The sequence below is a fragment of the Neolamprologus multifasciatus genome, chromosome 3, assembly GCF_963576455.1.
Source record: "Neolamprologus multifasciatus chromosome 3, fNeoMul1.2, whole genome shotgun sequence".
Taxonomy (NCBI): domain Eukaryota; kingdom Metazoa; phylum Chordata; class Actinopteri; order Cichliformes; family Cichlidae; genus Neolamprologus; species Neolamprologus multifasciatus.
Window position 1 is genome coordinate 47,742,598 of NC_140441.1, and position 72,089 is coordinate 47,814,686.

General features: G+C 42.0%; 1 protein-coding gene and 1 pseudogene across 4 annotated transcripts in view; both read right to left on the bottom strand.

Annotated features, from left to right (window-relative positions):
- Positions 1-16,131: 16,131 nt before the first annotated feature.
- On the bottom strand, positions 16,132-33,012 carry LOC146523740 (protein NLRC3-like; annotated as a pseudogene). Its single transcript, XR_014873087.1, has 7 exons — positions 32,615-33,012; positions 30,720-30,796; positions 28,746-30,603; positions 27,207-27,383; positions 19,738-19,914; positions 17,211-17,384; positions 16,132-16,525 (listed from the first exon to the last, which is right to left on the bottom strand). The product of XR_014873087.1 is annotated as a protein NLRC3-like (transcript).
- A 13,300-nt stretch (positions 33,013-46,312) lies between these two features.
- The window catches only part of LOC146523741 (protein NLRC3-like), a 67,318-nt gene continuing 41,541 nt past the window's right edge, over positions 46,313-72,089 (bottom strand). Inside the window, exons 2-10 of one of the 3 annotated variants that reach the window (XM_085153956.1) lie at positions 61,636-61,767; positions 61,374-61,523; positions 61,148-61,261; positions 57,105-57,181; positions 55,182-56,988; positions 53,495-53,671; positions 50,908-51,084; positions 48,462-48,652; positions 46,313-47,803 (exon numbers count right to left, since the gene is read on the bottom strand). In XM_085153956.1, coding sequence (XP_085010082.1) covers positions 48,475-48,652; positions 50,908-51,084; positions 53,495-53,671; positions 55,182-56,988; positions 57,105-57,181; positions 61,148-61,261; positions 61,374-61,523; positions 61,636-61,724 — 2,769 coding nt within the window. In that variant the 5' untranslated portion in view covers positions 61,725-61,767 and the 3' untranslated portion in view covers positions 46,313-47,803; positions 48,462-48,474. The remainder of the gene's footprint in view (positions 47,804-48,461; positions 48,653-50,907; positions 51,085-53,494; positions 53,672-55,181; positions 56,989-57,104; positions 57,182-61,147; positions 61,262-61,373; positions 61,524-61,635; positions 61,768-72,089) is intronic. The other 2 variants (XM_085153955.1, XM_085153957.1) reach the window with 2 other exon arrangements.

The following is a 72,089-nucleotide window of genomic DNA, read 5'->3' on the forward strand; positions in this document are numbered from 1 at the left end:
TACCCATATCACTCATGGGAAGGGTCGCCACTATAAAAATGATGATCTTGCCAAAAATAAATTACTTATTTTTAATGATCCCTAACAAACCATCACAAGATTGGTTCAGATCTCTGGATTCACATATTTCTAAATTCCTTTGGAAAGATAAACCCCCGCGCATCAGCTTAAAAACGCTACAAAGAACCAAGGATAGAGGAGGACTAGATCTGCCTAATTTTCACCAATACTTCTTAGCCAACAGGCTTCAGTTCATCTCAGAATGGTTAAAATGTACCCTCTTAGATGAGCCCTGGCTAGATGTTGAACAGGCACTATGCAATGATCTAGAGATTTCAGACCTACCATTTATTAGCTCAAACATCAAAAGACATGAATGCTTTAAAAGCATCAACATCAGCTTTTCTCTGTCAGCATGGTGGGAGTTTCTAAAAATAACGGAGTCTTCATTAATCCCATGCAAACGTACACCTATCTGGAATAACCCTGACATATTACAAAACAAAAATATGATTAATTTCCCAGAATGGAGTTGTAAAGGAATTAAATACTTAGAACATATATTAGAGGGAACAGAATTTATTCCATTTGACAGACTAGTTACACAATATGGGATCAACAAGAAAAGATTTTTAGAATATCAACAAATTAAATCCATAGTAAAAAAGAAATTTAACCTCAGTCAAGTTGAATTACAAACACCACCAAGTGTGGTTCAATTTCTTACTCTTAAATCCCCCAAACTATTATCTAAAATATACAGAACACTTTCTAAAATAGATGAATCAATATCCCTTCCTATTGCAAAGTGGGAAGCAGATTTATCAGTCAGCTTAGACCAAAACGTCTGGTCTCAGATTTGCTTAAAAACCTTTAAATTTATTAAAAATCCCAATCTGCAATTAATACAATACAAAATACTGCATAGAGTGCACTATACAGGTCATCGAATGTTTAAGATGGGCTTTACATCCGCCAACAACTGCTCACACTGTCAAGGCAATACACCAGACAGTTACATCCACGCTCTTTGGTTCTGTCCACCAGTGCAGAAGTTTTGGCACGAGATATGTGAGGACTTATCAAAGTGTCTGAAATGTAAAATTCCAACCTCCCCTTTAGTATGCTTGTTGGGAAATTTGGATGATGTCACTACAGAAATTAATACAGTCCACATGGTTTTTATTGCCCTATGCATCGCCAAGAAAACGGTCCTCATGAACTGGAAAAATAAAAATAATCTTAATTCTAGCCAATACAGAAACTATCTAATAGATCACATTAGTCTCGATATAGCCTCTGCCACCACATTAGATCAATCCCTCTGGGCTCCTTTGATCGGCTCCATCACCTAGCGGGGGTGGGGGGTCGTGGTTTGGTCCCGCCTTGGCTATTGTGGTTGATGTGGAGGTTGGGATGGGCTTAGGGCACCTGGAGGACCCCTAGAGACGTTATCCCTGGAGGGCTTAACCCGGGGGTTGTGTTCATAACCTGGTTAGTGGCTCTGGTCGCTCTCAGAGGTTGTTCTCCTCGTGGCCGCGTGCAGCGGGGCTGGAGGATGGTCTGTGCTGGCGGACGTAGGTTACTGGCCTGGTGGCCTGGCTGCCCCTGAGTGGATCCGGGGCGGGCGTGGGGGTTTGGGGTTCGGGGGTGCTTCGCCTCCGTGCTGGGGCTCTGGCTGGGCCTTGGGGGCTTCGGTCCTCGTCGGTGTGTCGCCGAGGTTGTGGGCGGGTGGGTGCACGGGGGCTCAGCCCTGGCGCAGGGGGCCTCTTGTGCATCGGCCTAACCGGGGGGCTCTTGAACTGGCAGGGAGGTTGTTCCATCTTTGCAGGAGTCCACTCTGCAGGTGGGGGAGAGACATAGGAGAGGTGGAGAATAAACTTAACCTGGGTGTCTGTGTCTTGTGTAGTCTGGGAGATGATTGAATGTTGGGGTGGGTACAGTTTCCTCTGCGGTGGGGTAGAGTGGGCTGCCCCGGGTCCTGTGGGGCTTGGCGGTGTTGCTGCCGTAGGCCCCGGTCTGGATGGGCCTGGGCTCCCTTGCCTTGGTGGATACCAGAGGACGGGGGTGCATATTGGGGTCAGCGGGGGAGCTGGCCCTAGGGAGGGACACCCTCCCCTCCCTTCTTTTCCTCCCCATCCCCGTCTGCCTCCCTCTTCACGCTCCACCACACCCACCCACACAGGTAGGGCTTTGGGGTGCGGGTGTGTCACCAGGGTGCAGGGGAGACATTCCCCCCCCCTCTGTCCTCTTCTGGCCACCTGTGCCTCAATTTTATCTCACAACTTAGACATCCACATTACTTACACTCTCATAACACACACATATATATATATATAGGGCCTTGAGGGTGGGCACGTTAACGGCGTCCAGTAGACGGTCTGTGTATTCAAACCTGCCTCTGGCGCCGGTGCCCACCTCTCAATTTTAAATCCATGTAGACATTGAGGGTTCTCGGGAGGGGCCGTGCTAACACCTGCTGCTCTCTGGCAGCAGCACCATGCTCTCCCTTGTTTTAAATACACTTTAGAGCAACACGCAGCAACACTACACTTGAGCGGGAGGAGGGAGGTATGGGGTCTTAACACACCCCTGTTCTCTGCTAGCCATCGGGGCGGGGGGGCTGGGAAGAGATGCTGGCTGTCCGATTGGCCTCCCTGCTGCTGCGGAGCCTGGGGCGGTCTGCTTGCCTCCACCCCGGAGGGAAGGGTAACATCTCTTGGGTCTGGGTGCCGTTTCCATCTCTGGGGGTGAGGATACCTGGACCCGGGATATAGAGTATGTTTGGGGAGTGTGATTGTGTGTACATGTCCATTTACGTTTATTCCTGCGTTGGGTGAGTGCTGAGTGTTTGTATATGTGTGCATGAGGGTGGGAATGCATGTCTGTGTCTGTGTGTGCCTGTTTGTCTGTGTCTATATGTCAGGTCGGGCCTTAGACTTCACCTCTCTGGGAACTCCAAGGCCCTCCAAAGTGTGGAGGCCTATCTCCCCTCACCACACTCCCTGCCGGTGACTGATGCCCTCAGGGGTCGGTGCGTTGGTGGTTCTTGGTGTCCGGGGCTGGGCGCTCAGGTATGTACCAGCTCACTCCCGGTGACTACTTGGCGGGGCCTGGCGCCTGCTGCTCGGTCAGGCCTCTTCCGGGGCGCGGGGGGCCCTCGGGCCTCCGGCCTCTGTGCCTGCGGCTCGGTTCACTCTGGCACAGCTGGCTGCCGGCAGAGCCGGCGGGCACGCCGGTGCAGCCCCCTCTAGCTTCTGCCCGGTGGCTACTGGGTGACCCCTCATCTGGGGATCCTCAGCCCTTCCCATGAAGGTGGCACGGATGCCCCTCCGGTGGTCCTCCTTGGGCTCTTGCACTCTGGGGCCTCTGGATGTCTGGGGCCTGGATGTCCTCCATGCCTGCTTCATGCCCTGGGGGACGGGGCTATGGCTCTCTACATCCTCTAGCAGACCATTACATGGGGAAACCATTTGAATACAAGCGCGCCGATCCACACAGGTGTGCACATGGGTGTTCACTATTCGTAGACTTAAATCACACCTTTCTTGGCTGCTACTTCAAAGCACATTGTGCGCTGTCTGTCCTGCGTGCTGCACAACAACATTCAATATTTAGTATTTACTGCTGTTTTCACTTAGCTAGATTAATGCGATGGTGTTGTGTATAGTATGTTGCATTGTTTTGTTTTTTTTTTTGCTTGTTTTCTATTCTTTTTCTCTCAACAGGTGATCCCGGAGATATTTTTTCTTCCCCCCTTTCTCACTGTCCCTCTCCCCTTCTGTTTTTCTTTTCCTTCCTCTTTGTTTCTCCCTTTCCTATCCCTCACTCATGTCTGTCCCGTCTGTAACAACTGAAAATAAAATAAATAATAAAAAAAAAGGTCGATCAAATGGACCAATACGGCAATGCCATGATGATCCATTTGGCAAAATAAATCCATTGGGTATCCTTGTTGGTCTTCAGACAACAATTCTGACGGCTAAAGAACCAAATGGGACAGGCGGGAAAAAAAAAAAAAAAAAAAAAAAAAAAAAAAATGCGTACTTCAAGCGTGCAGACCCTGAAATGGGACACAGCGAGTGTGTCTAGCTTTGCTCCCCGTGTCTCGTTAGCCCAAACCCTCCCAGCTGTGTCTCCCTCCTGTTTCTCTTTCCCTGATTACTTCCCTGTGTATATAGGCCCTGTGTTTTCCTGTGCTCTCTGTCGCATTGTCCCCTCAACTTGCTGTGTGTTTGTCGGATGGTAAATGGACCACCTGGAGGAGGTGATCTGTGACACACTGCTGTCAATCATGGACAATGACTCTCACCCCCTCCATGATACACTGGACAATCTGCACAGCAGTTTCAGCAACAGGTTCCTTCAACCCCGCTGTCTGAGGGAACGTTACAGGAGATCGTTCCTTCTGCTGCCTTCAGACTCTTCAATTCATTCACTTGGGTCAGATCCACACATGTGGAACAGAAATAATCACACCTCAATGCAGCCTGTCACTTTGTACACCACAATATATTTGCACACATACTTATCCTTTTATACTGGTATGTATATTTATACCTATATTTCTGTATTTATCTGAATATTTATCTATCATAACTCTTTCTACACTCACTTTATATGAGTGCTTGTTGTTTCTTGTATATTTGCTGCTATGACAACTCAGTTTCACCCTGGATTAATAAAGTTTTTCTGATTCTGAAATACAGTGAGCCATTATATTTGTAGTTTCTAACTAACAATCTAAAGGCTCAGCAACCGATAGAGCCACAGCACCTCCCACTGGCAGCTGAAGGAACTTTTAAACAAAGGACTTTGTAATTGAAGCTTTATTTATACAGGTCGGCTCATTGAGACTCAATGTCTCATTTACAAGAGAGACCTGTTCCAGACAAACATATTAAAATTACAACAATAAAAGAAAAGTTTCTGTAATGTACTCAATCATATTAAAAACGAGAAAAAGTTCCCAGCGATGGTTTCACAAAAACATGTGTACGTCTTTTGAAGTCTGCAAGTGAAATCAACTGAGAGCCTTAAATCCTTCGGTTATGTTTTCCATGAAGACGGAGCAGAAAAGGAGAACGCCTTCTTCCCAAGCTCTGCATGAACTGATGGAACAGTGAATGTAATGATGTCCTGAGACTGCAGGCTATGACTAAACTGTTTGCCTAACATGTACTCTGATAAATAGGAGGCAGTAAACCAGAAACAGATTTATAGATAAAATGATACTAATGGACCATCCTGTGTAAGACCAATGAGGACCAGTTAACCAGAGAACACAGAGTACAGTGGTGTGTTAAAGGTTTACAGACAGTTATAAATCTTAATGCCCCATGATGGACAAAATCCAACAGATGAAGAGAGCGAGCAGAGTCATTCATATAAATCATGTCACTGTAATCCAGGACAGGTAAAAAAAAGGTGGCAGCAACAAGCTTTTTCCTGTGAAACATGATCTGTTCCTGGACGAGAAGCCCAACTTCAGCCTCAGTGTCTTTATTAGATGTTCAATGTGTGGCTTATAGGAACGACTGTCATCAATCACAATACTGAGGTATGTGTACGAGGCCACAGTTTCAATAGAAATACTTTGAGCAGATACAGGAGAAGGAAATAAAGCCGGACCCTCTTTCTGTTTGTGAACAACATGACTTTGGTATTTTCTACATTTAACGCCAGTCTGAGCCAGCTGAGACTGAATACTATCAACAGCTGCTGTAATGGTTTGAAAACTATGTTGATGGTATAAAATGAACAGATGCATCTAGATTTTGTGCCACACCGTTGACATAAGTAGCCCAGGACAGAACCCTGTGCACTCGTTTAGTGACATTTAAAAAGCTGGAAGAGAGACCATTGAGCTGAACGCACTGCTGATGTCCAAAAGAACATTAGAGAAGCAGCCAGCTGCTTGGTCTGAAAGGCCTATTTCCAGTAATCTATGACATAAAATGCTGTGGTCAGCAGCTCAGCTCATAAACCAAGGGACTGGGAGCAGCTGCTACTGAGTGTCGCTGGAGTTCCTGTGCTGTTAGATCCTCATCCTCTCCACGCAACTTGGAAGTAGGTGAAGTTGTGCCAGAAGATTTTTTGTTGTGGTCAACAGTGTCAAAGGCTTTTGATAGATCAATAAAAAGAGCTGCACAGTAGTTCTTTGCATCCAGCGCTTCATAGATGTCTTTGAGAACTTTTATCGAAGCAGTTCCAGTACTGTGCAGTTTCCTAAAACCAGACTGGAAGGGAGATAAAATCATATTTTCATCCAGATAACTTTGAAGTTGATTATTTACCAGCCTTTGAAGAACCTTAGATAAGACACAGAGTTTGGAAATTGGTCTGTAATTATTAACTGTTGAGGAATCACCAGCTTTCAGTGGGGGAGTACAGAGGCACACTTCCACATCTGTGGTAAAGCCTTCTGTTGTAGAGAAAGATTAAAAATATAAGACACTGGCTCAGCTATGATATTTGCAGCCAAGTGCAAGAAGGAAGGAGAACGATTGTGAGGACGGGCCGAGTTTCTGGTGTTGTGGCTATTCAAAGCCTTACAAACCTCTTCTACTGTGACAGGTGTGAAGGAAAAGGTATCAGTAACCAGGAACTACGAGCAGAGTTGTGTGCAAGAGGTTTACCATCAGATACTGTGCTGAACAAAGAACAAGAAGCAACAAAGTGTTTGTTAAAGCAACATTTCAGTTTTGTCTGACACAGGAGTGGAGTCGATATTTAAGTGAGGAGGTAGCTCTGAGGAGTCACAGCTGGCAGAGACACTTTATAATTTGCCAAAACCTCCTACGGTCGTTTGGACTGTCAGTCGTTAAAGTAAAAATAGTTACATTGGATCTTGATGATGGAGGCAGTAATCCGATTACACAGCTAATGAAAACGTAGCCAATCAGCATCAGAGCCAGACTTCCTGCCCAGGCCTGGTTTCTCTCATGTAGGAGATCGGCCGGTACTGAACCAAACCAGGCCTGTCCCGACCTTTCACCCTTACCTGGCAAAAAGGGGCGTGTCTGTGCACAAAGTAGACACAACTCTCCTGTAAACATTCCCAAACTGACATCGTCAGCCTGTTTAATACGACCCCAGTTAAATCTGATGCGGGGCTCGGAGCGTGAGATTTTAGTGTTTCTCACAGCATCAACTATGCAGTGATCACTCAGGTCGTTGGCAAAAACTGCAGATGTGGAAAACTTACGCAGCATATTAGTTAAAAAAGGTCAATAAGAGCTGATTTATCTGGGTGTTTAGGATCAAGGCGTGTGAGGCTTTAAATAATTTGAGTCAGTTTTAAAAACAAGAAGCGTGCCTTAAAATCATCAGACACAGAAGAAAGCCAGTCCCAATGAAAATCATCCATCTGAAAGATGTCATTAAAATGCAGTTCAGATAAAAGTTGAACCAGAGACGGTGATGTGCTGGGGGAAGCAGATGGAGGCTGATAGCAGCCAACAACAGTCTGATTTCCAAACAGATCAATAGTTAAGGCCAAGATTTCAAATGGCTGAGGTGCAGATCGAGAGAACAAGACTTGAGCAGCAAGACAGACCTTCACATAAACTTCCAGACCTCCGCCTTTTCTGGGACAGTCTGAGTGCTAAATGTTAAATCCATCAGTTGCTACGTTTTTATCCAGTAAAGATTTGGAAAGTCTCAGAAACAAAAATGATACCAGCACCGGTTGAACAGGCCCAGATTCCAATCATATCCATGTTAGGAAGCACACGACGTGATGCACGTGTAACCCAGACAGTTTTTAACATCTGCTGGTGTTTCACATTCAGCCAGAGGCCCAGGGTTAGGTTGGATACCAGACAATAATAAAAGCATCGTTATTAGACTCTAGAGCTCGTATTATAGCTGACACTACATGTAGAGTTTAAGTTCACACAGAGACGATGACATTTTTCTAAAACCAGCAAACAATAAACAAGAAATGTAACAAGAGTTTCAGAAGAAGCTGTTTTACAGAGAAATGATTCCCTGAAGACAAAATTATTATTATCATCCTTTATTTCTCCAGGTGAAAATTTAATTGAGATTAAAAATGTTGTTTTCAAGAGAGACCTGGCATCATGGCAGAAAGAGTCAAAAATACATAATAATTCAAACAAATACAAAATAGGAAAAACATCCTACATAAACTTCATAAAGTTTCATTAACAGACTTTGAACAATGGACTTCAAACTTCCCCCCAAAACTACAGAAACACATTTGAAGATAATGAATGACATTTATCCCTCTAAAGAATGACTTAGACTACGATTTAATATGAATGAGAACATGTTCATAAATGGATGAAACCAAAGATTTCATCAATCCCTGATTTAGAAACAACAGAACATTTGGTTTGATTTCACAAGATAAGAATGACGACTGAGTTGGAAGATTGTTTTATGTTTAGTCAAATCTTTCATACATAAAGTCGGATTACAAAATCATCCCCTAAGTTTGTTGTTTTATTCAAGGAATTGAAATTATAGAGAAAATCTGTGAAATGACTTAAAGAAAACAAACCACAAAAACTCGATGATACTCTAAACCCCCTGGTTTAGGTCGGCAACCTTTCTGATGATGAGTGCATCTAAAATTTCCTCAGAAGTCAATGTGCCATATGATTGCATTAGCAATAAATTACACACTATATAGAACCACTTTATAGGATTATATTTGTGCGCAGATGTTGGCAGCTATCAGCGAATAGTTATCAGCTACTTTGAAACAAAAAAAGACTTTTTATCCATAACAGCAAATGAACTGTACAACAGAAAATACAAATGCTATTTATGGTCTCCTCACAACAATGATAAGAAAAATAAACTGGGCCAATATGGCATGTTTGTTAATACAGGGACACACATGTTAATGTGATCTCTGGTCTCCCACTCAGAGACACAGGTCTCCGAGTGTCCAGCATTCAGACCTGAGGACTCTCTTCATGTGAGAGAAAATCTGCTCACACAGATATGTAGAACCAAATACTGTCAATAAGGCCTCTGCAATGTTCTGAAGACAGTTAAACCTGTCAGGTAGTGATGTCCAGCAGGTGAAAATGCAGCTCCATGAACACACACAGCTGTGGATTCCAGCTGCGTCTGTAGTTCTGCAAACTTTGACCCCACAGAGTCGAGCTTTTCAGTTCAATCAGCTGCATTTCGATGTCCTCTTTGTCCAGCCAGTTGATGCGACACAAATCCAGCTGCTCATTAAAGCTTTCTGGTTTGATCAGAAAAGAAAACATTGGTCCAAACATCTGAAAGTCCCAAAAACACATTGTGAATTCTGTCTCGAGTATCCAGATGTATCCGAGTATTTACGTGGTGCTGATGCTCCTGAAGCTTTTGAAGTATCTGAATGTGGAACTTTCAACATTGCTTGAAAAAACTGCCAGCTAGCAACGTCCCTCTCACCGGTAGGCTAAGTGATTTTTAGCCAATTACAAGTTGAATCTGGTAGTTGGGGTTGTTAGCTAAGATACCATCATTAAGAAGCGGCACAACTAATGTGCCTATGTGAGCTAATTTGCGATGTGCACTGCTGGCCCGGTGTTACATCCTGTTTGTTTGCTTCCATCTGTATACATGTCCAGATTCACTGTTATGTTTCTATTCTTACATTGCTGTGTGATCATTGTTCCCTCTGCTAACTGATGTGTCCTTTTGTATCTTACACTGATACTTGTCATATTTGTATCTGCGCCTCAAAGATAAAAAGTTTTCCATGCTAAAACACAGCTCCACCTCCTGCAGTTCTCCCTCTGAACCACTAGATGTCTCTGTTATCTAAATGAAGACGTGCAGCACAGCAACCACAGCAGCGCTCAGATCACATGTGTCCTGTTATTATGTATAAAAGCATGAAACAGGTGAGACAGGTGGGATCAATATTAATGTTGTGGAAATATATTGTTGTGGAAGTTTTCCACTTAAATAAAGCCTGCAGACGAGCGGTGAGCGGTAGCTAACATTCTTTAATCCATGCACACAACGACAACATACAAACAAGCTTGTGGAGCCCCCATGGCCGCGGGACAGACGGTCAGCAGAGTTCTCACTGAGCCTAGCATGGCTCTCAGTTAAATACCTTCTCCAGAAACAAAGGCAGTACACAGCTGTTTCACACCTTAAGGTTCACACTCCCTTGCTACTTCCCAGAGTCCACGAAGAGACAAAGACTGGTCCTCTGGAGTTCCTGTTTCCCCCCAACATCCTGACTACACCCCCTACCATTTGTCTTACAGTATGAGTGTCAGACATGTTAATACAATAACATAATGTAATTAATACCTAAGTGAAAGCAATTCCTATACAATCCCACCCTTTGATTCTAAAATCAAGAATCACATTAAAACCAGAATTTCTTTCCTGACATTCTGTATATCACATCAACATTATTGTACACTTAAAGGAGCTTCACACTGTGTATCCTCACTTCACTGTTCTCCCACCACCCTTTGTTCATCTTTAATCTTCCCCACAATCTAAGCTCTCACATGCAAATGGAAACAACAATGATACAGAGGAAAGTTCTTCTCCAGGGTGTCAAAGTACTTTGCATGGCAAAGTGAAACAGCATTAGGTGGTCATTCTCAGTCACAGTCATGGCTCCTGTTGTCTGTGCCATTTACAGAGTCATAATTCCAACGCTGATCTTCCTTGCGCTGTCACTTTTGGAGCTTAGCATGCTCTCTCCATCCCTTGATTTCTGTTCCAACGCAGCTGTAGATTTAAGGCAGAGCACGTCGTACACCTTAGTTGTCTTCCTCAGCGTCAACGACGAAACTCTTTCATTTTATTTTTAAGATTTTGCTGTTCAAAATCTCCTCATGACAATCCTTTGGAAGCCCACTGTCGTTTGTCTGTTGTCCTGCAGATGGTCCCTGCTTCTCAGTGGTCCTCTTGAAGCGTTCTCTCCTAGACATAGTTTGCATCTGCGCCTCAGTCAATCCTTCCATATCCCTCATGTCACGGTTCCTGCAATTTAAAAATGAAAACTTCCCCAGAAAACCCTCTTTTTCCCTATGTCAGCTTAGCACAATTAGACATGCACAATAAAGTTGTGCATTGTCTCTTAAAAATTCCCAGGGCTTCTCCCCTAGAGTAGCTTCACTCCAGGCCCTGTTGTAAGAAAAAAAACATTATCCAGTGGTGTGTCCTGCTGTAAATCATGTGATTAGATCATATGATTAACCCTTTGCTGTGGAAAAAGTGATATAGATGTTAGCGCAGCGCGTCTGTATGCACACTTTCTCACAGTGACCTCTGCACTGTAAACAATACAAGGTCATGAATAACACACCGCTGGTAAATTCACAAAGACACAGAAAGTGGCAATTAAAAGGTTAAGTCAGCACGGCTCAAAAGCCCATGCAACCCAGGATGTTGCTGTCACCTTTCTGCTCCTGTAAAAGAAACATACAGTGGGGCAAAAAAGTATTTAGTCAGCCACCGATTGTGCAAGTTCCCCCACTTAAAATGATGACAGAGGTCAGTAATTTGCACCAGAGGTACACTTCAACTGTGAGAGACAGAATGTGAAAAAAAAAAAAAAAAAAAAAAAATCCATGAATTCACATGGTAGGATTTGTAAAGAATTTATTCGTAAATCAGGGTGGAAAATAAGTATTTGGTCAATAACAAAAATACAACTCAAACATAACCTTTGTTGGCAATAACAGAGGTCAAACGTTTACTATAGGTCTTTACCAGGTTTGCACACACAGTAGCTGGTATTTTGGCCCATTCCTCCATGCAGATCTTCTCAAGAGCAGTGATGTTTTGGGGCTGTCGCCGAGCAACACGGACTTTCAACTCCCGCCACAGATTTTCTATGGGGTTGAGGTCTGGAGACTGGCTAGGCCACTCCAGGACTTTCAAATGCTTCTTACGGAGCCACTCCTTTGTTGCCCGGGCGGTGTGTTTTGGATCATTGTCATGTTGGAAGACCCAGCCTCGTTTCATCTTCAAAGTTCTCACTGATGGAAGGAGGTTTTGGCTCAAAATCTCACGATACTTGGCCCCATTCATTCTGTCCTTAACACGGATCAGTCGTCCTGTCCCCTTGGCAGAAAAACAGCCCCATAGCATGATGTTTCCACCCCCATGCTTCACAGTAGGTATGGTGTTCTTGGGATGCAACTCAGTATTCTTCTTCCTCCAAACACGACGAGTTGAGTTTATACCAAAAAGTTCTACTTTGGTTTCATCTGACCACATGACATTCTCCCAATCCTCTGCTGTATCATCCATGTGCTCTCTGGCAAACTTCAGACGGGCCTGGACATGCACTGGCTTCAGCAGCGGAACACGTCTGGCACTGCGGGATTTGATTCCCTGCCGTTGTAGTGTGTTACTGATGGTGACCTTTGTTACTTTGGTCCCAGCTCTCTGCAGGTCATTCACCAGGTCCCCCCGTGTGGTTCTGGGATCTTTGCTCACCGTTCTCATGATCATTTTGACCCCACGGGATGAGATCTTGCGTGGAGCCCCAGATCGAGGGAGATTATCAGTGGTCTTGTATGTCTTCCATTTTCTGATGATTGCTCCCACAGTTGATTTTTTCACACCAAGCTGCTTGCCTATTGTAGATTCACTCTTCCCAGTCTGGTGCAGGTCTACAATTCTTTTCCTGGTGTCCTTCGAAAGCTCTTTGGTCTTGGCCATGGCGGAGTTTGGAGTCTGACTGGTTGAGGCTGTGGACAGGTGTCTTTTATACAGATAATGAGGTCAAACAGGTGCCATTCATACAGGTAACGAGTGGGGGACAGAAAAGCTTCTTATAGAAGACGTTACAGGTCTGTGAGAGCCAGGGATTTTCCTTGTTTGAGGTGACCAAATACTTATTTTCCATCCTGATTTACGAATAAATTCTTTACAAATCCTACCATGTGAATTCATGGATTTTTTTTTCACATTCTGTCTCTCACAGTTGAAGTGAACCTCGGGTGCAAATTACTGACCTCTGTCATCATTTTAAGTGGGGGAACTTGCACAATCGGTGGCTGACTAAATACTTTTTTGCCCCACTGTACATACATCCACCCTTTTGTCAGGTCAAGGTGGAGGTGCAATCTTGCATAGTCAGTTCCCATTTTTATTTGCCGACAGTAGAACCTCTCGTGACGCAATAAGTTTCTACTGCCAGCAATGACGTCAGTTCAAAAAATAAAAAAGAATTTAGACTGGATTACCTCGCTGAATCCTTTTTGCCAGGGACTTGTTTTCTGATTGTCCCAAATAAGTGGCTTTCTCCCGAGCCCATTTTAATTTTGGAGAAGCTCACTTGCGATTGATCAACATGTTGTGTAGCGCTTTCGATTCCGATCTTGCAGGCCTGCTTGAAAAAGAGAAAATTGCCAAACAAAAAGTCTCAGTGCACTGTTAAAAATCCAAAAAATATGAAGGCCTAGTTTTAGAAGTTGTTTAAGCGTACTCTCTTAGAATGATAGATCAAAACAAAACTAATTGCCAGGTTCAAAGTGGTACCAAAGGAAAATGCATCAGCCGAGTAAATCTCCAAAACTTTCATCCACCAGTCACACACCTCACACAACAGCAATATTCTACTAGAAAATGAGTTTTTGTTTTCCCCATGTACCCAGATGTGTGTCACGATAAGACCTCCCTCACACATCAGAAACCAGAAACTCAATAATCTATTAGTCTCCACTCATTTGACCCTCCCGCAGCATTCTGTTCACCCCTGATTCAATCATCCTTCCCCAAAAATAATACTAGTTCACTAGTCTATGTATCACTTCTTAACCTACTAAGCTAACTGAACAAGATGATGGTAACAGAAATGCTTAAAATGCTATTTGGTCTTCATGAGCTTCATTGCATGTGTGTTTGTGTTAGTAGGATTAATGCATTTTTCTGTTTGTGTAATTTTTGTGTACCTCTCCTTTTTGCGGTGCTCCAGACACTTTTCAATTCTCCACGCAAGGCAGTCGTTTTTTCCTTCCCAGTTTCCTAAACCCAAATTTCATTCCCACACTACAACAGCATTTCTCCATGTTGTCCCCTTCTCCTTTGACTGTGGTCTCATCTCATCTCTCCCCCTTGCAGCAGTCCAGTGAGAGTCAGTTGTCTTTCAGCTTGTCCTGTGTTTTCCACTTTCTTATTTTGCCATTTTTGCGCCGAAAGTGGCAAATGTCCAACTCAAGCAGTCTTTTCAAAAGTCCATTCACACAGTGAAGTTGCAGCTCGTTGGAAATGCACATCCATCCATCCAGTCATGATGATGCCATTTTTCTCCTTGCTGTCGCTGTCTTGCACAGCTGTTGCTGCTGGACCTTTTCTTCACTGCTCAGGATGCTGCTGTGAGCTCTTGAGATCCATCTCGTTGTTCTGGAACTGCATTTCTTGTCTTCAGGGAGAGATTCTTGGAGCTTGTGTTCTCAGGGTGACAAACACATGGAAGTTAAGCTGTAAAACAATTTAGCCACAACTTGGCTTGAGTGTTTCTAATGGTGTTAACCTATAATTTTCTTCCGACTGCTGCACGTGGAAAATTGATCCGGGTCTGCTCTTCACCTGCAAGTGACACACTGAGACATTTTGATCATTCTTCTCATTGCTTAAAACAACACATCTCCTCTCTCTGGTTCTGAACTCCCCTTTCTTAAAAACCCAGAGAGAGTGTAGTTGTTCTACGTTGAAAAACACCAAACCCTCTTCCTATTTTGCTTATTTTTATCAACAATTCTGCTAAAAAAAAGAAATTTTCGTGTGTCCACCCTAGGGGAGCTGGTGGCCTGCAGTACCACCCTCTCCCTCTAGTTGGAAACAACTGTTACACACATTTCTACACTCCTCTTTTTTTTTTTTGTTTTTGTTTTCGTTCCCCATTTTCAACATTTTGTAACCCCGTTTCTCACTGTTTTTACACACACATCAACGTTTCCCACACAACCATTCTCTGCAATCTTACACACTACACATTTACTCAATTCTTACCATACAGTCACGTATTGAGTTTTGTCTCTGGCCGCCTGGTGGAACGTCCGCTGCTACTGGATCTAGATCCCATATTTACATTCAGAGCGTCCCCTGCAATGGCCTTCTTCCCTTACCGGCAGAAAAGTGCTAAAATACCGTCACTCCACACACTGTACTGTGCAGACGTGATTATCAACGGTGGACTCGAACCACCGTTCCCTGTGATGGACCGGTGTTTTTGCAATTACTCTTGCAGACGACTGCTTTTCTTTTGCACAACACCGGAACCGAACACAAGCCTGGGGACTCGAACCCCAGGATTTTCCCTCCGGAGACTCGAACTCCGGAGCAGCAAGCACTTCACCACTCGGCCAGACACAAAACTCCTCATAACTGTATACAAAGTTAGCAAAAACTTACCCATCTGCAGAAGTCCCCTCAAAATCGATGATCTTGGTGGTGACTGAAACACACGGCTCCGTGACTCCTCCATTTCCTTTGCTTCAACAGCTGGTAGGACAAAGGTACCTTTTCCCTCAGGGGTGATCAGCCCGTCCACGGAACCGTTGTTCAGCGACCACACGGACCACCCTGCTCGCAGCGCCATTTTGTTGTGGAAGTTTTCCACTTAAATAAAGCCTGCAGACGAGCGGTGAGCGGTAGCTAACATTCTTTAATCCATGCACACAACGACAACATACAAACAAGCTTGTGGAGCCCCCATGGCCGCGGGACAGACGGTCAGCAGAGTTCTCACTGAGCCTAGCATGGCTCTCAGTTAAATACCTTCTCCAGAAACAAAGGCAGTACACAGCTGTTTCACACCTTAAGGTTCACACTCCCTTGCTACTTCCCAGAGTCCACGAAGAGACAAAGACTGGTCCTCTGGAGTTCCTGTTTCCCCCCAACATCCTGACTACACCCCCTGTGTGTGAGTGTCAGACATGTTAATACAATAACATAATGTAATTAATACCTAAGTGAAAGAAATTCCTATAGAATCTGAAAAAGCAACAGAAGAGTGAAAACATTTCGTGTTTCTAGAAAGATCTTTCAGCTCATAGCTGCTCACAGACTGTATTGACAAGTGACAAACTGTAACTCTACAGTACATCTACAGTATATATCAAATATATTCTGTATTCAAATCTATTGAGTGATGTTTGAAAGTCTTTCCAGGTGAGTTTGATCCAGGAGGGTCTGAAGCCAGAGTCAGACAGAGACTGTGCAGAGACTGTAGAAGGACAGAGCAGCAGCAGAGCAGTCCAGATACACTGATGATCCTCTGTCAGATCCAGAGGGACACACAGGGATGATGCTGGACTCTACATTGTGTCTGACAGTGGAGCTGTTCTCAGAGCAGTTCACTCTGCAGCACTGACAGTCATCTGCACTTCTTCTCATTCCTCTGTCAGTCACTGCTGGATGAAGCTCTCCTCTCCACCTCCCAGTAACATGGCCCAGTCAGAGCGTCTCTACACACAAGCTTCTGCTGCTTCAACCTCTCTGGATCATCAGGACACAGCTCCTCCTCTCTCAGCACACACACCGTCCTGTTTACCATCATATCCTCCACCTGCAGAGAGAAGAAGGAAGAGCAGAGGAGATAAATGAGTGTTTGCAGAGACTCTTCATCAGCTGTCAGTCAGTGATGCAGCACATCCAGTATAAAGAGCAGCAGGGACTTCAGTGCTGGGACTGTACTAGGACTCATTGTTGCTTCACTTTTTCTAATCTTTGGATTTTTATTGAAGTTGATGAAAATGTTTTTCCCTTCTAGTTTGAGTTTGGACTTTCATTCATTAGAAGAACCTTGGTGTGTCCACTCTGAGCTCTGTAGGAACCCCAACAACAAGCCCAACAATCCAGATGGATGGTTCCAGCTGTTAACTGGAGGAATTCCATCCAAACATCTGCTCTCACTAAATTCTTCCTCACCTACAGACTGTGTTCTTCACTGCTTTAAACTTGGAAATGAATGCAGTCATTGGTCTGCGTGCTGCTTTGTTCAGAGAGCTGATTGGCTGTTGACAGTGTTTGATCAGAGCGTGTCAGCCGTTACTATGGTGACCATAAAGGTGACAAAAAGGCAGAAACAGGAAGTGTTTGTGTCCAATCCTGAAGCCTGTCACCATTCTCCTTTCACAGCTTCACTGAGAAGCTGCAGCTTTACAGGAAACACTGGATCTTTGTTTCATACTGACTGTGTTTAGTAGAATACTGCTGACAGCACCACCCACTCACTCCATCACTCTACTTACTCCAGAGTCTCCAGTCTGAAGTCTGGACTCTGCTGAAGATCAGACAGCTGCTTCACATCTGGATCCTTCAGGTTGTTTCCTCTCAGCTCCAGCTTGCTCAGATGGGAGGGGTTGGACTTCAGTGCTGCTGCCAGATAATCACAGCTGATATCTGACAAACCACAGAAACTCAATCTGTATAAAGAATGAAAGATGTAAGTTTATTAGACAAAGTGTGATCTTGAAATAATTCAGTGTTTCATCATCTGTTCAGAGCTGAAGAAGGTTCAGAATGTAGAAGTTTAGAAAATGGAAACTCCAAACAGCTGAAGCCAACAGGAAGCAGCTTCAAACAGGAAACTGTGCAGAGTTTCAGACTATATGTCCTGTTGCAGCCAGTTGGATTTTGGAGATTTGAATCTCTGTTCTGTGACTAAGTCCTTGAATCATTTCTACCAGTTGGTCCAACAAGACAGACTAAGTATTGGACATGTGTTGTGGCTCCATTAGGGGAGCTTCTAAATGTGATGTGATGGCCCCTCTGGGTCTGTCAGGTCAAAGCACTGAAGAGAGCTCAAACTGGGCACACAGTTGTTCCAGTCTGGACCAAAGACTCTATACTGGGACTGAGGGACTGCTTTGACTGCACCCACTGGGACTTTTTAAAGGCTCATGTTCTCACTTTGATCATCGATTTCTACTTACATTTCTTTCTGGGAAAAATGGGGATTACTTTGAAAACAGGAAGTATTTTCCCCAATAAGAAGCCCTGGATTAGTAAATCACTCCAACATGTTCTCAGGCAGATGAAGCTGTCTTGTTATGAGGGAGAGAAGAAAAAGATTGAGGCACAGAAACTTGTTGAAAGAGAGATAAAGCAGCTAAAATCAGGTGTAAAAGTAAAGCAGAGGATGAGCTGAATAAAGGACACTCAAGGCTGGCTTGGAAAGGAATGAAGTCCATGGTGGGGATGCAGAACAAGGAGCAAAGATGAATGTGATGCTGAATCAGCAGAAGACTTGGACTCATTTGATTGCAGCTTTGATATCATTGATTTCAATGAAGAGCTTTGTGATTGTAGCAAAGGGCTGGTAGCTCTGAGAGTCCCACTGATGAGGTGTTTGTGTGGAAATCTCTTAGTGGGATCAAAGAGAGAAAAAGCCCTGGTCCTGATGGTGTGGGAGGGAAATGATTGAAGTGTGCTGTGAGGAACTGACTGGGAGATTTTCACACATTTTCCAGTCCTCCTTGGAACAACAGGAAGTTCCCAGCATATGGAAACAACGGTTAAGTGTCCTATGGCACTCAGTGATGATGGTGCTGTGGCCCCACCACCTCCACCTCTTTGTAAAGGAACTAACTGTAATCTGAAGCTTCAAATGGAACTAAGACTTCCTCCACTAGGTGGCAGTGTCTGATGAGAAAGTGTTAGTGGAGCCGGCCTGGAGTCAGAAACAGGAAGATGCAGGATTTGGGCTGAAATGGGGAGAAGTGGTTAGCACTAGTGCCTTAAAGCAAGAAGGTTGTAGGTTGAAGCTTGTTGGCCTTTCTGTGGAGGTTGGATGTTCTCCCACAGTCCAATGAAATGCTGCTTAGGTTCATTGGTGCTTCTAAATTGGCTGTAGATGTGGATGTGAAAGAGTGCTTCTCTGTCTCTCTCTGTTGGCCCTGTGATGGACTGCTCACCTGTGCAGGTGGACCACGCCTCTTGTCCTATGACAGCTAGGGCACAGGCTCCAGCCCTGTGAGCCTAAGCTGAATAAACAGTTAGCAAAAATGATCCATAGATGGCCTGAAATTCCCCAGTTAGCAGTTTGGTAGATAGCTATGACATGCTAATCTCAGCCAGCAGCTGTATTCTACCTGTAAGCTGATCCCTGCTGAGCCAAAGCACTTTTTAATATACAAATTACAATCTTTAATAGAAACCTATTGGTCAGCCTCTTATTAGCCTGCTGTTAGCTTCATTCCACAGAAAACTGAGAGAAATTAAAAGAGTTGATAAAGAATAAAGAGAAATGTGCTGATTTAAAGCCTTTGAAGTGCTTCAGATGATCTCTCATTCATTCATGTAAGCTTTCTAATGCAGCTTTGATCTTCACAGTCTGCTTTATGAAACTCATTCTAACCCTGAATGTCAGAGTATTCCTCCTTCTCTTTCCCATCATTCATGCTGGCAGTGGAGGAGATTTGGATGTTGGACTGTGTTTTGGATGATGTGTGTATGTTTGTGTTGGACTGCTGTCTGTAAAGCAAATGCACATTTTGCTTTGGATTTCAGCGTCAGACAGACTTTAAGGTGGAATGAAGAGTTGGAGAGTTTCACAGTGAATTATCCAGTGGAGGATTTTTCTTCTTCTTTGAAGGTTTGAAATGTCAACATTGTTCTGCTACAGTCAATGGACTAAACCATAGAAGAAGAAAAAAGACTTTACCATGAAGATCCTCAGTGTGGATCAGTATAATATGAGCCTGATGTCTGCAGTTTAGTGTCAGCACAACTTTCACATCATATTCATCTCAGCACAACTAAAACATGCTGACTGACCTCAGAGTTTCAAGTCCGCAACCTGGACTCTCCAGGTAACCACCCAGATGCTTCACTCCTGAATCCTGCAGCTTGTCGTTGTAGCTCAGGTCCAGCTCTCTCAGATGGGAGGGGTTGGACTTCAGCACTGCTGCCAGATAATCACAGCTGATCTCTGACAAACCACAGCTCTCCAATCTGTATAAAGAATGAAAGATGTAAGTTTATTAGACAAAGTGTGAGCTTGAAATCATTCAGTGTTTCATCATCTGTTCAGAGCTGAAGAAGGTTCAGAATGTAGAAGTTTAGAAAATGGAAACTCAAAACAGCTGAAGCCAACAGGAAGCAGCTTCAAACAAACACAACAAGAGAAAAAACTCTGAATGTTTCACATTAAAGTCGTACATTTATCATAAAACAGGACAAAGCCTTGAAAAAGTCGTGTTTTTCCTTCCAGGAACCACAAGGCTTCATTTTTAAAGGTGAAGTGTGAAAGAAATGGACATATTTGAAGTCCAACACCTTTTTCCAGTCACATTATTAAAGCAGACAAACTACAAGCTCATTTTCATTCCAACAAGTCATCTTCTGACCTGGACTAACAACACTGGTCTCTATGTGCAGCTGGCTGTGAGACCAGTGCTCAGGGAGCCTCTACAATGTGCAACACTGAAAGAACATCACACACTAATTTGCTTCCAGCACTTTCTCACAAACATCTACTGTCATTATTGTCACCAAACTCTGTGGATCCTTTATTGCAAATACAAATGGGCTCAAATGGTCAGACAAAAGAGGGTTATGAGGAAATATGATGAAATGTTGTGTATTAGCAGCAAGTTATTGAATCATTTTCCTAAGAAACCAAACAAAATGACTGACAAACATGTTTTTACAAACTCAGTGTTGGACTTGGATCAGCAGGATAAGCTGATGTTTAAAGGCATTTGAGTCTCGCTGTATGAAAGTCCAGTTATTACTCAATGTTTATGGATGATGTTCTTTCAGTGTTGCACTTTGTAGACGCTCCCTGAGCCTCACAGCCAGCTGCACATGGACCAGCTGACATTACGCAGCATTAGAGGCCGGTGTAAAAAAATGGATTTTCCTATTTAAATGGTTTTAATTTGAATAAAGCGATGTTGATTCATTCAATCCTGAATCGATTTTTAATATAAATGTATTTTGCCAGAATCTCAGGTTAAAGCTCCCAAAAGTATTTCAACAACAACCAAACAGATAAAACAGTAAATGAGAGCAGCTAAACACACAAAGATGGAAACACAGAGTGTGGATCGTTCACTCAACGGCACGTACACGGACACGCCGTCGGGGCTGAAAGTGGACAGCTCACAGATCCTGAAGCTGCAGGTTTCATCTGTCTCCAACCAAAACTGACTGAACCAGCAGCAAAAGAAGATCCAAACTACGCTTTACGTTTGATGAACATCGTCATGAATTCTCTCTGACTTTGACGTTTACTTCCTGCACAGCTCTCTCTCTCTCAGTGTACTTCAAGAACAGTTTACCTTCAAAAATCTGTTTTCTGCATTATTCACTGCTTATTACGCACCAGTCTGCTGTTGTGTTCACTGCTGTCGGCCTCCGAAAACAAAGCCTCATTTCTGCTGTTCAATACTGAAGAAATTTAAACCTTTTAAAATGATGACAGATTACAAACTCTCAGCTGTGTCTGTAATCAAACCTCTGTAACTTTGCTTCACTTCAGCAGCATCAGGTCATGTTCACATGTTGATTCATGGTTTGCTTCAGTTTTTGATGGACTGCAGAATATTTTGAAGGTTATCTGCTATAAAAAGCCAGAACAGGAAAATCTGCTTCATGTGTTTCTGTTTGATCCTCAGTGACTTTGACACAAAGGCCTCTGCTGTGATGATCACACCTCTGATCAAGTCTCACAGTGTCAGCTTTGTTTTTATACATATGGATATGTGCTGATAAATGATCAGAATTATAATATTTCCCACTGTCTGCTGTGTGCCGTGACCTTTGCCCTGCTAAAGACAGTCAGCTGTGGATTATTCATTGTTGTGTCTGATACTTAGAACTGTGAGGAAGAACACTACACAGTTAATCAGGGTCCCCTCTCTTTGAATCAGGAAAGGTGGGCAGGCCGCGTGTGGGCCGCGTGCCATACGTTGAGTCTCACTGTTTGAAATGTGAACATTGTTCTGCTGCAGTCAATGGACTAAACCAGAGAAGAAGAAAACAGACTTTACCATGAAGATCCTCAGTGTGGATCAGTATAATATCAGCCTGATGTCTGCAGTATAGTGTCAGCACAACTTTCACATCATATTCATCTCAGCACAACTAAAACATGCTGACTGACCTCAGAGTTTCAAGTCCACATCCTGGACTCTCCAGGAAACCACACAGATGCTTCACTCCTGAATCCTGCAGGTTTTTGTTCCAGCCCAGGTCCAGCTCTCTCAGATGGGAGGGGTTGGATTTCAGCGCTGATGCCAGATAATCACAGCTGATGTCTGACAAACCACAGCAACTCAATCTGTATAAAGAATGAAAAATGTAAGTTTATTAGACAAAGTGTGAGCTTGAAATCATTCAGTGTTTCATCATCTGTTCAGAGCTGAAGAAGGTTCAGAATGTAGAAGTTTAGAAAATCGAAACTCCAAACAGCTGAAGCCAACAGGAAGCAGCTTCAAACAAACACAGCAAGAGAAAAAAATTTTCACATTAAAGTCGTACATTTATCATAAAAACAGGACAAAGACTTGAAAAAGTCGTGTTTTTCCTTCCAGGAACCACAAGGCTTCACTTTTAAATGTGAAGTGTGAAAGAAATGGACATATTTGAAGTCCAACACCTTTTTCCAGTCACATTATTAAAGCAGACAAACTACAAGCTCATTTTCATTCCAACAAGTCATCTTCTGACCTGGACTAACAACACTGGTCTCTATGTGCAGCTGGCTGTGAGACCAGTGCTCAGGGAGCGTCTACAAAGTGCAACACTGAAAGAACATCACACACTAATTTGCTTCCAGCACTTTCTCACAAACATCTACTGTCATTATTGTCACCAAACTCTGTGGATCCTTTATTGCAAATACAAATGGGCTCAAATGGTCAGACAAAAGATGGTTATGAGGAAATATGATGAAATGTTGTGTATTAGCAGCAAGTTATTGAATCATTTTCCTAAGAAACCAAACAAAATGACTGACAAACATGTTTTTACAAACTCAGTGTTGGACTTGGATCAGCAGGATAAGCTGATGTTTAAAGGCATTTGAGTCTCGCTGTATGAAAGTCCAGTTATTACTCAATATTTATGGATGATGTTCTTTCAGTGTTGCACTTTGTAGACGCTCCCTGAGTCTCACAGCCAGCTGCACATGGACCAGCTGACATTACGCAGCATTAGAGGCCGGTGTAAAAAAATGGATTTTCCTATTTAAATGGTTTTAATTTGAATAAAGCGATGTTGATTCATTCAATCCTGAATCGATTTTTAATATAAATGTATTTTGCCAGAATCTCAGGTTAAAGCTCCCAAAAGTATTTCAACAACAAGCAAACAGATAAAACAGTAAATGAGAGCAGCTAAACACACAAAGATGGAAACACAGAGTGTGGATCGTTCACTCAACGGCACGTACACGGACACGCCGTCGGGGCTGAAAGTGGACAGCTCACAGATCCTGAAGCTGCAGGTTTCATCTGTCTCCAACCAAAACTGACTGAACCAGCAGCAAAAGAAGATCCAAACTACGCTTTACGTTTGATGAACATCGTCATGAATTCTCTCTGACTTTGACGTTTACTTCCTGCACAGCTCTCTCTCTCTCAGTGTACTTCAAGAACAGTTTACCTTCAAAAATCTGTTTTCTGCATTATTCACTGCTTATTACGCACCAGTTTGCTGTTGTGTTCACTGCTGTCGGCCTCCGAAAACAAAGCCTCATTTCTGCTGTTCAATACTGAAGAAATTTAAAACTTTTAAAATGGTGACAGATTACAAACTCTCAGCTGTGTCTGTAATCAAACCTCTGTAACTTTGCTTCACTTCAGCAGCATCAGGTCATGTTCACATGCTGATTCATGGTTTGCTTCAGTTTTTGATGGACTGCAGAATATTTTGAAGGTTATCTGCTATAAAAAGCCAGAACAGGAAAATCTGCTTCATGTGTTTCTGTTTGATCCTCAGTGACTTTGACACAAAGGCCTCTGCTGTGATGATCACACCTCTGATCAAGTCTCACAGTGTCAGCTTTGTTTTTATACATATGGATATGTGCTGATAAATGATCAGAATGATAATATTTCCCACTGTCTGCTGTGTGCCGTGACCTTTGACCTGCTAAAGACAGTCAGCTGTGGATTATTCATTGTTGTGTCTGATACTTAGAACTGTGAGGAAGAACACTACACAGTTAATCAGGGTCCCCTCTCTTTGAATAAGGAAAGGTGGGCAGGCCGCGTGTGGGCCGCGGGCCATACGTTGAGTATCACTGTTTGAAATGTGAACATTGTTCTGCTGCAGTCGATGGACTAAACCAGAGAAGAAGAAAACAGACTTTACCATGAAGATCCTCAGTGTGGATCAGTATAATATCAGCCTGATGTCTGCAGTTTAGTGTCAGCACAACTTTCACATCATATTCATCTCAGCACAACTAAAACATGCTGACTGACCTCAGAGTTTCAAGTCCACATCCTGGACTCTCCAGGAAACCACACAGATGCTTCACTCCTGAATCCTGCAGCTTGTCGTTGTAGCTCAGGTCCAGCTGTGTCAGATGGGAGGGGTTGTACCTCAGCGCTGCTACCAGATAATCACAGCTGATCTCTGACAAACCACAGTTTTCCAATCTGTATAAAGAATGAAAGATGTAAGTTTATTAGACAAAGTGTGAGCTTGAAATCATTCAGTGTTTCATCATCTGTTCAGAGCTGAAGAAGGTTCAGAATGTAGAAGTTTAGAAAATGGAAACTCCAAACAGCTGAAGCCAACAGGAAGCAGCTTCAAACAAACACAACAAGAGAAAAAACAATGAAAAAAATGAGTTTCACATTAAAGTCGTACATTTATCATAAAAACAGGACAAAGACTTGAAAAAGTCGTGTTTTTCCTTCCAGGAACCACAACGCTTCCCTTTTAAAGGTGAAGTGTGAAAGAAATGGACATATTTGAAATCCAACACCCTTTTCCAGTCACATTATTAAAGCAGACAAACTACAAGCTCATTTTCATTCCAACAAGTCATCTTCTGACCTGGACTAACAACACTGGTCTCTATGTGCAGCTGGCTGTGAGACCAGTGCTCAGGGACCGTCTGCAACACTGAAAGAACATCACACACTAATTTGCTTCCATCATCCAACCTGAAGAGGAAACAGAGACGGCTCCCCTTCAAAGTAAAAGCTGCTCCTTTTGGACACAGTATCAAAGAAAGTCTACAGTATAACATAGAAAAGACAGAAAAAAGTTTTGGTTGTTTTTAAATTTTGCAGAAATGAAACTACACTAAGCTCAATTATGTGACAGACATTTCATCACATGTCAGTTTGGCCTCATCCTGGGCCGGTTTATCCAGCACACACTCTGACGACAGGCCCAGGGGCCACGCACAACTGGGCTCCATCCAAGAGACAGGAAACAAACCAACACAATAATAAAAAGCACCATGTGATCTTCTTACATCTTCAAGACAAACATAGTAAAAACATGAGCATATTTGTTTCCTGATAAAATGATGTGACAGGTAGAACAGAGTAAAGTGGTGGTGTTACAGCCTTTCTCCCCTCTGCTGCCGAGGCTGTTAGTCTCTCCCAAACTCAGCTACAGGACTTCAAAATGAATGAAAGCAGCAGAAGTGGCTTTACAAATGAAAGAGGAAGAGGAGAAGAAGAGGAGAGGGAGGCCACCCTGACCATCACTCCAGCTGAAAACATCACACTTCCATTAAAGTTGGTGAGAAAATGTTGAGCAGGATGAGCTGCTGGCTAATCTGGAAGCTGTAGCAGCAGCTCACAGTCACAGTGGATTTCCACTCATGAAAAAGCTCTGGCTGCTTCATTTCTCATCTCATATCAGAGACTTTAATACTTGACTGAAGCTGTACTGTGATGCTTCCATATTCCAGTGAGGCCTCCATAATGATTTCATCTGTTCTGTACACACACTGTGTGCCCTGTATGTCTAATTATTGAAGAAGGAAAAGAAGCCGAGCATTCAAATCCAGCTGGCGAGGGTCCGTCACACATTTGTGCCCAGAGCTCTGTAAGGTGAACATTCAGCCGTGGCCACATGGAGCCATCATGGATTTAGTGTGAACAATAAAATAGGCAGTGATGTTTCCACATCTGGTCCAGAACATAATGACATCAAAATGATGTGATCACACGGAATTGGCAGGTCCTGGTTCAGCCTCCAGTCTGCAGTCATGTCAGCATCATCTCCCACCTTCACTGGAGGCCATCTCTGGCTTTATTGTCAAACTCTACTCTGATTGGATGGCCTGGAATCCCTTTTACCCCTGCAACAGGCGTCAGACATGGGCAGAAAGAGTGTGAGATTTTTTACAAAGTAAAAACAGTGCTTATGTTTTTAATAATGTTGAGCCAAAGTGAGAGAAAAAGGAGCTTTATGGAAGGAATGAATGTGATGAATGAGTCATTACATCTACACCTGAATCACAACACTCACAACACTCCAGCAGGCGCAGCCATCGGCCATCAGCTGTGCAATACACACAAATATATCACCTGGGTTTAATATTTAGCCACGTAGATCATTTATGTGCTTCAATTCTTCTTACATTTTACCACCAATATGTTTCAAAAGGAGCAGCTTTTACTTCATGCACAGATGCACAGTCTCTGAGTCCTGCTTTGTTGTCATGTTTGGGCCTGTGTTAGGCTGCTCTGTGTTCCTCTGCTTTAAAACACACCTCACCAAAGCAGGTGAGTGAGTCGTCTCTGTAGCAGCCATATCAGCTTCTGATACATGAACATCATCACAGCTCCAAACTTGACCTTTATTAGCTTCGACATTCATGTCTTTCTTTTCTCTCTCTGTTTCCACACAAGCTCAAAGTCTCTGCAGCCTGTTTTTATCTACTATCATCACATCTTCATCATCCTCGTTCACATCCCTCACACACTCTACAGCCTCATCAGCACTGACTTCATCTTCACTGACTGATGGAGCACAACATGAACCTGTGGAGGCTGAAACACTGTCCTGTCAAACATCTCCCCGTCACCACTCCACTTCTGTCAGCCTTTAAATGAACCCTGCTCAAGTCTGTCACTTCTGTTTGGAGCCAAAAGGAAAAACTGTTGTTCAGTCGTTTGGAAAGACAACATTTCTGAAAGCACTCAAACTTCTTCACATTTGTCTTCAGACAAATCCTGAACATTTAGGAACTAAAGAAAGTTTCAAACATCAATCAAAGACCTGAAATATAGAAAAACTACAACAGCCGCAGTCAGTGAACTCACCTCAGAGTCTCCAGTCGACAGTTTGGACTCTCCAATCCAGCACACAGAAGCTTCACACCTGAATCCTGGAGGTATCTGTTTTCACTCGTGTCCAGCTCTGTCAGATGGGAGGGGTTGGACTTCAGAGCTGAGGCCACAACTTCACAGTGAGACTCTGAGAGCCAACACTGAGTCAGTCTGTGATGATAGAAAATATAAAATGTGTTATTATAAAAGCAGAAAATCTGCATTATAAACACAGACTGAATGTATATGAAGACAAAACAGAGTGAGGTCATAATCTGATGAATCTGCTCTTCACATCTGTGCTTCAGCTCCTCTTACTGTGTTTGACATGACACAACGATTGAGTCTCTCTCAGACCTGCAGACTTTTAATGAGAATCTTTGTTTGGCTTTAATCTGCAGATGAAGGAGGAAGATGGTGTCACATTTAGGCTTCCATAATGTCCACAGTCTGTCACTGAGATCTGATCAGGAAAAACCTGCTGACTGTTACCAAACGGAGCAGAAATCTCATCACTGGACAATAATGATGAATGAACTCAGAGCTGCTGATATCAGATCTGATTTCAGGGGAACTAAACACAGAAATGATTGGCTCATTTTAGCTTTCTGAGCCATTATCTGCTGGTGTGTCGCTAGTTGGCAGAAAATGATTTGTATTCCTTTTCAGGGCTTCAGTGTTTATGAGTCCAGATCCAGGTGACAGCAAGTCAAAATTATGTTACCTGTCTGTGTCCAGCAGCAGCCTGTATTCACTATGAATATTGTTATAACCTGACATGGATCAGTTTGTCTTTGATTGGTTTGTAAATGTCACTGTTTCCATTGGACCTGAGTGACGGTACAAAGACACAGAGGGAGAGAAAGGAGAGAGAGGATGGAGACAGCAAAGAGAGAGCAAACACAAACAGGTGAGAGTGGACAGGTGACCAAGGCCAGCAACCAATCAGAGAGCTTCTGTTTGACCCACAGTCACTGATGATGACTGCACATAACCAAGCAGTGTGTTACTCTGATATCAAATATGGATCCCGCTCTTATAATAATGATCATCAGATTATATTATTGTGTTATTTTGTAGCTGAATAAGATGTTTGTGTGATTATCAGTGAAATAAGCAGTGAGGAGGATGGAGAGAGAGAGAGGACAGAGGGTGAAGTTGGAAACACTAAAAGGATTTTTCATGGATTTCATGGATGATTTGAGTGATTTCCAGCAGGACACTTAAACATGTCAGTGGATGTCCTAAAGAACATATTCACTGATATGAAACGTGTCATTGAACAGGATTAATATCAGTGGAAACATGGTGGAAACAGCTGTGACTGCATGGATGTGACACACTTCAAATCTGTTCTCCACTCTTGGATTTGGGATCCATGGAGCTGCTGCTGAGTCTGTACAATAAAGGAATGGTGTGGAAGGTTGCAGCGTACGGACACAAACACTTTGTGGTTACAATCTGATTTTATTTTCAAAATTAAACTAATAACCTACACAGATCAATGATGTTAATGATCACATCTGGACTCACCGAGCCTTTCTGCAGTTCCTCACAGCTGGAATCAGTCTCTGTCGTCCCTGCACTGATGTGTTGTAGTTCAGCAGGTCCAACTCATCCAGAACCTCCTCTGACATCTGCAGCATGAAGGCCAGAGCTGAGCACTGGATCTGAGAGAGTTTCTTCTCTGATCTGTTCTCTGACTTCAGGAACTCTTGGATCTCCTGATGTACTGAGAGGTCGTTCATCTCCATCAGACAGTGGAAGATGTTGATGCTTCTGTCAGGAGAGATTTCATCACTGTTCATCTCCTTCAGGTTGTTGATGACTCTCTTGATGGTTACTGGACTGATCTCTGTGTGACCCAGCAGACCTACTAAGAGTCTCTGGTTGGACTCCAGACAGAGGCCATGAAGGAAGCGAACAAACAGGTCCAGGTGGCCATTTTTACCCTGGAGGGATTTCTCTATGACTTTAGTCAAAAAGACATCCATTGATGTGAAGATATAAGACTTGAACATGTTCTTAAAAAAAGATCTGTTTTTGTATTCTTCTCGGAAATTCCCATCTACCATCAAATCTCCCAGGAAGTCTTCCAGCACCTCTGTCTTCCTGTTGGTGAAACAGTGGAACATGTAGACAGCAGCCAGAAACTCCTGAATGCTCAGATGAACAAAGCAGTAGACTGGTTTCTGGAAGATCACACACTCTTTTTTGAAGATCTCTGTACAAACTCCTGAGTACACCGAGGCCTCTGTCACATTCAGGCCACACTGCTTCAGGTCTTCTTGGTAGAACATGATGTTTCCTTTCTCCAGATGTTCAAACGCCAGCCTCCCCAGCTTCAGAAGAACTTCCCTGTCAGCCTCCGTCAGCTCCTGTGGACTCGTCTCATGTCCCTCATGGTACTTGTTCTAGTTCCTCTTTGTCTGAACCAGCAGGAAGTGTGAGTACATGTCAGTCAGGGTCTTGGGCAGCTCTCCTCTCTGCTCTGTAGTCAACATGTGCTCCAGAACTGTAGCAGTGATCCAGCAGAAGACTGGAATACTACACATGATGTGGAGGCTCCTGCATGTCTTCATGTGGGAGATGATTCTGCTGGACAGCTCTTCATCACTGAATCTCCTCCTGAAGTACTCCTCCTTCTGGGCGTCAGTGAAGCCTCGTACTTCTGTTAGCCTGTCAACACATGTAGGAGGGATCTGATTCGCTGCTGCGGGTCGGGAAGTTATCCAGACGAGAGCCGAGGGAAGCAGATTCCCCTGGATGAGGTTTGTCAGCAGCTGGCTGACTGATGACTTCTGTGTGACATCAGACAGCAGCTTCCTGTTGGTGAAATCCAATGAAAGTCTGCTTTCATCCAGGCCATCAAAGATGAACAAAAGCTGAGAGACAGCCAGCTTCTCTGCTGTGACCTTCTGTAATGTTAGATAGAAAACATGGAGCAGCTCCAGAAGACTGTACTGCTCATCTCTGATCAGGTTCAGCTCCCTGAATGAAAGCAGAACCACCACACTGACATGTTGGTTCTCCAAGCCCTCTGCCCAGTCCAGAGTGAACTTCTGCACTGAGAAGGTTATTCCAACACCAGCCACGCCGTTGGTCAGAACCACTCTGATGGGTCTCTGTTGGTCAGGTAAGGCTTTAAAGATGTCCTGGCACCTGATTGGAGTGTCATGGAGGGCGTCCATCTTGGAAGCTGTCTCCAGCTGCCTCACCTCATGTTGGGTATGAACCTCTTCACTCTGTCCCTCTGTGATGTAGAGCTCAGTGTAGATCCTGTTGAGGAGGGTTCTACTTCCTGTTTCATCACTTCCTTCAGTCACACGTTCACATCTCCTCCTCAGACTGATCTTATGTTCATCTAAAACCTCCTGCAGACCAACATCTGCTGAAAGAAAGAAAAACAATGAGACTAAAGAGAAAGAAAACTCTTCAATGTCTGAACAACACAAGAAGTCCAGTTTTCAGAAATGAGTCCATCAGCAGACAGATGTTCAGTCTTACTTTGTACACAGCTGCTCTGACTGGCTGTCTGCAGTCCAGCTCTGCTTCTGGATCTTTCTCCACACTGTGCAGAAGCTCTGATGGTGATACAGAAAAGTCAAAGTGGAGATACTTCTGTACACCTTTGATTAGACTCATTATAAAAAGGAAAAAAAAGTTTGAACACAGTCATGTTTCCAGTTCACTGACTTACATTTATTCCATGGACACTCACTCTAACCTGAACCACAGCTACAACCCAACATTGTTGAGGCCTCATCTCCTCCTTTCCTGACTGTAGAGGTTAAATATGCAACAACCAACAAATAAAAGAATTTGGTTCATTTCAAAGAAATTCACATGGTGACCAAGTAAAGTAACCGTAGTAAAGGAGACAACATCCCGTTGATGGTGGGATTATTTGAAAGATTTGCTTTAGTCACGTCACCAAATGCAGTTGAACCACCCGTGGATCCATGTTTGACCATTCTACCACTCTGAGCGCTGCTTTTTAATCATTTTATTATTGTCATCATTCATTTATTCATTCTTTGGAGGGGGGCTATTTCCTAATGCCGCCCTAATAAGGTGATGTTCAAGGGGAAATATAACAGAAACCCTTTCAGTGTTATTCATTAATAAATTAACAGATAAACTGTGAAGAAGAAAAAAAACTGAGATTTAAAGGAGAGAGTGAGAAACTTGATCATCCATCCTCATAATACAAGTTTATCAGTATCTGCTGTGACCATACTGCAGTAATAACTACAAGTCTACATTTCTGTGACTGTTGATCAATCACAGCAGGAATCTGAGCTCATCTCTGCACACAGAGCAGCTTCAGCTCTGGGATAAACTGCTCGCTTCACGTCCTTCTCAGCTCACAGACACTCATCCTGATATTTTCCTTTAACATTTGATGGTATAATTCATCTGAGTTTACACTTTATCTGCATAAATACAGAAAAACAGACCCAAACACCATAAACCATCAGTTTCACCATGTAGAATATATTGTTGTTTCCTTGCTTTTAATTTAGAGAAAAACTCTGATTTTGATTTTCTCTGTTCTCTTTGCCACAGCCCATCCCAGCAGCAGCTGAAGCAGCTGACTGTCACAACACTGAATAACACTTTAGGAGGAATTTCAGAGGTCAGTAAAGCTCCAGTTTCAACATCAGTTAATTCATCATAGTTCATCATAAATGTTAACCTGGCTGGCACACATGTTAATGTTAGCCATTTAAATATTAGCAGTTAGCTGAGGCCACAAGAAGAAGAGGCCCTAGAAGAACAATGGATGATAAGATTAGATTTTCAAGACTAGGCAGAGACGTGTTTTCCTTTACTGTCTCTTACAGAGGAGGGAGCAGATACCAGACGAGGTCACGGAGGTACGGGGAGGATTCGCCGCAGACAGCAAGACTGCCACGTCCATGCGAGAGAGCGATGGCTACGATAATCTCTGTTTTTGTCTCCCTATATAATGTTGTACAGCCCATTTGAGGGTTACCCTCTCTGTGAACCAGATGCTTGATTTCACACAGAGGTCCACCAACTGAATTTGATCAGTTATGGAACGATTTACCTCGACAGGCTCCTTCACTCGCTGCTTTTAAACCTCCTTTAAAACACACTTTTACTCCCTGACCTTTGACCCAGTGTGACATGTTGACTCACTACCTCAGACAGCTTAAAATAGTCTTTTTGGTTTTTGGTGCTGCCTAAAAGAACCATTAAAATATCTGTCCTATATACAGTTATGTTCATATATTTTTGTACTACTTCAGGAAACTCAAAAATATAGTTTGTAATATTTTAATCCTTATTTTTAAAACTGTTTTTGTCATTTCTCTTCTCCCATTGCATCAAAAATCATTATTTACACTGAATAAATGAGTCAGCAGCTCTCTTACATTGTTGCTGCAGGTTCATTACTGAAGTCTGGAAGTAATCCTTTGGACTGGTCACTCATCACAGACACACAGCTGGATGCTGCAGATCCTGCTCCATCCTTTTCCTCCATGTTCTTGATGTCAGGGTGGAGTTAGTCTGAGAGGTAAACACACACACTCAGAGGTGCTGTTGTACTGGAAGCATCACACTGACGGGTTTCTAAAGTTCTCATTGATCATTTCATGGAGTTTCTGTGGTAAACACTGTCCTGTGACGTATGTGTTATGGTGAGGGTCATGAGGGCTAACCAGCCCCACTCCTTACTCCTCATATTTCAGCCTGAAGCACAATGACAGCCTAAACCTAACCAGGAGGCTGTAACCTCAAAGGGACTTCATGGTTAGAAATAAAGGTTCAATGAAATGAAGCAGATCATAAAAACATGAGTTCCAACTTTAAAAGAAGCATCCACACAATGACGGCACAGCAGAGGAGCACTTTCTCTAACACACTGATTCAGTTCCACTGACACAAGGACACACACAGGAAGGCACACACACACACACAAGCCTTTATAAGAAACAACACGATCATCTGCGCTTGACTTGTCAATCCAAGTCCTTAGCCCATGAGCCCGCGATATCAGACCACAGATATTCCCTTACTTTGAAAAAATAAAGCCAGTTTTCAGAACAGACCTGATGTTTATGCTACAGCCTGTTTACCAATATAATCAATATCTGCCCAGTGAATACATTGCAAAGTATTCACTGGGCAGCACGTAGTATGTAGATCATTGAAGGAAAAAAGTAATGAATTTGTTCACAAAGCAGATGGAACAGTGATTGTGAATATGTCTGACGTCACTGTGTGTGTGAGCCACAGAGAGGTGTGAAAGACAAAGTCAAACATCCAAACTCAGCCTGCAGTTCTGTTCTGTGATTCTACATTTGACTATCCGTTGAGTTTGGTGTGTACTTCTGCTTTGTTCAGATGCATTTAGATACATCACCTCCACTCTCCTGTCTTTCCTTCTCTACCATTGCCTCCTAACTGGGGATGGGTACCGGTATCCGCTGCCATTATTGCATCAGTTCTGACATAAACGGTAGTAACCAGACTGAAAAGCAGCGCACATTTCGGTGCTTTTTTTTTTCCTGAGATGTCATACACTTTGGATTCTAGCCAATCATTTTACCTTTCCAAGGATAGTAGGCGGGCTATGGGGTTAGTATCTTGCACAAGGACATCATGCAGACTGGCATTAAACCACCAACCTTCTGGTTAGCAGGTGACCTGCTCGACCACCTGAGTTACAGCCACCTCATCAAAGTGACCAATCACATTAGAATCCTGTCCTGCTTTGGGCTCCGCCTCCAAACCATCCAAAGCAGGTTTATTTGCACCATGTATGCAGGTAAACTCAAACATCCATTCAGCTGCTTCAGAAGGAAAATGTCAGCTTGTGGTTTCAATCACAGGAAACTCACAGGTTAGAGTCCAGCCAGAGGGCTGCTGTTGTTTATCTGTAAAGTCTTTAAATCGACAGAAATAAATAATTATGTGGACACATCTGGATCATCAGCAAACATGAAACCAGGTGACCACCAGGACCAAGCTGACTGCTGACACAGAGTTCATACTCTAACTGCTAGCTGCTCTGCTAGCTAAGTTAACTGATGTTAAAGGTCAGAGTAAAGAAATGACGTGATGCTGCTGGGAGTGACACCACAGAATAGCAGCATTTAGTTACTCAGCATATAATGCAGTTAATCTGAAATCTCTTTTTTTCTGAAACAAAGTGACAGCAGACTGGGTCAAAGACAGAAACCTTATTTAAACACCAAATATTCACCGGCTTCACTTCCTGATCCAGGATTCAAAGAGGACGTTGCACTTACTCAGCTTCTTCCCATGAACGTCTTCACTCTGCAGCTCTGTTGTCTGGACCAGGTCTGTGTAGAAACAGAGACAATCTTCTGCTTCATCAGTCCTCTGTGTCTGCAGGCTGAAGTCACATTAAACACTTCACACCAGCAAAGAGTCTGAAGCTCACAGCTCAAAGGTCAGCTGCTGCACCTTGTGTGATATTGTTTGATCAATAATTAACCCGCAGCAGTGTGTGCAGCCATAAACAGTTTAAACATTAAACACTGAACCATAAAAGAAGCTTAAGCTGCAGCTCACAGGTCAAAGCTCAGCTGCTGCAGCCAGTTATGACTTTACATAAATCATTATGTTTTCCCTCTCAGCACTTGGGCTGTTTTGACTCAGCTACACTATGGGAAATGGCCAATGGTTCCACAGCTGTTCTTGTTCACAGCATCATCCAGTTAGAGAGGAAACTGTATAATGCAATGATGATGTTCCAGCGTCATGCTGCAGTTGTTGCTCCTCCTCCACATGCTTACCTGCCACAGTTTAACTCCGCCTCTTAAACAGTCATGTCACCTGATCTGCATGTTTTGTTGTTCGATGACGTCATCTTGACGTTGACGAGGAGGGCAAGAAAAACTAGTTTTGTCCTGCAGATGGCGATCTTGCACCGTGTTCAGAGAGCCGACACTTTGATGATGCTGGTCTACTCAGCTTACTTTTAGCCTGGTTTGGACTCTATATGAGCAGCTTCCACTCTGGTTTCATTGTTAAATACACTTGTTTGATTTCACTTGTAAAAGTCGGAAAATAAATATTAAATTATTTGTTGGTACATTTTTTTGCTTCATTTGAGGAATGAACTGTTAAGGTGGAGAAATGAATCAGGTTAAAATAGCGGTGCTTTAAATCACTGCAGATGTATAATGTAATTTAAAATGTTGATAATGGTTGTAGTGGGCTTGTAATGTAAATGTGGTCTGATTAAATGTGACATTAATGGTGATGCTGCATAAACCTGATAAAACAGTTCTATTAGTGGGTCTGTGTGATCAGCATCAGTGGGTTAAGATGAGGCCTTGACTAGTAGAACGTCATGTTGGTGTATGACAACACATGAGCCAACATCAGACTCCGAGCGCTACGATGCTAAAGATCAGAAGATCCAGTGTGACATCATCGTTACCTGGCAACAGAAGCCCTCAGCCCATCTGACTTTATTGGAGGATATTTACACCAGCAACACTGTTTAGTTTGATATGACGGATTAACAACATGCACTGTGATGTCCAGTTCATCTGTAATAGATACTGGATCTAATCAGTCAGCAGATATTTGATCAGCTTATTTATAACTATACTAGAAACAAATACAACTGTGTTGGTGATTCATGCAAACTTGCATATCAGCCTTTTAAGGTTTTGTAGTATTGAGAACAAAGAGGTTGTGTTAGGGCTGAAAACCCCGACTTTTTCTCTTTTGCAGGTCATCAAATGCACCACAGAAGTTTGTATTTGCACAAACCTGTATATGTTTGATGGCTTTATTATTCTCTGTTCAAAGACAATAAATGTGGAAAATGTCTCATGTAGTATCAGCTCCATTTAAAAATGACTGCAAACATGTAGAGAACATGTGCTGCTGTTTGTCCTACATTTCAACACTGAATGAACCCTGAAAACGTGATGGCAGGTGGCAGATTGGAGTTCACATGAAATATCGGCTGTATGAAGACTGGAAAATATAGATGATACAAATATGCAGCCAGACATTTGTGGACATGGATAAACTATCTGATCCAAAAAGCAGGAAGTGACACAGCTAGAAAATGAAAGTGTGTAACAGCTGAAGTCAAATGTAATGCAGAGCTGAATCTGCGCTTGGATCCATCTGTGAAAGGTCCACATGTAGGGATTACATGAGTCATGATGTTTGTCAGTCCAGCTTGAAAACTCCATCTACTGTGGGCTACATATACTGGGCTGGTAGCTAAATAGTGTTGGACAGAAACTATTCAATGTGCATATTTTAAAATCAGAGGCTCTTCTAACACAGGAGCCATGTTGAGTTTAGATCACAGCCGACCACCGGCAGTCTGAAATGGATTGAAGCCCATTGACAGCGAGCAGGTCTAAACAGGAACGCATCCATGGATAATAAACCACTTTATTTGAAGACATCTGTAGCACTGCCTCAGTTCTGGATGTTTCCACAGACTCCTCTGGCCTCTGTGCACCTAAAGAAAAGGTCAAAGGTCAGCAGCACATGTACTTGGGATAATTCTTCATTTACAAACAACAGTTGCACAAACTATACAATTGTTTTCCTCCAATTACGACTTTTCACTTGCAGAAATGGTCCTGTGTGATTTCCAGGCTGCGATATGAAAAACTAGTTCCTGATGGCAGCGATTCACTCAGTAAACATGTGTTTCCTTCACCAACCTCACACACAGATCCACTAAGATCAGGAAGTGGGCAGTATAGTACAATATGTGTTATTTTGTACTGCACTGCCCAAACTAAAGATCTGCTGAAGTGTTGGAAATTATTCAGATGTTTATTTTGGACGATACAGCAGAAGATCAGACATGAAAGTGGAGATAACACATGCAGCAAAGGGTCAGAGGTCAGACTGGGCCACTGGATTCAACAATGAGCCAATGATCATCAAGTAGTGACTAAAGCAGAGCCCTGACGTTCTGACATTCATCACACAGTTAGAACAAATGTCTGCTGATGACTTCATCTCATGAAACGACTGATAGATGTCAATTCATTGATCAGCTGAGCTGCTGCTGCTGATCTTCATCGTGCACAGAAACATTCAGCTTGTTTCAATCAGTAAAGAACTCCCACTACTCTCAGTTTGAACTGTTCCCACTCAAAATGCTGTGAGAACAATGATCATTGTAGGACTTCATAAACATCACGTGTTGTTTTCCACATGTAAGATCAGCAAACATACAGAAACTTCCTGTCGCCACACACGGCCTCTAAAATCTCTTCCACGGTTTCTCTCTGAAGTCCACTCTCTGTGTCGGATCCATGTGTCACATGTAGAAACACAAAAATCCCACAATGACACAAAGATTGGTTTGACACAACTGTGCAGCTGTAGGTTGTTTCTAATGATTCATTGAAGCTATTCTAACATTCTGGAGACGATCAGTACATGAATCTGTTCAACACGACAACATTTGACTCATGAAGCATGAGATTCTGTTTGTCATCTTGTCCAAGTCACTAGTAAGATGAAAGTGATACATAGACTAGTGGGCGAATATCATTTTGGAGAACAGATGGTTGCATCATAGAGGAGAAAACAGAATGCTGATGAGGGGTCTTGAATGAGTGAGCTGATTGTTGAGTTTCTGGTGTGTGAAGAAGTTTTAACATGGCACACATTTGGTTACATGAGAAGAAATTCATTATGTGATGAGACAACAGGGTTATGTTGTGAGGTGTGTGGTGTGTGGATGAATGCTTGAGATTAATCTGGCTGATGATTTGTCTTTTGTTGCAAAGTTGAACCTGCCAGTTAGGTTTGGTATGATTTCCCCTCCTGGGACGAAGAACACGTGTCATGACTTAACAAGGCCTTTCTTTCTTTTTTCCTTTTTATTTTGTTACTTTCACAGTGCACTAAAAGTTTGTTGCTAAATCTGTGTCATTTAAAGCACATCTGAACATTTGAACAGGAAGAACTACACAACATGTTGTCGGGAATGGTTGCAAAGTGAGTTTCTCCAAAATTAAAATGGGTTCAGGAGAAAGCCACTTATTGGGACAATTAGGAAGCGAGTCCCTGTCTAAAAGGATTCAGCGGTAATCCAGTCTAACTTCTTTTTCTTTTTTTGAAATGGCGTCATATTGCTGAGGGTGGAAACGAAATGCGACGATAGATTCCACTATCAGCACTGAATGAATAAATGGATAAAAATGAGATAAAAAAATGGGGAACTGACTGGACTGCTGAAAGCTGACAAGAGTTGACTGACTTGACTGACTTAACACTACTATGCAAAGGTTAACCCCCACCCAGATGTGACAAAGGGGTGGATGTATCTCTGTGTGTGTCTTTTGTTGCAGGAGCAGGAGGAGACCAGAGGAGGAAACGTTGGGTCACATGACTTTGTGAACTCTGCAAATTTAAGCTTTTAGCTGTAAATTTTCTGGTTGTCTGTGAATTTACCAACAGTGTGTTATTCATGATCCTGTATTACTCACAATGCAGACGTCACTGTGAGAAAGTGTGTACACACCTGCGCAGCGCTAACATTTACATTACTTTTCTAGAGCAGAGGGTTAATCATGTGATTTGATCATGTGATTTACAGCAGGACACAACTTAATAATGTTTTTCTACCACAGGATTACTGAGTTTTTGTGTGAAGGAAACTGTGTTTACAGGCTGTATGTTGGTGATGAAATTACACTGTGTTGTTGAGGAATGTGAATATTACAATGGAAATGTGAATACAGTGTGAGACATACTGTGTTTGAAACCAGTGTTACTTCTTTTACAGCAGAGTGTTAACTTTATGACCTTTTACAGCACCTCTGGAATCTGGTGATCCAGGCCTGACCAAAGATGCTACTGCTAATGTTTCTCTAAGAGTGCTTGTAAAGGATTCAGCACAGACAGACAAGTGGCAACTGAGCAGATGTGCAGGGGTTGTAGAATAGTTAAAATGGGGCTCATTATCTGACCACTATTGAGCTCATAGTGATGAAATAAGTGAGTGACAAACTTAAGGAAAGTCACTGATAACAATGTGGGATGAAGTTGAGATGATCGATGATTTGGAGCAAATTATGGCAAAAAAGCAGAGGTTTAATGATTTAGAATAAGCCTGCAATGATACTTGTCTCTGTGATGCTGAATACTTTATTTCTCTGATGAGCTGCAGCTGTTTGCAAATGTGAAGTTTGTTTTAATTTACAGGGTTTTGTCTACAGGCAAGGATACAGGCTCTGAGTGGAGCTGGGAGTTGAACAATCTTAACATTTAACCACTGACTAATATTTCTTTGACACAGGGTTACAGGTTTGGAGTGAAGCTGCTCCAAGAGAAACCCTGGAGAATTTTTCAGAGAGAATGTGGAACATTCTTGTGCATGTCTCATTGTGTGGAGTTGACACATGGCGAGAGCCGTGTGGCAAAAGAGGAGAGTCAATTTTTAACTTGCAGGTGTCGCGAGGTGCCATGAATAGGAGTGACTGAAGGAGATCGTCCACAAGATGGAAGCTGAGGCCTGGAGAGAGGCTTCAGGAGGATCATAGAGGAGCAGAGATCACCTTCAGCACAACAGACATCCCACAGTTAGCTGTGCTACTGAGCTTCCAGAAGATCGTCGAGAGGAGACTTTGAACAGCAAACAACCAGAAGGAGTGAAAGAGATTCAATGTTGACGTTGAGGAAAACAACTAGGGAGTACGATGTGCTCTGCCCTAATTCTTCAGCGGCGTTGTAACAGAAGCAGAAGGATAAAGGGAGCGTGTCAAGCTCTAATCGACGGTGCAGAGAGGAAGTTCAGCGATGGAATTGTGATTCTGTGAACAGCACAGACGCCAGGTGACTGGGAAATAGCTGACAGCACTTTTCCCAAGGATAAAGATCACCTAAAGTGTGTCACTTTGATACTGCAGAGGGGCTTTTGTTTACATTTGCATCATGTGTTACACTTTTTGAATCTTTAATTTTAAATTGAAACTAACATTTAAAAACATTTGGTACAATGTGGAAAGAGGAAGAGTATTTCCACCAGGAGCAGAAACGTCTGACTCAGCATGACGATGCTGTTGGTGGATACTGAAGAGCTCAGCCTGTCAAGACAGGATTAGGTTATCGTTTTTAAAAATGTTTATTCAATTATATTCTGAGGCCAGTTATCTGGTATAATTTTTGGAAGTCTATTAAAATAAAAAAATCATATGTGTGGTCTTTTGGTTGTTTTTGTTTTGTTCAATAAGCAGATGTTGGTGTTTCAGCAATGCAGTAACTTAAGTTTAAAAGGCTTGTTAGAAACTATGAAACACATCATACAGACTTGTGGACATTAGAAGACAACTAATAATCATCATGAATAAGACTAAAGGCAGGAAGGTGTCCTTTATAACTAATAATATTAATAGTGGTTGGCACCTCCAAATTTATATCATAGTCTGTCTGCAGCTGAGACAATACAAACTCAAACTGTGGGGAGAAGATTATATCACTTCAGTTTAAATTGACCTGGAAGCGCCACATTTTCACAGACTTCTTTATTTACAGCATTTTTTACGTGCTGTATAGATTATACAGTTAGGTCCATAAATATCTGGACAGAGAGAACTTAATTTCTAATTTTGGTTCTGTACATACACTAAAATCTATTTGAAATGAAACAACTCAGATGTGTTTGAAGTGCAGACTTTCAGCTTTAATTCAGGGGGTTGAACAAAGAGATTGCAGAAAAATGTGAGGAACTAAAGCATGTTTAACACAATCCCTTCATTTCAGGGGAAATGTAGAGGAAAAATTAGAAAAACTAAATAACTTAATTAAATTAATTAACCCTCTGGCTTTGTTAAAAATCACTACCCTTTCAGCTTGTTCGTGGCCAAAAGTGGCCACCTACAGATTAGGTCTGTAATTTTTATTATTTTTATGTTTTTTTGCCATTTTTTTTGCATAAAGCTTTTAAGTAACTTCAGTTCTTTTCATAAATATAAAATTATTATTACTTTTTACATTTTTAACCCTTTAAACACCAGTTTGTTTGTCCACTGCACTAGCTGGAAGACAACCTCAAATCTCGCAATTTTATATAATTGCATTGCTACTGAAATTTCTTGTATTATTAATAGTAGAGTCTGGGGCATGTAATTGATCCACATCAACATTGATTATAATGCATTGTTATTTTTGTGCAGGGAGAGCAAAAACATAAAAACTTCCTCTCAGCTTGTTCGTGGCCAAAAATGGCCACCCCTTGTTTACGTTTACAAAATGCTATAAAATTCATATATATTAAGAAAAATTCCCACTTTTTTTGACATGATTTTTTAGATTAGTACCAGTGCTGTTCATGGAAATCAAAATTTCATTCAAATTCATAATTTTAACCCTTTAAATACCAGTTAGATCACATAATCCTAGGAACTCATAAATGGAAAAAATCACAAAACCCCAATTTTTTTCCAAATAAAACATGCCATCTGATTTACTTTCTAACCATGATGGAGGTTAGATGCATAGCAATAATTAACAGTATCAATGACTTTTATACATCTTTGTTTTTTTGTGCAGTGACAGAAAAACATAAAAACTTCCTCTCAGCTTGTTTGTGGCCAAAAATGGCCACCCCCTGTTTACATTTACAAAATGCTATAAAATTCATATATATTAAGAAAAATTTCCACTTTTTTTGACATGATTCTTTAGATTAGTACCAGTGCTGTTCATCAAGACCAAAATTTCATTCAAATTCATAATTTTAACCCTTTAAATACCAGTTAAATCAAATAATCCTAGGAACTCATAAATGGAAAAAAATCACAAAACCCCAATTTTTTTCCAAATAAAACATGCCATCTGATTTACTTTCTAACCATGGTGGAGGTTAGATGTATAACAATAATTAAAAGTATCAATGAGTTTTATGCATCTTTGTTTTTTTGTGCAGTGACAGAAAAACATAAAAACTTCCAAAAATGGCCACCCCCTGTTTACATTTACAAAATGCTATAAAATTCATATATATTAAGAAAAATTTCCACTTTTTTTGACATGATTTTTTTAGATTAGTATCAGCGCTGTTCATCAAGACCAAAATTTCATTCAAATCCAGACTTTTAACCCTTTAAATCACAGTTAAATTACATAATTTTAATGATTTACAAAGGGATAAAAGCATAAAATCCCCATTTTTTTTCTAAATAATACATGCAAACTGATTTATTTTCTAACCATGATGGAGGTTAGATGCATAGCAATAATTAAAAGTATCAATGAGTTTTATGTATCTTTGGTTTTTTGTGCAGTGACAGAAAAACAAAAAAAAATCCCTCTAATTTTGTTCGTGGCCAAAAATGGCCACCCATGTTTACGTTTTCAAAATACTATAAAATTCATATATATTAAAACATTTTTCTACTTTCATTGACTTGATGTTTTAGATTAGTATCAGCGCTGTTCATCAAGACCAAAATTTAATTCAAATCCAGACTTTTAACCCTTTAAATACCAGTTAAATTACATAATTTTAATGATTTACAAAGGGATAAAGGGATAAAGGGATAAAAGCATAAAATCCCCATTTTTTTTCTAAATAATACATGCAAACTGATTTATTTTCTAACCATGATGGAGGTTAGATGCATAGCAATAATTAAAAGTATCAATGAGTTTTATGTATCTTTGGTTTTTTGTGCTGTGACAGAAAAACAAAAAAACCCTCTCATTTTGTTCGTGGCCAAAAATGGCCACCCATGTTTACGTTTTCAAAATACTATAAAATTCATATATATTAAAACATTTTTCTACTTTCATTGACTTGATGTTTTAGATTAGTATCAGCGCTGTTCATCAAGACCAAAATTTAATTCAAATCCAGACTTTTAACCCTTTAAATACCAGTTAAATTACATAATTTTAATGATTTACAAAGGGATAAAGGGATAAAGGGATAAAAGCATAAAATCCCCATTTTTTTTCTAAATAATACATGCAAACTGATTTATTTTCTAACCATGATGGAGGTTAGATGCATAGCAATAATTAAAAGTATCAATGAGTTTTATGTATCTTTGGTTTTTTGTGCTGTGACAGAAAAACAAAAAAACCCTCTCATTTTGTTCGTGGCCAAAAATGGCCACCCATGTTTACGTTTTCAAAATACTATAAAATTCATATATATTAAAACATTTTTCTACTTTCATTGACTTGATTTTTTAAATTAGCACCAGTCCTAGTCATGAAAACCAAAATATAATTCAAATTTAGATATTATACGCTTTGAACTGGGTGTGATTCCCAATCAGCCAGAGTTCACACCCAGTTTCACACCTTGGCTCAGGCGATTAGAGGATCATCAGGGGGTCCCTTTGTCCCTCTGGGGGGGGGGGGGGGGGGGGACACTCCCACCTTCTTGCCATATTGCCAGAATAAATGGTCTGGAAGCTGTTAGGTTTACTTACAGCAGTAGCAACGTCTGCACCTGCATAAACTCCAGGACACGTTTACAAACAGTGTTTGTTGTTGTTTGCGCTGCAGCTGCAGGTTTGAACTCTGCAAAATGTCCTGTGATTGGGGTTTTTTTTGTTTTTGTTTTTGTTTCTAGAGTTAATATTTTGGGTATGGTCTCTTTTTATGAAAAATACAAGAGTAAAAGTGCTTTTCACATGTGCTTCAAAGCTAAGTTTGACTGGGAACCTCAAAGCTCAATATCCTGCATCCACAGGAATTCACTGCAGCCTATGTAATGTTTGATGCGTCATTATTTATTCCAGTCTATCTTGCAAATACATGTTTGTGCTGCAATGTCATGCACAAACACAAACTATCAGATCCTTAAGACCAAACCTATGTCAAAATTGTTTCATTATATTGGTCCATTGGAGTGTGGTAACCCATCAAACGCCCCTAGTGGAAACCAAGAATATTACATGAAATTGCTTGCTTGGCACAAAATGGGCCAAGGATGTCATATGGTGAAAAACATTAAAAACTACAATTTTCATGTGTTGAGTTTAGAATGAAAGCAATTTTACCTAAATATAGTAATATAGTACTGCCAGTAACAAGGAATCAAAAAAGGTGGTTATAATGGGTTTCAATTGGCCACAAGTGGCCACATTCAGTAAAATAGGAACAATGTGGTGTATAGTGAATATTATTGACATTATTAAGGAGCTGATGTTGAAAATTAAAAAAATTTAATAAAATACACACCTTTGGAAAGTTTCATTCCATTTGCATTAACAGAACAAAAATGGTTGAAAACCGAAAAGTGAAGTGGCCACCAGTGGCCAGGTTAGAAACCAGAGGGTTAAATAATAAGATTGTCAGCTGATAACCAGCTTCATGCGACCACTTATCCTGGTCCCAGTGTTAGGGTCAGTGAATCCAGTTAACAGAAAGATATCCTGGATATACTTGACTGACTTTTTAGACTCAAGATTAATAATCATAATAAAAATTATAGTCTAACATCCAGAAATCTCTACGATGTGCTTCATTATGTCTAACAAGCCTTGTACCGTTAAAGCTAACAGTTACTACATGACTGAAACACCAACATTATCTCTTTTATGAAAACATGCATATTAGGGCTGGTATCGTCACTCATTTCTAGAATTGATTTGACTCAATTTGATTCAATTTGAATCGGGGAAATTTTGTCTCAGACAGTCAGAAATATTATAATTCAGGTCATGCATCAGTACATTTCTATATTTTTATATCTATAAAAAGAAATCTGACACTTGCGAGACTTTATCAAAGGTGTGAGCATCACAGCAGATGCCTTTGTGTCAAAGTAGCTGAGGATAAAACAGAAAAACATGAAGGTTTTCCTGGCCTGGGATTTTATAAAAATATTCTCCACTAGATCAAAAACAAAAGAAAACCATTAATGAACATATGAACATTACCTGATGCTGCTAACGTGAAGCAGAGCAAAGTTACAGAGGTTTGATTACAGACACAGCTGAGCATTTTGCAATTTTGCATCATTTTAAAAAGTTTAAATTTATTCAGTATTGAACGGCAGAAAAAAGAGTCGGGAACGCACAACAACATACTGGGGATTTATTGTTGTTTGGATTATTTAGCATCAATGTAAACAAATGCACTGACCTCATCAAAGAGTCCAGCATTTGGGTCCTCCTTCCCCTCATCATAGTCTGCAACGCAGGCCGTGACAGAAAAGCCCACTAAAAGAACGCCCACCAGACCGAAGCAATGTTTTTGACTTGATCAGCATTAACCCCGTCCCCTGACTTTGATGGGTGAAGCTGACAAATAAAATGTATTTATGAACAGCGATGCAGGGCCAGGAGTAGCAACGTGAATTAAATAAATACATCATTAAATAATTAATTAAATGTGTCAGTAAAATAATTAAAATTAAAAACAAACCAATAATTGATTAATTATGTGATTAACTAATTTGAATTGTATATAAACAAATAATGAAACATTTTAAATGAAATTAATAGATAATTCATTATTAACATATTTCTTTAATTGATTATGTACATTTTTAAATTAATTACTGAAATAATTAATACATTAGTGATGTCTTTATTTAATACAACCATATAATACCATATAAATACAATAAAATTGCTAATTTACTCAAAATAAATTTAAGACATCAATATTAAATGGTTAAATTATGATAATGAATACATGCAACTATAACTGATTACATAAAAATGAGGATTTCTTCAGCTAAAACCAAAGTGCTGACTCATTTGGCATGTTACTCTCAAATGTTTTCCCTAATAACAATAACATAATTACACTTTAGCCACAAGAGGGCAGCAGCATTAATATAAGTCACATGTATATAAAGGTACAGTGATTATATTACAGTGATTTTGACAAAAACAAAACAGAAGTTGATGGCAGTGTGTTTTTCCATGACAGAATAATTACGCACACCCCACTTTGCAGTTATTTATTTGTAAAACGTTTGGAATCATGTATGATTTTCGTTCCAATTCTCACGTGTTCACCACTTTGTGTTGGTCTTTCACGTGGAATTCCAATAAAATTGATTCATGTTTGTGGCTGTAATGTGACAAAATGTGGGAAAGTTCAAGGGGGCGAATACTTTTGCAAGCCACTGTAAAGTTCACTATCAGTAACATCATAGCACCACCCAGCTGTATAGAAACTCCGTCATGCTAGCTAGTACGCAGTACGAGTTATTGTAACTGACTGTAAAAAGTCAGCACAAGGAAAATAAACTCCACCTAAACTTGGTTTATATCTGACCCAGATAGACTGCAGGTCATAACTTCTTACCTGAAGTTCAGTTCACCTGACACTCGGACCGGCGGCCGCCTCGGGTCTCTGCTCCTCCTGCCTCCCCTTTCCTTCATCCACCTGCTGCTTCTGTGGAAGCTCCGCCATAGCCACCACCAAACAACTGACTTATTTTTACACATCGACCAGCATCCGGCCAATCCACCAACTTTCATTGTTTATACCGTTACAAAAAAATAAAAAAAAACATACCCGATGGCCAGTCCAGCTATGGTCGTGCCATCAGTTAACACTTCACGTGGCAGCTGTGACACGCGTGCCCAGGGTTGCCGACCCCTGCTCTAAAGCATCTGATTTGGATTCCTGAGATCAAATATATTTTCCTTTGGCTTTGTTTTCTCCCCATTAAAGGCTTTAATGTAGTGTTACATCCTGTTTGTTTGCTTCCATCTGTATACATGTCCAGATTCACTGTTATGTTTCTATTCTTACATTGCTGTGTGATCACTGTTCCCTCTGCTAACTGATGTGACCTTTTGTATCTTACACTCATACTTGTCATATTTGTATCTGCGCCTAAAAGATAAAAAGTTTTCCATGCTAAAACACAGCTCCACCTCCTGCAGTTCTCCCTCTGAACCACTAGATGTCTCTGTTATCTAAATGAAGACGTGTAGCACAGCAACCACAGCAGCGCTCAGATCACACGTGTCCTGTTATTATGTATAAAAGCATGAAACAGGTGAGACAGGTGGGATCAATATTAATGTTGTGGAAATATATGAAAAAGCAACAGAAGAGTGAAAACATTTCATGTTTCTAGAAAGATCTTTCAGCTCATAGCTGCTCACAGACTGTATTTACAAGTGACAAACTGCAACTCTACAGTTCATCTACAGTATATATCAAATATATTCTGTATTCAAATCTATTGAGTGATGTTTGAAAGTCTTTCCAGGTGAGTTTGATCCAGGAGGGTCTGAAGCCAGAGTCAGACAGAGACTGTGCAGAGACTGTAGAAGGACAGAGCAGCAGCAGAGCAGTCCAGATACACTGATGATCCTCTGTCAGATCCAGAGGGACACACAGGGATGATGCTGGACTCTACATTGTGTCTGACAGTGGAGCTGTTCTCAGAGCAGTTCACTCTGCAGCACTGACAGTCATCTGCACTTCTTCTCATTCCTCTGTCAGTCACTGCTGGATGAAGCTCTCCTCTCCACCTCCCAGTAACATGGCCCAGTCAGAGCGTCTCTACACACAAGCTGCTGCTGCTTCAACCTCTCTGGATCATCAGGACACAGCTCCTCCTCTCTCAGCACACACACCGTCCTGTTTACCATCATCACCTCCACCTGCAGAGAGAAGAAGGAAGAGCAGAGGAGATAAACGAGTGTTTCCAGAGACTCTTCATCAGCTGTCAGTCAGTGATGCAGCACATCCAGTATAAAGAGCAGCAGGGACTTCAGTGCTGGGACTGTACTAGGACTCATTGTTGCTTCACTTTTTCTAATCTTTGGATTTTTATTGAAGTTGATGAAGATGTTTTTCACTCCTAGTTTGAGTTTGGATTTTCATTCATTAGAAGAACCTTGGTGTGTCCACTCTGAGCTCTGTAGGAACCCCAACAACAAGCCCAACAATCCAGATGGACGGTTCCAGCTGTTAACTGGAGGAATTCCATCCAAACATCTGCTCTCACTAAATTCTTCCTCACCTACAGACTGTGTTCTTCACTGCTTTAAACTTGGAAATGAATGCAGTCATTGGTCTGCATGCCGCTTTGTTCAGAGAGCTGATTGGCTGTTGACAGTGTTTGATCAGAGTGTGTCAGCCGTTACTATGGTGACCATAAAGGTCAGAAACAGGAAGTGTTTGTGTCCAATCCTGAAGCCTGTCACCATTCTCCTCTCATAGCTTCACTGAGAAGCTGCAGCTTTACAGGAAACACTGGATCTTTGTTTCATACTGACTGTGTTTAGTACAATACTGCTGACAGCACCACCCACTCACTCCATCACTCTACTTACAGCAGAGTCTCCAGTCTGTAGTCTGGACTCTGCTGAAGATCAAACAGCTGCTTCATATCTGGATCCTTCAGGTTGTTTCCACACAGCTCCAGCTGTCTCAGATGGGAGGGGTTGGACTTCAGTGCTGTTGCCAGATAATCACAGCTGATCTTTGACAAACCACAGTAACTCAATCTGTGTAAAGAATGAAAGATGTAAGTTTATTAGACAAAGTGTGAGCTTGAAATCATTCAGTGTTTCATCATCTGTTCAGAGCTGAAGAAGGTTCAGAATGTAGAAGTTTAGAAAATGGAAACTCCAAACAGCTGAAGCCAACAGGAAGCAGCTTCAAACAGGAAACTGTGCAGAGTTTCAGACTATATGTCCTGATGCAGCCAGTTGGATTTTGGAGATTTGAATCTCTGTTCTGTGACTAAGTCCTTGAATCATTTCTTCCAGTTGGTCCAACAAGACAGACTAAGTATTGGACATGTGTTGTGGCTCCATTAGGGGAGTTTCTAAATGTGATGTGATGGCCCCTCTGGGTCTGTCAGGTCACAGCACTGAAGAGAGCTCAAACTGGGCACACAGTTGTTCCAGTCTGGACCAAAGACTCTATACTGGGACTGAGGGACTGCTTTGACTGCACCCACTGGGACTTTTTAAAGGTGTTATTAGTGCTTATTTGCTGATTATATTGTTTTATGTATTTTAACAAGAGAGGGCTCTGAGTAGAGTCTGAGCCAAAGGTACTGACAGGAAACTGCATGCTTTTGCAGATCACAGGAGGTGCAGACAGAAAGTGAAACTAAGCAGAGTGTTTTGTTCAAAACTTAGAGTGTGTGACGTGCTGCGGAAATATATAAATAACCATGCTAGCTGCTGCTGCTTTCAGACATGAGCGCCTGTGTTCGTGTGTTCAGGTCTCCGTTCCCGGGAATGTAAAATAAAGATCTTTTTTTAGCTTTGACCACCCTGGGTCCAGTCTTTCTTTGCCGCCAAAAGAATTCAAAGAACGAAATTTAATAGTAACCAGACCGAAAAGCAGCACACATTTTGATGCTTTTTTTTCTTGAGATGTCATACACTTTGGATTCCAGCCAATCATTTTACCTTTCCAAGGATAGTAGGTGGCCCCAGGTACATCCGTTCTTTTAGAGCAGAGCTACAGATTAAAAATGCCCAAGGCGAAGCGGTCAAAGTCTGGCTGTACTTCACAGCAAAAGATGCAAACTCAGCAGCCTGCAACAAGTGCTTTAAGGTGATACTGTGCAAAGGAGGTAACTCCTCGAATCTGATGAAACACCTGGCGACACATAGCGTTTTTTTAAAAGCCGAGAAATGCACCGTATTTGATAGCTTGCTGTGAGACCTCACACCGAGCACATCTACTGTGGGTGTAGTGCCTGTTATCAGACCCGGAGCTAGCGACATCCCCCAAGACACCAAAGAGTAGAGTCCTGGCCCCTAGCACTGCCAGTGTAGCAGATATGATGACGGATGATGATGGCAGCAGCAGCCGTTCTTCTCTGCGTGAGTAGCTTAATGTTGTTCGTGTGTAATTTACGTTGAGTAGGCTAACCACGTTATTAAATCAATCAATCAATCAATCAATCAAATCAATCAAAGCTTTATTCCACACATAACACAGACATTACATGGGGATACAAGTCGGAGACCGGTAGCGTTACAAAAAAAAAAACACTGAATGTACACAACATCGGGAAAGTATGAGAAGAAAAAAAGAGACCTCTACTAATGCTGTGCTTCCATGGTTCCATTTTCATATACAAATTACAACCTTTAATAGAAAGCTATTGGTCAGCATCTTATTAGCATGCTGTAAGCTTCATTCCACAGAAAACTGAAAGAAACAAACAGAGTTGATAAAGAATAAAGAAAAATGTGCTGATTTAAAGACTTTGAAGTGCTTCAGATGATCTCTGTCCACTTCTGTCCACTCATTCATTCATGTAAGCTTTCTAATGCAGCTTTGATCTTCACAGTCTGCTTTATGAAACTCATTCTAACCCTGAATGTCAGAGTGTTCCTCCTTCTCTTTCCCATCATTCATGCTGGCAGTGGAGGAGATTTGGATGTTGGACTGTGTTTTGGATGATGTGTGTATGTTTGTGTTGGACTGCTGTCTGTAAAGCAAACGCACATTTTGCTTTGGATTTCAGTGTCAGACAGACTTTAAGGTGGAATGAAGAGTTTGAGAGTTTCACAGTGAATTATCCAGTGGAGGATTTTTCTTCTTCTTTGAAGGTTTGAAATGTGAACATTGTTCTGCTGCAGTCAATGGAGTAAACCAGAGAAGAAGAAAACAGACTTTACCATGAAGATCCTCAGTGTGGATCAGTATAATATCAGCCTGATGTCTGCAGTTTAGTGTCAGCACAACTTTCACATCATATTCATCTCAGCACAACTAAAACATGCTGACTGACCTCAGAGTTTCAAGTCCACATCCTGGACTCTCCAGGAAACCACACAGATGCTTCACTCCTGAATCCTGCAGGTTGTTGTTGATGCTCAGGTCCAGCTCTCTCAGATGGGAGGGGTTGGACTTCAGTGCTGCTGCCAGATAATCACAGCTGATCTCTGACAAACCACAGAAACTCAATCTGTATAAAGAATGAAAGATGTAAGTTTATTAGACAAAGTGTGAGCTTGAAATCATTCAGTGTTTCATCATCTGTTCAGAGCTGAAGAAGGTTCAGAATGTAGAAGTTTAGAAAATGGAAACTCCAAACAGCTGAAGCCAACAGGAAGCAGCTTCAAACAAACACAACAAGAGAAAAAACTCTGAATGTTTCACATTAAAGTCGTACATTTATCATAAAAACAGGACAAAGACTTGAAAAAGTCGTGTTTTTCCTTCCAGGAACCACAAGGCTTCACTTTTAAAGGTGAAGTGTGAAAGAAATGGACATATTTGAAGTCCAACACCTTTTCCCAGTCACATTATTAAAGCAGACAAACTACAAGCTCATTTTCATTCCAACAAGTCATCTTCTGACCTGGACTAACAACACTGGTCTCTATGTGCAGCTGGCTGTGAGACCAGTGCTCAGGGACCATCTACAAAGTGCAACACTGAAAGAACATCACACACTAATTTGCTTCCATCATCCAACCTGAAGAGGAAACAGAGACAGCTCCCCTTCAAAGTAAAAGCTGCTCCTTTTGGACACAGTATCAATGAAAGTCTACAGTATAACATAGAAAAGACAGAACAAAGTTTTGGTTGTTTTTAAATTGTGCAGAAATGAAACTACACTAAGCTCAATTATGTGACAGACATTTCATCCCATGTCAGTTTGGCCTCATCCTGGGCCGGATTATCCAGCACACACTCTGACCACAGGCCCAGGGGCCACGCACAGCTGGGCTCCATCCCAGAGACAGGAAACAAACCAACACAATAATAAAAAGCACCATGTGATCTTCTTACAGCTTCAAGACAAACATAGGCTGTTAGTCTCTCCCAAACTCAGCTACAGGACTTCCAAATGAATGAAAGCAGCAGAAGTGGCTTTACAAATGAAAGAGGAAGAGGAGAAGAAGAGGAGAGGGAGGCCACCGTGACCAGCACTCCAGCTGAAAACATCACACTTCCCGTCAGTTGACCCTCTTTGAGGGTCACCAAGAGAGGGAATGTGAGCAATTAGAAATTATTTTACTGCTATTGTTAATAATCATCATCATTACTATTGCATTAATAATACAATCTACAGTATTGATATTGTATTCAGATGTTTAAACATATTGGTACCCGATTAGCCTTTATTACAGGTGCAGTTATAACCACTCTAAACTGTTGAGTTGAATCTATAATCTTAAATGCTTTTGAATGCTTGTTATAATCTTAAATGTGTATGTGCTGGCCTTCTGTCTGGTGGAAAAGGTTATAAGTTTTAGCTGGTGAGGCGAGAGGTGAAACTGAGTGCAGTTCATGCTGACACAAACACACAGTAGACTTTATCTCATTTATAGGTGAGAGGTTAATCATGTTTGCTTGTAACTCTAAAATTGTCTCTTCAAAAAGAGGAACAGTTTGGTTTTCCAGAAAGTGAAAGTCAGATGACAGGAAGCATCTGTTGTGGAGACGGAGACAATGTTATTTTTAAACTGTCTTAAGTCATTGTGGTTTTGAATCCTTTGTATGAACTGTATCTGAGTGATGTCAAGGGGCGTAGTAAATTAAAGCCCTGAAAGGTATAAAACACCAGCTTATGCTCTGTAAGTTGGGGATCGGCGCTGTCTGCGTACAGTGGGCGATCTTCCCACGCGTGTCATTAAAATCATCGTTTGACTCCACCCGGCCGGATGAGTGTTGTTATTATGGAAGTTGATTACCTCCTCTATCCCTCCTCAATATTGAACCCAACAGTTGGTGAGAAAATGTTGAGCAGGATGAGCTGCTGGCTAATCTGGAGGCTGTAGCAGCAGCTCACAGTCACAGTGGATTTCCACTCATGAAAAAGCTCTGGCTGCTTCATTTCTCATCTCATATCAGAGACTTTAAAGCTTCACCGAAGCTGTACTGTGATGCTTCCATATTCCAGTGAGGCCTCCATAATGATTTCAGCTGTTCTGTACACACACTGTGTGCCCTGTATGGCTCAAAGTCTCTGCAGCCTGTTTTTATCTGCTATCATCAGATCTTCATCATCCTCATTCACATCCCTCACACACTCTACAGCCTCATCAGCACTGACTTCATCTTCACTGACTGATGGAGCACAACATGAACCTGTGGAGGCTGAAACACTGTCCTGTCAAACATCTCCCCGTCACCACTCCACTTCTGTCAGCCTTTAAATGAACCCTGCTCAAGTCTGTCACTTCTGTTTGGAGCCAAAAGGAAAAACTGTTGTTCAGTCGTTTGGAAAGACAACATTTCTGAAAGCACTCAAACTTCTTCACATTTGTCTTCAGAAACATCCTGAACATTTAGGAACTAAAGAAAGTTTCAAACATCAAAGACCTGAAATATAGAAAAACTACAACAGTCGCAGTCAGTGAACTCACCTCAGAGTCTCCAGTCGACAGTTTGGACTCTCCAGTCCAGCACACAGAAGCTTCATCCCTGAATCCTGCAGCTTGTAGTTGTTACTCAAGTCCAGCTCTGTCAGATGGGAGGGGTTGGACTTCAGAGCTGAGGCCACAACTTCACAGTGAGTCTCTGAGAGCCAACACTTAGTCAGTCTGTGATGATAGAAAATATAAAATGTGTTATTATAAAAGCAGAAAATCTGCATTATAAACACAGACTGAATGTATATGAAGACAAAACAGAGTGAGATCATTATCTGATGAATGTGCTCTTCACATCTGTGCTTCAGCTCCTCTTACTGTGTTTGACATGACACAACGATTGAGTCTCTGTCAGACCTGCAGACTTTTAATGAGAATCTTTGTTTGGCTTTAATCTGCAGATGAAGGAGGAAGATGGTGTCACATTTAGGCTTCCATAATGTCCACAGTCTGTCACTGAGATCTGATCCAGAGTCAGAGTGAAGACACACATTTGGACTGTTTCCTGTTTTGACTCCAGAACATTTTGAATGAGTTCAGCTCAGTGAAGAGTTCCAGCTGGAAAGATGATCTCTGTTTGCTACCTGCTGTCAGGTACGACTGTTCACGTCCACACGCAGGAAAAACCTGCTGACTGTTACCAAACGGAGCAGAAATCTCATCACTGGACAATAATGATGAATGAGCTCAGAGCTGCTGATATCAGATCTGATTTCAGGGGAACTAAACACAGAAATGATTGGCTCATTTTAGCTTTCTGAGCCATTATCTGCTGGTGTGTCGCTAGTTGGCACAAAATGATTTGTATTCCTGTTCAGGGCTTCAGTGTTTATGAGTCCAGATCCAGGTGACAGCAAGTCAAAATGATGTTACTTGTCTGTGTCCAGCAGCAGCCTGTATTCACTTTGAATATTGTTATAACCTGACATGGATCAGTTTGTCTTTGATTGGTTTGTAAATGTCACTGTTTCCATTGGACCTGAGTGACGGTACAAAGACAGAGAGGGAGAGAAAGGAGAGAGAGGATGGAGACAGCAAAGAGAGAGCAAACACAAACAGGTGAGAATGGACAGGTGACCAAGGTCAGCAACCAATCAGAGAGCTTCTGTTTGACCCACAGTCACTGATGATGACTACACAAACCAAGCAGTGTGTTACTCTGATATCAAATATGGATCCTGCTCTTATAATAATGATCATCAGATGATATTATTGTGTTATTTTGTAGCTGAACACGATGTTTGTGTGATTATCAGTGAAAGAAGCAGTGAGGAGGATGGAGAGAGAGAGAGGACAGAGGGTGAAGTTAGAAACACTAAAATGATTTTTCATGGATTTCATGGATGATTTGAGTGATTTCCAGCAGGACACTTAAACATGTCAGTGGACGTCCTAAAGAACATATTCACTGATATGAAACGTGTCATTGAACAGGATTAATATCAGTGGAAACATGGTGGAAACAGCTGTGACTGCATAGATGTGACACACTTCAAATCTGTTCTCCACTCTTGGATTTGGGATCCATGGAGCTGCTGCTGAGTCTGTACAATAAAGGAATGGTGTGGAAGGTTGCAGCGTACGGACACAAACACTTTGTGGTTACAATCTGATTTTATTTTCAAAATTAAACTACTAATCTACACTGATCAATGATGTTAATGATCACATCTGGACTCACCCAGCCTTTCTGCAGTTCCTCACAGCTGGAATCAGTCTCAGTCGTCCCCGCTCTGATGTTTTGTACTTCAGCAGGTTCAACTCATCCAGAACCTCCTCTGACATCTGCAGCATGAAGGCCAGAGCTGAGCACTGGATCTCAGAGAGTATCTTCTCTGATCTGTTCTCTGACTTCAGGAACTCTTGGATCTCCTGATGTACTGAGAGGTCGTTCATCTCCATCAGACAGTGGAAGATGTTGATGCTTCTGTCAGGAGAGATTTCATAACTGTTCATCTTCTTCAGGTTGTTGATGACTCTCTGGGTGGTTCCTGGACTGATCTCTGTGTGACCCAGCAGACCTACTAAGAGTCTCTGGTTGGACTCCAGACAGAGGCCATGAAGGAAGCGAACAAACAGGTCCAGGTGGCCATTTTTACTCTGGAGGGATTTTATTAGTGTTTCCATCAAAAAATTATACAGAGATGACTCCTTGTATTTTTTTCCCAGGAAGTTCTTCAGCACCTCTGTCTTCCTGTTGGTGTGACAGTGGAACATGTAGACTGCAGCCAGAAACTCCTGAATGCTCAGATGAACAAAGCAGTAGACTGGTTTCTGGAAGTTCACACACTCTCTTTTGAAGATTTCTGTACAAACTCCTGAGTACACCGAGGCCTCTGTCACATCCAGACCACACTGCTCCAGGTCTTCTTGGTAGAACATGATGTTTCCTTTCTCCAGATGTTCAAACGCCAACCTCCCCAGCTTCAGAAGAACTTCCCTGTCAGCATCCGTCAGCTCCTGTGGACTCGTCTCATGTCCCTCGTGGTACTTGTTCTTCTTCCTCTTTGTCTGAACCAGCAGGAAGTGTGAGTACATGTCAGTCAGGGTCTTGGGCAGCTCTCCTCTCTGCTCTGTAGTCAACATGTGCTCCAGAACTGTAGCAGTGATCCAGCAGAAGACTGGGATACTACACATGATGTGGAGGATCCTGGATGTCTTCATGTGGGAGATGATTCTGCTGGACAGCTCTTCATCACTGAATCTCCTCCTGAAGTACTCCTCCTTCTGGGCGTCAGTGAAGCCACGTACTTCTGTTAGCCTGTCAACACACGTAGGAGGGATCTGATTGGCTGCTGCAGGTCGGGAAGTTATCCAGACGAGAGCCGAGGGAAGCAGATTCCCCTGGATGAGGTTTGTCAGCAGCTGGCTGACTGATGACTTCTGTGTGACATCAGACAGCAGCTTCCTGTTGGTGAAATCCAATGAAAGTCTGCTTTCATCCAGGCCGTCAAAGATGAACAAAAGCTGAGAGACAGCCAGCTTCTCTGCTGTGACCCTCTGTAATGTTGGATGGAAAACATGGAGCAGCTCCAGAAGACTGTACTGCTCATCTCTGATCAGGTTCAGCTCCCTGAATGAAAGCAGAACCACCACACTGACATGTTGGTTCTCCAAGCCCTCTGCCCAGTCCAGAGTGAACTTCTGCACTGAGAAGGTTTTTCCAACACCAGCCACGCCGTTGGTCAGAACCACTCTGATGGGTCTCTGTTGGTCAGGTAAGGCTTTAAAGATGTCCTGGCACCTGATTGGAGTGTCGTGGAGGGCGTCTATCTTGGAAGCTGTCTCCAGCTGCCTCACCTCATGTTGGGTATGAACCTCTTCACTCTGTCCCTCTGTGATGTAGAGCTCAGTGTAGATCCTGTTGAGGAGGGTTCTACTTCCTGTTTCATCACTTCCTGTTTCATCACTTCCTTCAGTCACACGTTCACATCTCCTCCTCAGACTGATCTTATGTTCATCTAAAACCTCCTGCAGACCAACATCTGCTGAAAGAAAGAAAAACAATGAGACTAAAGAGAAAGAAAACTCTTCAATGTCTGAACAACACAAGAAGTCCAGTTTTCAGAAATGAGTCCATCCGCAGACAGATGTTCAGTCTTACTTTGTACACAGCTGCTCTGACTGGCTGTCTGCAGTACAGCTCTTCTTCTGGATCTTTCTCCACACTGTGCAGAAGCTCTGATGGTGACACAGAAAAGTCAAAGTGGAGATACTTCTGTACACCTTTGATTAGACTCATTATAAAAAGAAAAAAAGTTTGAACACAGTCATGTTTCCAGTTCACTGACTTACATTTATTCCATGGACACTCACTCTAACCTGAACCACAGCTACAACCCAACATTGTTGAGGCCTCATCTCCTCCTTTCCTGACTGTAGAGGTTAAATATGCAACAACCAACAAATAAAAGAATTTGGTTCATTTCAAAGAAATTCACACGGTGACCAAGTAAAACAACCGTAGTAAAGGAGACAACATCCCATTGATGGTGGGATTATTTGAAAGATTTGCTTTAGTCACGTCACCAAATGCAGTTGAACCACCCGTGGATCCATGTCTGAACATTCTACCACTCCGAGCTCTGCTTTTTAATCATTTTATTATTATCATCATTCATTTATTCATTCTTTGGAGGGGGGCTATTTCCTAATGGCGCCCTAATAAGGTGATGTTCAAGGGGAATTATAACAGAAACTCTTTCAGTGTTATTCATTAATAAATTAACAGATAAACTGTGAAGAAGTAAATAAGTGAGATTTAAAGGAGAGAGTGAGAAACTTGATCATCCATCCTCATAATACATGTTTATCAGTATCTGCTGTGACCATACTGCAGTAATAACTACAAGTCTACATTTCTGTGACTGTTGATCAATCACAGCAGGAATCTGAGCTCATCTCTGCACACAGAGCAGCTTCAGCTCTGGGTTAAACTGCTCGCTTCACGTCCTTCTCAGCTCACAGACACTCATCCTGATATTTTCCTTTAACATTTGATGGTATAATTCATCTGAGTTTACACTTTATCTGCATAAATACAGAAAAACAGACCCAAACACCATAAACCATCAGTTTCACCATGTAGAATATATTGTTGTTTCCTTGCTTTTAATTCAGAGAAAAACTCTGATTTTGATTTTCTCTGTTCTCTTTGCCACAGCCCATCCCAGCAGCAGCTGAAGCAGCTGACTGTCACAACACTGAATAACACTTTAGGAGGAATTTCAGAGGTCAGTAAAGCTCCAGTTTCAACATCAGTTAATTAATCATAGTTCATCATAAATGTTAACCTGGCTGGCACACATGCTAATGTTAGCCATTTAAATATTAGCAGTTAGCTGAGGCCACGAGAAGAAGAGGCCCTAGAAGAACAATGGATGATAAGATTAGATTTTCAAGACTAGGCAGAGATGTGTTTTCCTTTACTGTCTCTTACAGAGGAGGGAGCAGATACCAGACGAGGTCACGGAGGTACGGGGAGGATTCGCAGCAGACAGCAAGACTGCCACGTCCATGCGAGAGAGCGATGGCTACGATAATCTCTGTTTTTGTCTCCCTATATAATGTTGTACAGCCCATTTGAGGGTTATCCTCTCTGTGAACCAGATGCTTGATTTCACACAGAGGTCCACAGCGCTGTGTAAACTTGTAATTTCAACTGCCAAAGCAAATTAAATCTTTTTAAATGTAAAAAAGCAAACCAAAACCCAGATAACTAGAAGGGTTGCATCAGGAAGCATCAAACACATGGATCCATCTACTGCTGGAACCCCTGTGGAAATAAGGGAGCCTCCCAAAGTACCTTTAGTCCATAGCCACATTAGCAGTCTGCTAAGCTAGAATTAAGGTAGCTGTTAGCTGCTATGGCTAATAAAACAGCGAGGCAACAAACGTTATGGTTGTCCTGTTAGTCTGTAACATTATCATAAATGGAGTTAATTTAACAGGAAAACAGTTCTTTATGTTTCTCTCACAGAACCTGATTGAACAGCATCAATGACACAGAAACAGGATCAGCCTACATCACCAACTGAATTTGATCAGTTATGGAATGATTTACCTCGACAGGCTCCTTCACTCGCTGCTTTTAAACCTCCTTTAAAACACACTTTTACTCCCTGACCTTTGACGCACGCACACGCATACACACATCCTCCAACCACACACACCCATAATTTGCTCCATTGCGGTTTATTTCACACCTCAAACATTTAGTAAACAATTAAGCAAATACAAGTAATCTGCAATAAATTACAGGTAGTAATAAAATAAACTACTAACTCTTTTATGCTGCGTCCACACCTACATGGGTGTTTTTGAAAATGCAGCTGTTTCTACACATTTGGGCCTTTTGTCAATGTAAATGGTGTTTCGAATCACTAAAAACGAAGATTTTTTAAAACTCTTTTTGCGTTTACGTCTGGACGAGGAATACAGAGTTCGTCACGCAATGTCAAAGGTATGTGCCTTTTTTCACGTCACGCTGTGTGCCACATTATTTTTTACATGAGAGGAATTGCAGAATGGCAGATAGTCAGATTAACAGTATTGTGTCTCTATCTTCAGGTTTTACACGCTTACATATACACACACAGTTACTGTCCCTCTATTTAGAAAGGCAGAGGCGTCACGGTGTGATTATTTTACGTGTAGTTTTTCCTGTGAAATAATATTCAATATTGCTATCAATACATTTTTCAAAAAATGCCTCTCTGTGCAAAATGGGTTTAAAAACATAAACAGCTGTGGGATACTGTTTGTCCATGATTTAGACAGGGGGAACAAATCGTGGCAGGATCAGCCTGATATTATTTGTATCCCGCTGTAACTTTACTGTATAAAGAGCTAACATCTCCAAAATGTCAGGAGTAGTTAGTCATTACAACAAGTGTTTGTGAAATAAAAATCAAGAATGTGGGATGCTGTTTGTCCGTGATTTAAACAGCCCAGCGCTGCTCCCGACGAAGGGAAAACTAATTCTGCAGGGAGACCTACCTCGGCACTTGTCCGTCCCCCCCCGCAATGGCTCTGCGCTCCCCCCAGATGGTGGGCCCCAAACTTTGGAGAGCTCTGTACTAGCTAACCTTAAAAATAAAGTTGGATATAGAAATATAGCCCAACAATCATGTTTTTACAGTCCCTTGGTCTCAGCCTCAGATACTCAACAAATCAAAACATCTGATAAAAAAAAACATTTTTTTTCCTTCGTTTCTGTCAATGAAATGTATGAAATGTTTCTAGCTGTTAGTGTCAAGGTTGCTAGGCAACCTGAGCAGTGCGATGGAAGTTAGATCATTTTGCAAGTCTCAGACTTCTGCCCTTCTCGCTCTTGTGTGTCCAGCCCCTGAATTGGGACACAGCTATCGCCAGTTTGACTGAGCCTCTCTTGGGCCTTCACCATCAAAGGCTCAGAAACAAACTGTGACAGGAAGAGATCTGGCAGACCCAAAGACACAACTGAATCAGAGAACAAGTTTCTGAGACTTAACAGCTTGCGTGATAGGCGGCTCACAGGACAACAGCTTCAATCACAGCTTAATAATGATCCTAGTAAGTATCAGTTTCAGCTGTGAAGAAAAGACTTCGACCTTGTACAGAGTGAGAGGCACCCGGAACCAAACAACTACCACAGCATTCTGCAGCATCATACAATACAGAGGCTGCAGCTGCAGATCTTTTTTCTGCCACCTGGAAATTTACTATAAATGTTAGATGGAAAATGTATTGCTCAGTTTGACCAAAGTAAGAACAATAATCCATAAACCTTCATGAAGACAAACATCTCCCCAGAACATTGAGCTGCTGAAGTGTCACTGAAGGGAAAAACTATTTGTCCTCCTCCATCCAGCAACACCTGAAACACCTGAGTGGAAGCTCCTCCCTACACTGTGTTTGAAGCAAAGCACAAAGGAGACACCTGCTGGAGCAGCTGGAGTCCTACAGACACTCAGCCTCTTCACTACACAAACACCTCCTACAACATCCACTCTTTCCACTCGGACTGCTGTGTTTGTGGAAACACTCCAACACACACCGCTTCACATACCAACATAGAAATGTGTGTGAAAAAGAGCTGAGCTGATATTAAACATGAGGATTTATTCAAAAACACAGAGTCAGGAACAACATCTAGACACACATTACCTCTCAGCAGCAGAAGAACATCCTTTAAAGTTTACACCAATATCCTTCGACATGTTGCTCTTTAAGGAAACACAGCTGGGTTCAGGTCCAGGAGATTCTGGCCTCTTATTGATCCTAAAAGAAAAACAATTAATGTAACAGCTTCATGAGATAGGAAGGAAAAACTGGAAATATTAAATTAAAGACATGATGAACAATCTGAAACTCATAAAAATAATGTCCTTACTCTTTGTCACATAACAGTCTTTTGTTAAATTTTACACCGATATCCTTCGACTCGTTGCTCTTTAAGGAAACACAGCTGGGTTCAGGTCCAGGTTCTGGATTAGTTTTAGGGTTATGTCCAGCTGAGCCTGGTACGCCCCACAGCTCTGGGCTTTAAAACAACACACACAGAGGTATGAGTGTGAATAATGATGGAGCAGTGATGTGAGTGCTGAGCTGTGACGTGGAGAAGAGTCATGGACAGTTAGAGATGGTCATCTCACCTCTGAGCTTTGGTCTGGCTCTCATGTTCCCCACACAGAGTGCTTTTAGAGGGAGGGACTCCCTCCTGTCTGTCCTCACACTGATCCATGCTGCTCAATTCACATCAGCTCACACACACTTTCTACCTTCACCTGCAGAGGAAACACAAATCATTCATGTGCACATCAACTGAAATCCTCTTTTCCATCATGTGTGCTGTCCAAATATCAGCTGCTTCTTTCCTGCTTCATCTCAGTGTCAGCTGAATGCAGTCAGACAGCAGTGTGAGGCAGACAAAGCTGCCATCAGCTGCTCTACTATCAGTCCAATCGATGGAGCCACGAAGCACACACGATGCATTCACTGACACACACTGATTCACTGTGACTAGAAGTTTCAGTCAGTTCAACAGGTGTGAACAACTTTCTAAACAAACACGTCAAGCTTGGATTGCAGCGGTCAGACGAGTGGATATCGAGTTCTCTGCCATTTTTGTTGGTTTGCTCGCAGCATTTTCTTTCTTGTGAGTTCTAAATAAATTCATATCTCTCTTAATAGGCTTTTAGTGTTATTATGAATGCGCTGAGGTCATAGATAATTAGATAAAGCATCCTAATGTGTGATGCTGCAGAACCACGTCATGTTGATGGAGAGGCTTATTATTTGGCATTATTGCATTCAAACCAGCATATGAAATGGATGTAACAAATCCAGACTGGGCTCCAACGCTGCACATGGGGCACGACGACATACCTGTGTCAAACTCAGACCGGCGCTCAACACTGCTTGATAAGATTGTTAAGGTGTGCTGTGTTTTGGTGAATATGTGCCCCAGTGTGGTTGTCAAAAGTATGTTGATTTTTTTTTATTCAAGATCTGTTCTCTGTACTTAGCAATTACATACACATGAAATGCAAAACTATTTACATGGCAACGCACAGCTTGCATCAATCGTGAATCGTTCATCTAGAGCAATTTTTGGGGCAGCTGCTGAGGAGAAGTCAATGTTATGTGCAACCTCAAGCTGTATCTTGGTCATATGGTCAACGTACTCACAATGTGGAGGCTTAAAAACAGCCAAATCTTGTACCCAACCGTTTGTGAATTAGATGTGCGCCTCCAGGAATTTATAATTCCGAAAATGATTCGCCGTGTATGCGCTGACTCCACAGACAAGATACGCAAAAATATCGGGATAGGACAACGGCGGTAGGCTGTCTGGCTTTCCGCTCCGCCGCCTTATTTCATACGGGTCCACATTACCGATGCACGCTATTTTGTCCAAGTACTGTCTTTTGGCGTCTTGGCGCAATCGGTCGCGATACAGCCCTTTGTCTTTTGAGCTGATTTTAAGCATGGTTCTGACAGTCCTGCTTCCAACACAGTGTGTTTGTTTTGATTTGTGGCCTTCTGACATGGCGCCGCAATCCCACAATGCACTGCGGTGTACTTCAACTCCAAAGCCCTATACGGCAGAAGCGGAGCGGCCAAAGAGTAAACCTTCAAAAGTAAGTACTGAATATTATGTCACGTATTTATGTGCAAATGTTTAATAATGAAGAACATTAAAACATTACTCTTGGCCACATGTCGGCAAAGTTATGTGACATTAGTGACATTTGTACTTTCAGTGTTTACTTGGTTTTAAAGCCTCTACTTCAAAATATATATATATGTATAGTCGACCTTAATCCTACAGAGAATGTGATGATTTTATGGATAATTAAAGTCAGTCATATATCCACAAACACAAAAAGCTGAAGTCAGTGATACTGCTCGGTTTGCAGTCCTGAATATGACGGCACAAGCAGGATTCACTGCACTGTTAATGTTAGCTATGTTATATTGCTGCCTCTGTTCGGTGGTGTCGAGTCACACGGACTTTAACGTGTGTTTGAACGAGCTGACGGTTCACTCGTTAAGCTGAAAGAAAGATGCTTTAATCACAGGAGTCACACGTGTGTCCACTGTACCATCTGGGAACTCTTCTTGTTTAGCACTCGTAATAACACAAACACTAAATCCTCCTGTTAGTAGCAGTGTATACACCTGAGACTGTCACCTGTCTGTCTGTCCTGCACTCTCTCTCTGTTTCTTTCTCTCTGATTGTGGAATAAAAGTATGAACATGTATTTATAAGTTACACTTGTGTTTGAATCCTGCAGCTTATCACACATTTGATTTCCATGTGTGACGACTGCAATTGTCCAGAGTGGGGACAGACTGAGGGACCTACTGCTGCACATCATCTGTGAGGCTTTGCACCCCTGATGATCCACCAGGACAAACTCAGCAGTGTGTGAGGAAGAGGAGGAGGAAGAGCCAGCAGCAGCTGACAGATGGAGAGAATAGACAGACTGTTCCCTGTTTGTGAAGGACTGCTAGGAAAGTTTAGAATAACTAATTGTCTGTCCTGAATCAGTCTTATTAGGTAATGTTCAAATAATTGTATCATCCCAGTGTTTTGAGTGTGGGAGAAAGTACTCAGGGCCTTCAAGTTACACACTATGAAAGGCAGCAACAAGTTTAATATTCAGAAACCTAAAGTCTGTATCAGCAGCAGAATGGAGCTAAAAATAAATGTTTGTTTCAGTTCTATGAAGCTTTGAGTATTTTGGATTAGTAGCACTGCTGTGTTTGTTGCATCATATTGCTGTAATTGTTTATATGCTTTATATATTCTGAGGTAAGTTGATCTATAGTGTTACATCATATTCTATAAGGATGTTATGTGTTTGTAGACTTTCTGCCCTGTTTGACCCATTTAACAGAAGTCAGCCTGTTTAAGGCTCTGATATCTATTCTGTATGACTTAAAGCAGTTATGACATGGTCTGATTTTCTCACCCAATAAAGGAATATTTCATATATCAGTCTACTCTTCATTCTATCAGACACAGTTTTCACAGCTCGTACATTTGGTTTTTACACATATATGTAAGCATTGAGTCAAATTTAGTAATGCCAACATATTAAAAGAACAATATTTGTTTCTTATATATGAATGATCAACATTAAATAATTGTTATTTACTAACTAATCTTAAATGACTGTTCAGTACAGAAATGAAGCCCAACAATCATGTTTTACAGTCCTGTGGTCTCAGCCTCAGATACTCAACTAATCAAAGTGATGTCATGAAAAAAATGGATGAGCAACAAAACATTTTTTCTTCTTCATTTCTGTCAAACAAAGCTGTATGAAACGTTTCTCGCTGTTAGTATCATGGTTGCTAGGCAACCTGAGCAGCGTGACGAAGGCTAGACCGTCCCATTTCACAAACCTCTCACTTCCGCACTTCTCGTACTTATAGTACGCACCGTACGTAGTACGCGTAGTGCGCGTGCTTCAAGCGTGCACTCTCCTAATTGAGACACAGCACAAACTATAAGTACACAAAACAGGAACGTAGCTCAGAGTGGCGGACACACTCGGCCTCGTTGGTCCAGCTGTGAGTCCGTTACCGTGAACTATGGAGAGGCAGATTTGTGCTGGAACTAAGCTGCACACAGCTGATGTTAGCCAGGAAACATTACACACTGACTTTAATGGAGAGACCGGAAATACAAACACAGTTTGTTGTGTGAAGAAATCAAATGTGAGCTGAACAAACAGTAAAGTTCCTAAAGACAAACTGTTAAAGGAGGAAACAAAGCAAACTTACAGTTTCTTCACCAACAACAACAAGCTCCACTCCACACCTGGACACTAAACACGGACACACAGGTGAGCTGCTTCCTGGAAGGAGGCGGGACTCCACCTGAAACTCAGCACAGGTGGGAGGAGCTCAGCTCTGTGTGTGTTGATGTGTTAACTTTAAAAATATGCCGTCTGACTGCTCAGACTGAGTCAGAGTAAAGTTCACATGCTGACGTGTGGAGACATGAAACCTTGTTGTAGCTGCAGGTGTGAACACACTGATCCCAGATCAGCTCTGCTGACCTGTTGAAGTAATGAATCAAAGTGCAGACTGAGAGTGGATCACATGATGTTTAAGGTGTGTCATGTGACATGTTCAGTATTGTCACACATGTCTAGATTGTCCCTGATATCATAACTGCTCAAACACTGATGATTATATTTGAAGAAGTATTACTGATGGCAGCAAAGTTTGAATGGAGCTCTCTGTCTGTGCTGATTTGTCGCCCTCTGGAGGTCAAAACACAAACTGCATGATGTCACTGTAACCACCAAAGTGACAGGAAGTGTTTTTAAATGACTGAAACACTGAAATGATGCTAATGGCTGTCATTAGGCTCACTGATAGCAGTGCTGATGTGTTCATGTCAAACACTGGCTCAGGTCAGACTCCTTCATCCTTCTCCAGCATGAGGCCGCCCTCAGACCCACAGGAGCTCTGACCTTTGACCTCCTGACCCTAACCATTTTTGTCTTGTTGCATCTTTGCATCTGGAAAGAAAAGCGTCTGGACTTCTTTAAGTTGATTGAAGACGTTTCAACATGTGATTTCACAGGAAATCACATGTCAGGGTGGGGCTAGGTCTCACAATGGGTTCACCCAAAACCTTGGCTGATTGCGACCCACACTCGTTCTCACACCTTGGCTTGTGTGATTAGGTAGAGGATCAACATGGGGTCTGTGTCCCTGAATTTAATCACACCTGCTGACTTCATGTGTTCTGCTCTGACAGCTGCCATGTGTCACAGCGTGGATAATAAAGCCATCAAACTTCACTCAGCTCCAGTAACACCATCAGTGTTTGATGTCCAGAGGATTCATGAACTTTATCCACGATAGAAGCTCACAGGAAGTTAAGATGAAGATGAACCATGTTGTGACTGAAGGACAAAGCTGAAACATACAGATGTGTACAGATTCAAGATTCAAAGATTCAAGATTCAAAGCGTTTATTGTCATATGTATAGAAGAAATAGCATGCACAATGCCAAGTTCGATAAGGGTTCAAAGAACAAGATAAGAATAAATAAAAAGATAAAAATAAGGATAAAAAATAATTAAAAAAAATAAAGTAAAAAGATAAATAACTGCAAATAAGTACAAATAAGTAATTGAAGACACGTGTGGTCTGCAGATGTCGATGTACATGGATGTACAAAAGAGTTTAATGTGCAAAATGCACTTAGTGTGCAAAGTGACCTGATGTGGAAACTGCAGTTTGAGGTCGGTCAGCTGTTCAGGAGTCTGATAGCAGTGGGGAAGATGGAGTTGTTGAGTCTGGATGTTCTAGATTTCACACTTCTGAACCTTCGTCTCGAGGGCAGAGGTGTGTCTCTCCTCTGGACTCTGCGATGGTAGATGCTCTGCAGAGAGAGCAGTGGGGTCCTGATGATCTTCTCCACAGTTGTTATCACTCTCTGCAGGCGTTTGCGGTCCATAGCAGTAGTGCTGCCGTACCATGCAGTGATGCAGCTGGTCAGGCTGCTCTCCACAATGCAGCTGTAGAAGCTGCTGAGGATCTTGGCCAACATACCAAATTTCCTGAGCCTCCTCAGGAAATATAGCAGCTGCTGAGCCTTCTTGACCAGCTGTGTGGTGTTCAGTGTCCAGGGGAGGTCCTCACTGATGTGGACGCCCAGGTACTGCTGCTCACCCTCTCCACTTCAAGGAACGGGGAAAAACAGCGGCTGGTGAGGCCTCTTCTTCTTCCTCGTGTCCACTATTCAATTCAATTTTATTTATATAGCGCCAAATCACAACAAAAGTCGCCTCAAGGCGCTTCATAGATACAGAGAAAAACCCAACAATCATATGACCCCCTGTGAGCAAGCACTTTGGCGACAGTGGGAAGGAAAAACTCCCTTTTAACAGGAAGAAACCTCCAGCAGAACCAGGCTCAGGGAGGGGCGGCCATCTGCTGCGACCGGTTGGGGTGAGAGAAGGAAAACAGGATAAAGACATGCTGTGGAAGAGAGACAGAGGTTAATAACAGATATGATTCAATACAGAGAGGTCTGTTAATACATAGTGAGTGAGAAAGGTGACTGGAAAGGAAAAACTCAATGCATCATGGGAATCCCCCGGCAGCCTACGTCTATTGCAGCATAACTAAGGGAGGATTCAGGGTCACCTGGTCCAGCCCTAACTATATGCTTTAGCAAAAAGGAAAGTTTTAAGCCTAATCTTAAAAGTAGAGATAGTGTCTGTCTCCTGAATCCAAACTGGAAGCTGGTTCCACAGAAGAGGGGCCTGAAAACTGAAGGCTCTGCCTCCCATTCTACTTTTAAATACTCTAGGAACAACAAGTAGGCCTGCAGAGCGAGAGCGAAGTGCTCTAATAGGGTGATATGGTACTACAAGGTCATTAAGATAAGATGGGGCCTGATTATTTAAGACCTTGTATGTGAGGAGCAGGATTTTGAATTCTGGATTTAACAGGAAGCCAATGAAGGGAAGCCAAAACAGGAGAAAAGCATCTATCAACTATCATCTCCTTTGTCTTATTAGTGTTGAGGGTGAGGTTGTTGTCCTCACACCTTGACACCAGACCAGCCTCCTCTCTCCTATATGCCACGTCGTCCTCTTCAGTGATGCGACCGATCACTGCAGTGTCATCCGTGAACTTCAAATTGATGTTATCTTTGTTGGAGGCGACACAGTCATGGGTGACCAGGGTGTAGAGGATGAGGACGCAACCCTGTGGGATGCCAGTGTTTGTGATAATACTGGCTGAAGTCTTGTTGGCGATCCTGACAGACTGAGGCCTGCCAGTCAAAAAGTCCTGTTGCCAGTCACAGAAGGTGGGGTGCAGGCCGAGTGTTGCCAGCTTGTGAGTGAGTTTGTGTGGGATCACAGTATTGAAAGCAGAGCTGTAATCAATTAAAAGTACCCTGATGTAGGAGTCTTTGTTTTCCAGGTGGGAGAGTGAATAGTGAAGGGCAGCAGTGATGGCTGCGATTTAGCCTGGAGAAATAGTTTGTTGCTTTATAAGAAAGCCCTCCGCAAAGCCAGAACATCTTACTATTCATCACTGATTGAAGAAAATAAGAACAACCCCAGGTTTCTCTTCATCACTGTAGCCAGGCTGACAAAAAGTCAGAGCTCTTTTGAGCCAACCATCCCTTTAACGTTAACTAGTAATGACTTCATGAACTTCTTCACAAATAAAATTTTTATCATTAGAGATAAAATTACCAATAATCATGCCACAGATGTAATATTGTCTACAGCTACTCTTAGTACCATTGATGTTAAGTTAGACTCTTTTTCTCCAATCGATCTTTCTGAGTTAACTTCAATAATTACTTCCTCCAAACCATCAACGTGTCTTTTAGACCCCATTCCTACAAAACTGCTCAAAGAAGTCCTGCCATTAATTAATTCTTCGTTCTTAAATATGATCAACCTATCTCTAATAATCAGCTATGTACCACAGGCCTTCAAGCTGGCTGTAGTTAAACCTTTACTCAAAAAGCATCTCTAGACCCAGCAGTCTTAGCTAATTATAGGCCAATCTCCAACCTTCCTTTCATATCAAACATCCTTTTTTCCATCAAGCATCCTGACTATGCTAACAACCTGTCAAACGTCTCCTCTTGTCCACAGAAGTCACACTTCCCTGTGTCATGTTTATCTTTTTAAGTGTGCTATTCAAGCCTGTTTGACCAAATCTTACTCTGCAGATTATATCCTCGTCTCTCCTGCAGCTTCTTCTACACTGCCCAACTGTTTTCTGTATAATAATATCTGCCTTTCCCGTCTCTGTCCCATTGTGCCTGCCACTCGTCATTCATCTTTACCTTGATTATACTCTTCACCTCACGTTTACTGTGTTTTATAGTCAAACCTACATGACTTCTTCTTGCTGCACCTTTTGCAAACTTATCGTCCTGTTCATTGCCATCAACACCGATATTCACAGGAAGCCATAAGAAATCCACTTCTATCCCTCTGTGTTTAATTCTATACAATAAATGAAATCAAAAACAATATCTTGCCTAGAGTTTGAAGACATATTACCTGTACTCACTAGCGCGCTGCTAGAGTCCAAGCAAACCAAATACCTCCCTACTGGTGCGTCCTCCACCCAGTTCAAAGCCAGTAAAATCGCTACCAACTCCCCAGTATAAACTGCCACATAATCTGTAATTCTTTTACTCATCACAAAACTTATTTCTGGGATAACAAATGCAACAGCCGTTCTTTTATCTGACAGTGTTGACGCACCAGTAAATATCCTCACATGACCTGAGTACTTTCCCACTATATGAACCTGGCTTTTAGTCGCCCCTCCTCCCTCGCCACAAGCTTCCTTCAGAACATATCTTATAAAAAAACTACTTTATTGACAATTAGCAATAACAATTACAGACAGTCTAGAAGAAGAATCACATAAACAAGGAGCAGAAGTTTATGGTTTTAATAGCTTTTATATTTTGGGAAAGTTTTAAAAATATTGTTTGGTTTTATTTCTAAAGCATTGAAAGGACAGCTTTGCATTAGAAAAGTAATATCAGTAAATGAATCCATTAAAATTCTTTTGCCTTGTTTGCAAAAGAAGCCAAACAATATTTTTGTTACAAAGAGAGAATAGATCAAAGATCACAAACATCAGGCACTGATGGAAACACCCAAACACAGAAACAGATGCACCAACAGGTGAATGAGGCATGTTGTATAAATGACTTTGAGTGCTCAGGTAGAAACGCATGAAGAACCAGTGCGTCTAATATTTGGAAACTAATCTGTGTTTGAGCGTCCTGGATGAGACACAGATCATGTTGGAGAGCGAGGACGCCATCTTTCTTCCCGAGTGTGTAACTACAGGACGTGTGCAGAAGGTTTAAGCATAATCGTCCTCCTGACAGTTATTGATGAACGAGTCCTTCAGCGAGGCTCCAAGATCACTGTGGGTTTTACCAGCTGCTGCTAAACGTGTAAACTGAGAGGTGTTGGTGCTTTATGTGTGAAGATGTGCATGTTTGCATCACTTTAACAGTGCAGACGGCTTCTTTCCTCATGTGCACCCATTTCATATGTTTTTTTTGTGATGTTTAGTAATATCTGCTTTCCTCCTTCAGGGAGACGATAAAGTGACCTCGACCTTAAACATGTGGAGAGAACGTTTGACCAACAGTCCTGGGAAAAGGATGACTACTTACTAAAATGTAAGGCAGCTAATGTGTGTGACCTTAGCAGAACAAATGCATCATGGCTGCAACGCTCCAGTGTGTTTAAACATTTGAACATTTTCTGTGGCTTCAAACCAGCAGCTCCTCTGTACTCAGTCATTTTTGTGTATCTGTCAAAGTGATTGTTGTCTTTAAAAAGCCTTTTGTGTTTGAGTTTTGTGAGCAGTGCCGAGCTTCTCTTTAGTCTAAGGTGAGTCGATATATTTGATTCCATTGTTTGGCGTGAAGGCGTTTTCAAAGTCAGCAGCAGCAAACGCTGAACAAGCAAAGTTTGTGCACCATTAGAGACAGCAGTGGATCTACTGACCTGTAGGTGTTGGAGGTGTTTGTGTGCAGCTGTGGGTGAGTCAGCTTTATTTCACTTATCGATGACAGGGTGCTGTTAGCTTTGAGTTAGGATCCACTGAGCTGTTTCATCTACTCTGTCACTGCCAGCAAGCAGAGCCCAGGGTTGGCTTCATAACCTGGATGTGGCCTTGCTCAAGGGCACTTTAGCAGCATGTTCCCAGCAGTAAAAGAGGGATTCAAACTGGTCACCCTGGAGTAGGAATTACCCAGAAATGTCACCTTATGTCAGAAGTTTTAGTGAGACAGGAACAACATTACAGCTCTGATGTCATTGATCTGTGCAATGAGGACATATTGAACTGTGAGGATGTGGCACCCCTGTGAGGGAATGACCACATTAATATTATTTTGTGTAAAACACTCATGTAACGGGACATTTTTCATTACTATATGTATTTATTTTCAGTTTCTTTAAAAGGATAGAAAACCCATGTAACAGGGATTCATTTTGTGTTAGAAAGCAGTGAGGGCGGAACTTTGGTGGTTGCTCCGGGGTTTCAGGGTGCAGTAAGTGGAGCCCACCTTCCGCTGCTTCCTCAGACACGTTCTGGAGGAAAGCAGAGATGCATCGTGTCCTCCTTACTCCGCTCTTCACCTGCTTTTACAGGTCGGTAAATGGTGCTCGCACCGAAAATGTTGTTTATTGTTACCATGGTTACCCACATTAATATGAATGAGAGAGTTAAGGCGGTCCGCCCGAGTTATTTATATGTAAACATGGGAAAAACCAGAGGAGTGTCCCGCGCGGCCGCCTTGCGAGCCCGCTCGTTAGGTGGAGCGCTCGTGAAGCAGCGTCAGTGCGCTCCTATGCTCTGTGCAAACGTGTTGTAATGCTCCAATCAAACCAGTTCTGTGAGATGTGAATGTTAATAGTTATGTTAAAGTGACTAGTGAGCTAGTGTAACACAAGCACTCTGAGCAACTCTGTGTAGCTAACAGAGGCATTCACAGTTAATTAAATAAGCTGGGTTTCATGATGCACTAAATAGTGATTTTGCCAGTAAATTACTGAAGGG